At 35.6% G+C, this 70,823-nt stretch overlaps 6 protein-coding genes, 1 long non-coding RNA gene and 2 pseudogenes across 8 annotated transcripts; 3 read left to right on the top strand and 6 right to left on the bottom strand.

Annotated features, from left to right (window-relative positions):
• Positions 1-1,329: 1,329 nt before the first annotated feature.
• On the bottom strand, positions 1,330-6,162 carry LOC120155160 (annotated as a pseudogene).
• On the bottom strand, positions 2,969-5,033 carry LOC120155161. The gene is made up of 4 exons (XR_005518948.1): positions 4,843-5,033; positions 4,450-4,585; positions 3,986-4,081; positions 2,969-3,542 (listed from the first exon to the last, which is right to left on the bottom strand). It is a non-coding gene; the product is annotated as an uncharacterized LOC120155161 (long non-coding RNA).
• Positions 6,163-32,015: 25,853 nt separating the features above from the next.
• LOC120155311 lies at positions 32,016-33,751 on the bottom strand. Its single transcript, XM_039166866.1, has 3 exons — positions 33,674-33,751; positions 32,764-33,301; positions 32,016-32,086 (listed from the first exon to the last, which is right to left on the bottom strand). The coding sequence occupies exons 1-3, from the start codon at positions 33,749-33,751 to the stop codon at positions 32,016-32,018; spliced, it is 687 nt and encodes a 228-aa protein (XP_039022797.1).
• Positions 33,752-46,383: 12,632 nt separating this feature from the next.
• Positions 46,384-50,222, top strand: LOC120155337. Its single transcript, XM_039166889.1, has 6 exons — positions 46,384-46,876; positions 46,910-47,046; positions 47,855-47,990; positions 48,127-48,176; positions 48,644-48,697; positions 48,832-50,222. Exons 1-6 carry the CDS (start codon positions 46,811-46,813, stop codon positions 49,922-49,924), a joined length of 1,536 nt encoding a protein of 511 aa, XP_039022820.1. The 5' UTR covers positions 46,384-46,810; the 3' UTR covers positions 49,925-50,222.
• A 709-nt stretch (positions 50,223-50,931) lies between these two features.
• LOC120155154 (ATPase family AAA domain-containing protein 1-B-like) lies at positions 50,932-53,030 on the top strand. The gene is made up of 5 exons (XM_039166738.1): positions 50,932-51,264; positions 51,371-51,671; positions 51,751-51,909; positions 52,133-52,428; positions 52,627-53,030. The coding sequence occupies exons 1-5, from the start codon at positions 51,061-51,063 to the stop codon at positions 52,726-52,728; spliced, it is 1,062 nt and encodes a 353-aa protein (XP_039022669.1). The 5' UTR covers positions 50,932-51,060; the 3' UTR covers positions 52,729-53,030.
• Positions 53,031-53,144: 114 nt separating this feature from the next.
• Positions 53,145-54,723, bottom strand: LOC120155156 (annotated as a pseudogene).
• Positions 54,724-55,449: 726 nt separating this feature from the next.
• On the top strand, positions 55,450-58,017 carry LOC120155210 (MYG1 protein-like). Its single transcript, XM_039166792.1, has 7 exons — positions 55,450-55,701; positions 55,988-56,134; positions 56,320-56,418; positions 56,590-56,781; positions 56,940-57,059; positions 57,383-57,454; positions 57,639-58,017. Exons 1-7 carry the CDS (start codon positions 55,513-55,515, stop codon positions 57,861-57,863), a joined length of 1,044 nt encoding a protein of 347 aa, XP_039022723.1. The 5' UTR covers positions 55,450-55,512; the 3' UTR covers positions 57,864-58,017.
• Positions 58,018-58,363: 346 nt separating this feature from the next.
• Positions 58,364-61,867, bottom strand: LOC120155364 (N6-adenosine-methyltransferase MT-A70-like). Its single transcript, XM_039166937.1, has 7 exons — positions 60,804-61,867; positions 60,608-60,706; positions 60,137-60,220; positions 59,702-60,030; positions 59,362-59,578; positions 59,019-59,098; positions 58,364-58,834 (listed from the first exon to the last, which is right to left on the bottom strand). Exons 1-7 carry the CDS (start codon positions 61,830-61,832, stop codon positions 58,591-58,593), a joined length of 2,082 nt encoding a protein of 693 aa, XP_039022868.1. The 5' UTR covers positions 61,833-61,867; the 3' UTR covers positions 58,364-58,590.
• Positions 61,868-63,965: 2,098 nt separating this feature from the next.
• On the bottom strand, positions 63,966-67,326 carry LOC120155338 (serine/threonine-protein kinase WNK8-like). Of its 2 annotated transcripts, XM_039166891.1 has the most exons (8): positions 66,822-67,326; positions 66,211-66,248; positions 65,885-66,112; positions 65,577-65,797; positions 65,331-65,488; positions 64,873-65,248; positions 64,387-64,769; positions 63,966-64,341 (listed from the first exon to the last, which is right to left on the bottom strand). In XM_039166891.1, exons 1-8 carry the CDS (start codon positions 66,879-66,881, stop codon positions 64,099-64,101), a joined length of 1,707 nt encoding a protein of 568 aa, XP_039022822.1. In that variant the 5' UTR covers positions 66,882-67,326; the 3' UTR covers positions 63,966-64,098. The 2 variants fall into 2 exon arrangements, with proteins under 2 accessions (XP_039022822.1, XP_039022821.1); XM_039166890.1 differs by having other exon boundaries at positions 63,966-64,769.
• Between the last annotated feature and the right edge of the window lie 3,497 nt (positions 67,327-70,823).

Raw genomic sequence — 70,823 nt, 5'->3', positions numbered from 1 at the left:
TTACGACTTTAATTATATGGAATTGAATTTTAATGTTATCAACTATATTTTTAAAGATATTTATTAGTAATATGGTTTACATTATTGAAAAATATTTTGGAAAATTTTTATCGTAATCCACTAGATCTAGTTGTGACGCATAGGTCGAGTCTAGGGGGTTACACTAGGTACCTAGTGTCATTCCAGCTGCCTCTAGTTGCCATAAGTCTATAGCTCAGCTTCCAGCTCCTTAGCTACTCTCCAGCTAATGTCAGCTACTCTTCAACTCCTTTAGCTATCCTTTAAGTCCATTGAGCTCCCTTAAGTGTTGGTGAGCTATCATTCGATGTTCTTGATCCCACGGGTTGCCAAAGATATAGTAAGTTATCCAAAAGCTATCATAATCATCATTGGCTTATTGTGCAACTATGTATGATAAGAAAACAATGAAATAAGTAATAGAACTTATGAAAATGAATGAAATAGATGTTTCCATGAATGAATGAGCTAGATAACAATCCAATGAGCTAACAAAAACATAATATGAGCCAAGTATAAATGCATAAACATAATTCATACTAAGTAAAGATGTGAATGCAAATATGTTAAGCATATTATATCATGATAATGCCTAACATATAGATGTATAAGGTAAGATAGAATATGCAATGTAACATGATATAGAATATGCAATGTAACATGATATAGTTTATCATACTAACCATAACATGACATGAATGCAATGCAATGCATGATAAAGCAAGATAAACATAATATATGCTTCATGAAATGATGAATATGCAAAGTATTGAAATGTAACTTAAGTGAATAGAATAAGAGATAGAAAGAATGTTCCCTAATCCTTCAACTTATGCATGGTTGAAGATAGCAAGATGAAAAGTAGTAGATGCAGAAGTAGGATCAAATCAATTAACTTGGCTAACTCAAAAATGTTTTTACTTGATTTAACTTGATTTGATCAAATACTCACTCTTAATTGCCTTATTCTTCTGGGAACGTTGTTTAGAGAAAAAAAATTAAAAGTTAGTAATTGAGTCTTGACTTTTTTATATAATATATTCAAATTTAATTTCTCAAATTTTGAATAATTGTTTAAAAATATTTGCATTGGAGCCTAAAACTACATGTATAAATGAAGAAATGAATATTTGAAGAGCATAGTTGGAATTTGCTTAAGTTATGTAGTTGTTCCATTTATTTTTCAAGTGAAGTTTCTTTGTTTAGAAATGGACCATGCTGGCTCGTCATGTTCAAGTCTTCTCAATTAGACCATGTTAAGCTTGTACGAGGCATTCAGTTAGCCAACTTTTCTTAAAACATAATATTATTTAACGCAAAACAACGCCAATCAACATAAACGAGACCTTGCAGCAGAGAACCATTAGTTCTTATTGAACACGGTGGAATCCTGCATCCTAGAGAGTGCCTTTTCTAATTGGCTCCACTTCTGCTCCAATGTCCCAATGTATCCAATGGACATCCTAATCAGGCCCGGTGAGATGCCGATGCTACTGCCGGAGCAGGACATGAGAGTCTCGTAGTAACCCAAGCTAACTGCCATGAACCCAAACTGAGTGTAGTTCTGCAAGTGGTGCATCAGCCTGTTGGCTCTTTCTTCAGTTTCCATGTCGACACAAAGAAGCCCACCAAGACCGTATTCCTTGCCGGCCATGGATTTGAGGAGCTGGAGCTGTGGGTGATCCTCGAGGCCTGGGTATATGACTTTGAGGCCGAGTTTCTTCATCCTAATGGCGTGTTCCATGGCTCTGCGACAATGCTCCTTCATTCTCAGGCCCAAGTGAGGAAGTCTTTCGGACAGTTCGAAGGCGACTTTGGCGTTCATGGTCGGGCCTAGAAGCATCAAGGCACCTTGATGGAGATCCATCATTGAGTTCACCAGGCTTGCGGGGCCACAAACAGCACCTACCCACATGCATGATAATGATCTTTATCCGCTAGAAAACGAAATTTAACTATATATATATATATATATCATTGAGTAAATGAATTCCGACTAAACTCAATTAAGTTGAGTTGATTTTTTATTTTGAGAATTATATATTTGAGTTAAATTGAATTTTTTAAAGGTATGATCGAGTTAAATTTATGATGAATTATATATATATAATTAGGTTAGGTTGAATGCAAGTTTTTACTTAAAAAATTCAAGTCTAATTTTAAGTTAGATAAAATCCTCTTAAGTCTATATCAAATCAGAAGCATGTAAAAAAACTTATCATGACCATTCCTATATATACTTCTTCCGTCCTATTAAATGTGTCTCTTTTAGTTTTTAAAAGTATTTCGTTCAAAATATCTTATAAGAAAAGTAAACATATAACAACACTTATGTTTCTTTTTCCTTACTTATATTTCTTTTATACCTATCCAAATAATCTATCAAATTTATCATTTATTTTTTAGAGATAATTTTATTATTTTTCTTGATCAAATATACCTTTTAAGATTATGTGGATAATAAATATAAGACTAAAATTATGGCACATGAGAATTAGTTGTGACACCATTCACAAGATATGTAGGCACCCACAACCACAAAAGCCAAACTTTGGCTTAACTGCATTGTACTGAGGGTCTGTTTGTTTGGTTGTAATTGATTTTCTGAAAAACCAATTCCAGAAAACCAATTACATTATTTGGATGCTGCATTATAAAATGTTTTACACTGTTTGGTTAGTTTTCCTGAAAACAATTTATGAAATCTGTTTTTTTTAATATATATTTTTATATTTTTCTTGTTATTTACATTTTAATTTTTTTAAGTTATTTTATAAAATTTTGAAATGCAATGTTTTATTTGTATAAGTACATGAAATTAAATTTGTAGAAAACATGTAGGTTTAATAATATAATGTTGATAATGTATTAAAATATATTATCAAAGTATATAATTAAAATTACATCATTATTAAAACAACAAAAATAATAATATTTTCAAAGTCTTGCCACTGAAGCAATGGCTTGTTGGCAACAAGCCATCACACTTAACAATATCATATGATATAAAAGAGGCAAGCCAACCTCATACTCCATTGTGGTTGTGCACGTTGCGCTTAAACCAGCTGGTCGATGGTTCTATTCTGGTTGGCAGCAATGGTGATGCGCTTCAAAAGGGAGTCAACCAAGGGAGAAGACGCACTTGGGAGAAGCTTTCAGCTATGAAAGCAAACTGTGGCATTGAGCTTGCCCTTAACGAGTGTGTTTTGATTCTTAATCACATTCGTAGGCTTAAACGGAGCGCTGATAGAGCTGCTGCAGCCTCTGCTTCTTCTTATGCTTCATCTCATGGACCCACCAACATAGCTCGGTATCCGAATGTGGTGACGATGATGCTAATGCAGCTAGCATCCAATATCAAACAGCTGCTACTGAAGATCCCAGTAGTGCGTGCCTATGATGGTGATAATCAAGGTGGTGTTGTAGATGGTTAACTTCAAGATCAAATCTGATATATGCCAAGTTGACGGCTATTTTTGGGGCACTTCCCTTGCATATTTAATGTCAAGCTGAAGTTTTTTTCCCTAATGCAAAGAAAAAAAGAAAAAATTATGTTGAACCTGTTGCCATAAGTAACTAGCAAAGCGACTACGGTTCAACCTGCACATGAGTGCAGTGTGGGACTTGAACCTACTGCTTTTCCTTTTACTGCTAGATCAAGTTCTTATTTCGTATAGATAACAACATTAACATCAGATACTTATTTGGTTCATTTTTATGATGCTCATCTCTTTTTTCCCTTCCCCTATTTTGTTTTTCCATCATCCTAGAATGTATATCACTTTCAGTGTCATTTTTTGTTGCATATGTTGAAAATATTGCTTTGAAACTGCAAACTGTAGCTAAAAAGCAGATAAAAATGGAATACTAGTAGCTCAAAATCAAGCTGTCAAACAATCGAAATATAGATCCACATAACTGAACGTACCCATAAACATAATAGAATTAACAGAAACACGGAACTTACAAGTCGACGATAACAACCGGACTCCGCTTTGCGAGCGAGTAGAATCCAACGAATGGTAATCTGGAAATGGTTTAGACTCTAAAAGCTGAGTTCGACCTGCACATGAGTGCATTGTGGAACTTGAACCTACTGCTTTTCCTTTTACTGCTAGATCAAGTTCTTATTTCGTATAGATAACAACATTAACATCAGATACTTATTTGGTTCATTTTTATGATGCTCATCTCTTTTTTCCCTTCCCCTATTTTGTTTTTCCATCATCCTAGAATGTATATCACTTTCAGTGTCATTTTTTGTTGCATATGTTGAAAATATTGCCTTGAAACTGCAAACTGTAGCTAAAAAAGCAGATAAAAATGGAATACTAGTAGCTCAAAATCAAGCTGTCAAACAATCAAAACATGGATCCACATAACTGCACGTACCCATAAACATAATAGAATTAACAGAAACACAGAACTTACAATTCGGCGATAAGTCGAAAACAACCGGACTCCGCTTTGCGAGCGAGTAGAATCCGACGAATGGTAATCTGGAAATGGTTTAGACTCTAAAAGCTGGGTTCCCCTAAAAGTTGAGTTCGACCTCTTAAATGGTAATCTGGAAAACATATGGATACCAGTAAACAACGAAAAAGACAGAAAATTCATAAGCATGAAACTATAAATGGTAATAAAAATGGGTTTTAAGAACCAAAAAGATCCCAGTTGAAATGTCGACCTCGGTGGTTACCGAATCAATCACCGCATACAGAGGGAAAATGGCAGTGAGATTGATACATTTTAAAGAGATTTACCCTTGGAAATCAAAGAGGAAAGCAAAAGGGGAGGAAGAGCATTAGGGATTCGAAATATTACCTTAGAATCCTAGAGTTCCTCCCTTGATTTTGCTGGAAAAATCTGTTGATTTTGTTGTTGGTGACAAGAAGATGATAGTTGATCGGAGAATGAAGGAGATCAAAGGCAAAGAAACATGGGATGCAGTTGGTTCGTAAAATGAATTCTCTATTTTTTCATGGTAAGTTATTTTACGGGCTAAAAGAGTTTATTTTACGTTGACCGTAATTGATTTTACATTGACAAAAGATTTTTACGAAAACCAAACACGGTAATTGAGGGAAAACCAATTCCGTAATTGGTTTGCTGAAAACAAACAGAGTTTAACTTTCTAAGATTCCAATTCTCCATTTAATCACAAGACCACACGTGATTGATCAAAACAAAACAATGAAGATTTGTCTGGCACGTGTTCTAAAAAACTGAGAAACACACGACAAACCTGCAATAATATCGGCCCCACCGCTGATGAACTTGGAGAAACTATGAACAACTACATCAGCTCCGAGCCGAGCCGGGGAAAGAACCATTGGGGCGAAGGTGTTGTCCACAACCACCGTGGTTCCTTTTTCGTGCCCGATTCTGCTTAGTTCCGGAATGTTGGCCACGGTTAGTGTGGGATTCGACATCGACTCGAAGTACAAGACTTTGGTCCTTCCTTCGACGATGGCATTTTTCACTGCTTCGAGATCGTTGATGTCGACAAACGTGGTCGTGATGTTACAGGCTCTGGGCAAGAAATGCGTTAGAAGTGCATGGGTGCCGCCGTAGAGCGTCCTCGATGCCACCACGTGCCCGCCGCTGCTGCAGAGTTGCAACAGCACGGATGATATAGCTGACATACCTGCCATCACGAAACCAAATCAATTATTAACGGCAACTTTTTTCTTTTTAACAACATACGAGGGAGGATTAACTAATTACCGCTAGCGGTGCAGTAGGCAGCTTCGGTTCCTTCGAGAGCTGCCATGAGACGGCCAAGATTCTAGACGGTGGGGTTGAAATGACGGTTATAGATGAAGAAATCACGATCGGGACCGAGTTCACCGGCGAACATACGGCGCATGCTTTCAGGTTCCATGACGGTGAAGGTGGCGGAGGCTTCGATGGACATGTTAACGCCACCATGCTCACCGAATTCATGGCGGGCGCTGGCTAATGCTGCGGCAGGGTCGCTTTCCGTTGCCATTGTGGGCAACATTGATTTCTTTGTCACGAAAACATCATCCCCATCAAAGTCATCGGCCGCTGTACCTCTTTTCTTACCGGCGAAAACATGACCACGGCTCTGGGTTCCTGCCATAGTTAATTGAATACGGATAACCAAATATTGATATGAGAGTGAGGAAATTAACGAGGGTTTTGTGAAGAGAGGTGGAGGATTTGAAGCTATATATATAAAACAGAGAATTGAACTTTGTTTAGAAATTAATTAATTTTGGCATATATGACAATTAAAGATCTGACCTGGATTTACCTGAATTATCTTAAAACAAAATACATTGAATCCAGTCACGTTTTTTTATTACATTTTTTTTTCTATTTGGGAAACAAAAATGACGAGGAATTTCTCTTTTCCTCTCTAAGATTGGAACTTTATTTATTTGAAAATTCATGTTGTAATTATTATGTCAAATAACCAAATCAGATGGATAAGTGATTAAAAGTAACGAATTTGCCTCTTTGGTCGTATGTTAGTCATTTGGTGGGTGGATAAGGCAAAGGAGATAGGTCTAAATTATCCATATGATTCATACAAGAGAGATTAATCAGCAGAAATTCTATATATGATTCGAACTTTCTTAGGGAAGATTCAAGTTTTGTTTTGGTAAAATGGAATGGGAGGCGCTCGTATTTTTCAAAAAAAAAATCAATGTAGTTCTCATCATTTTTTTCATCTAACGTATCCCTCAAACCTAAAAAAATAAATCCATTGTGATCCTTTGACCAACGGTTTTCGTCGTTGAACGTAATGATGTTAATGTGACACTTCACAATGTTGACATGACAGTCCACGGTGTCAGGTGATGTGGCAGATAAGTTAAAAAAATTATCGAGTTTGAGGGTTAAATTAGGGTTTTTTAAAGTTCAAGGGATTATTTGATTTTTCAAAATTAAATTTTAACTATAGAAATTTGATTCATTTGAAAAGTTGGATAATTTGGATTGTGGGTGATATGCTAAAACTGAAGGTACAAATTATATAAAATGTTTAAAGATTGTGATGAAGGAAATGAAAGAATTTGTATAAATAGATTGGAAACAAATAAAAACATAAGTTTAATATCAATTTATTTTTTGATTTATTTTATTTAATTATCGATTGAATATTAATTTACTTGACATTAATGTTATTATAATTAAAAAATAAATATTTATATGTATTTAAATTTATTATGTTTAAATATTTAAAAATGATTTAAGTATTATAATTTAAAAAAAATAAGTACCATATTTCCTTAGTAATCTAATTTTTAAATTTTTTAAATATATATATATATAGTAATTTACTTTTTATTTTTAATATTTCTATATTTAATTTTTTTTCATATTTGTATAGTTTAAGTTTAAAATTTAAAATCTAAAATATTTTTTTTCTAAAAAAAATCAAATAAGTCATTGAACTTTAAAAAAACCCAATTTGATCATCGAACTTGATAAAAAAATCAATTTAGCCCATCTGTCACATCACCAGTCACTGTGGACTGCTACGTTAGCACTGTAACGGTCAACGACGAAAATCATTGGTCAAAGGGTCATATTGAGTTTGTTTTCTGAATTTGAGGGTCACATTGTTTTTTTTAAAGTACGAGAGTCTCATATACTCTTTTACCTTTTGTTTTTCAAATTGAAAAGGCATCGTGCATGTCCTTCTATTATGACGTGGACAGTATATTTCAAAGTCTCTTTAGTGTTTATTGATTGAATTATTTTGAACCCTCGAATTGGATTTGGATTCACAACATGTATTCATAGATAGTTTTCTCATGATACTTGACTCTTATTGACATTTATCGGTGGTCTTTCCGTAGTTAAATCTCATGTTGTGGTTCGTTTACAGTAGCAATTAGATTTGTTTGTATCTAACTATTGTTTGAGATTTTTTATGGGTTTTCACCTTTTCATTATATGATTCTTATATGATCTTAAGTAATTATATTTTGTGTTGATCATGAGACAATATCTTAATTATATATTTAGTTTACAAATATAGTTGTAAACTCTTATTATAATTTTGAATATTCTAATTATATTTTTTCTTTCTTAATAATATTAGCCGCTTTTATTTAAAAAATATTTGGATTTTTGGTTTTTTCATATGGAAAGATATATGTATATATATACATAAATGGAACTGTTTAGTTACGGTTAGCTCCGGGATTGTCTCAGGAAAGGCGGGCTAATATACGGCGTTACCGGATACATCAAAAGATATTTAACAAATTCGGTTTAGCGCTATCGGAAATATTGAGTAATAATAATGTAGTAGGTCTAAATAATAAAGAAATATTAAAAAATTTGGCAACCGGCAAACTTAGTTTGGCGATTTATGTCGATACTTTATAAAACTGTATCGATCCACATCAATATAACAAGTAAAAATATGACAAAATCAATCCTGAAAAGACAAAACCGATAAAGTTGTACCGGATATATTGAAAGTTTCGATACTTTAATATAAGTATTGATAATTTATGAATTTAAAAGAGAAGCAGTTCCAGAGCCTATAAAGTGTCGATAGTTTATAACAATGTATCGATCCACAACGATATAACAGGTAAAAATATGACAAAATCGGTCTCTAAAGGACAAAACCGGTATAGAGAGACCGGATATATTGAAAGTGTCGATACTTTAATATAAGTATCGACACTTTGTGAATTTAAAAGAGAAACAGTTTTAGCGCCCATAAAGTGTCGATACTTTGTAACAATGTATCAATCTAAAATGATATAACATGTAAAAATATGACAAAACCGGTCTCTAAAGGACAAAATCGGTATAGAGCGACCGAATATATTTAAAGTGTCGATACTTTCATATAAGTATCGACACTTTGTGAATTTAAAAGAGAAACAGTTTTAGCGCCCATAAAGTGTCGATATTTTATAACAATGTATCGATCCAAAACAATATAACAGGTAAAATTATGACAAAATCGGTCTTTAAATGACAAAACCGGTATAGAGCGACCGGATATATTTAAAGTGTCGATACTTTAATATAAGTATCGACACTTTGTGAATTTAAAAGAGAAGTAGTGTTAGCGCCTATAAAGTGTCGATACTTTATAGCAATGTATCGGCCCACAACGATATAACAGGTAAAAATATGACAAAACCGGTCTTGAAATGAAAAAACCGGTAAAGCACTACCGGATATATTGAAAGTTTCGATACTTTAATAAGTACGCGTAATAAATTATCGATATTTTCAAAGAAATAGGTAATTATTCTATCGAAAGTATCGACACCTGACATAAAAGTATCGACACTTTTGTAGTTGTATCGATTAAATATAAATAAAATATCCAGTGAAAATATAAAGGGCATAGTTAAATATCCTCTGAAAAATAGATAGAACGGACAAGTTTTTGAAATTGAAGCGTAATTGTTTCTGCATTTCAGAATGCGTTTCTAAAGCGAAGTTTGTTTGTTTGTTGTTGCAGTCGAATCGAAAAGTACATTGTCAAAACCCTAGTTTTTATTATTATTACAGTAATCAGAAATAGGGTTTTTATATGTTGTTTAGGGTTTTGGAGTAAAGAAGCATTTGGGATCGATTACAGGTAGAAAGTGATATTCTAGGTAAAATATAAATATTGATACTTTTATTAAATATTATAGGTAGAAAATGATATTATAGGTTGTATAAATGTGTCGATACTTGGAGTATTGAGTGTTCACATTCGTTTGAAGGAAATAGGGATTAGGGTTTTTGGGTTTGGTTTGGGGATTTTGAATCAAAGCCAAGAAGGATTTGGGACCGATTATATAATATTATAGGTAGAAAATAAATATAGATACCTATATATAATATTATACTTAAAAAATTATATTTTAGGTTGTATAAATGTGCCGACACATTTTGTAGTGGTCTTTCAAATTCTTTTGAAGAAAACTGTTTTACCACAAGAGTAGTTATCTATATTTGTATATTGAATAAAGTGTATGTAACAAGTATTTGATTTGATTTGCGTAAACTGATATATGAAAGAAAAATGGAGTCAATGGGTGGAAAAATTGTTGGTGGCGCATATGACTTTGAAATTGAGGCTGAGACTCGAAAGCAACCAAAGGGTGGATATATGTAATTCTAGTAAGTATCAATATCTTTTTGTTATTATTGTTGAAATGATAATTGGATTAAAGTATTTAAGAACTTTAAATTGATTACAAATTTTAAATGTTGACAGTATGACCGAATGTCAAAGGATGAAGGTATGTGACGAACACATCGGTCCAGTATGTATATTGAAATTGACATTGAGTATTATTTAGTGTTAATGTATTGATTAAGAAATGTTTATGATTAATATTAGGTGAGAAATGATGTGTTGGAGAAATGGAATTCGATGAGTGATGCTGATAAGAAACCTTACATCGCACAGTCAAAGATGGATAGTGAAGAATACAAAGAATTAAGGAAAGGACATGAAAAGAATGTATTCATTAAACTTGTAAATACATTGATACAAAATATATAAGAACTATAACATTATATATTGTTAAAAAATGTAAGAAGTGTCGACAAGGTGCATCATTAAAAGAGTGAATTCATTAATTAAACACCTTAAGGAGAAGGGTCAGTTGAATGTGATGGGAGAAATAGGGTTTGGATCATTGGTAGGAGTAAGGGATTGACCTATTTGGAGGGAATTATGTCGATCCTTGATGGCGTAATTTGATGTCGAACAATGTATTGCTAAATATGGTGATTTTTCATTTCCTCTGGGGATCCCATGTGCTGTAGCCGTCTTGGGGGGTAGGAAATGAAGGCAAAAGTGTTGTAGAAGTCTATAAGAGTAAGAACTGAAAAGCACTTGCCTCCAAATATGGTTTGAAGCAGAAGGTGACATATGTTGAACTTGAAGAGGAAATCAAAAGTGGATCTTACGGGGGGATGAGCTGAAGGTCAGAGTTCTATTGTACCTTGTCGGGATCTTTCTTTGTCCAATGGGTGATACGTCAACGAACAAGGACTATATGAAGCTCATTTGCGATGAAGGCTTGAAGGGTGAATTCAATTGGGCTGAATATGTCCATTCGAGATTGATTGAATCAATAATCACCTTTAAAAAGGGTATCTAGAGATACCTCAAAGGGTGCATAGCAATCTTAGAGGTAAATGAGTTGAAGAACGTTTTTGTTTTTTTATATAAAATGATAGTATAGTTATTATAAAAAATTATAAATTTTATTATAAATGCAGGTTGTACTGTTCAATTTTTGGTCATGTTGTGAGGCAGTGCCAGATTATGAAAGAATCGGAGTGGCACGCATCCGTGCATGGGGGAAGAAAGAGGTGGTTAGAGTGATGGCAAAGTTGAAGTTGGATAGACCGAGGAAGTAAGAAAGGGTAATAAATGTAATTAAATAATATTAAGAATATAATCAATGTCTTAATATTGTAACTTAATTTTGAAGGTTATTGGCAAGGAGGTAGAGGAGGCAGACGAGAAGGAAGAAGAGATGGTTGTATTGGGGGATGATGGTGAGAGGGATGATGGTGAGAGAAAACAGAGTAAATTCGACATTTTGATGTCTGAATTGGCTGATATAAAAAAAATCCAATTTGATATCATGCAAAGACAATCAAGAGTTGAAGAGATACTTGAGAGAGTCGAAGAGAGACTTGAGAGAGTCGAAGAGACACTTGAGAGGCATAAGGGGGAAGTGAAAGGAAAATTAGATGGAGTGGTGAAAGAAGTTAAGGTGTTGAGGGGTGAATTCGTAAAGGAAGTTGAGGGGTGAAGTGGTGAAAGAAGTTGAGGTGTTGAGAGGTGAACTTATGGGGGTTAAGGGGGTGGTTGATGAGTACTTGGATTAAGGGGAAAATTGAAGGGTGAAATAAAAGAAATGAAGAGCTATGTAGAGCAAAAATACGATGAACTGAAAAAATATAAAGAAGAAACGATGGAGGAAATGAGGAGGAAGGATGTCGATGTGATCTATACACCAGAGAGTGTTATAGATGCAGATTTGGATTCGGAATATCCTGCACCCCAGAAGAAGAAGCAGAATGTAAGTTGAATAAAATAAAACTTAATTTGATCTTTATCATATTGTTGTGACAAAAATTTGTATGCAAGATTGTAGATTAAAAAAGTGGATATTCCAATCGGAATTGATGACCTCGAAGCTGCAATTTATGATTATTTATGGAATAGTGGGTTAGAATCGGGGTAAGTGAAATATATTGCTTTGTGAGTGATATTTAAATATTTCATGACAAAGATATTAATCCTAATGATTCATACAGATATTCTGTAATCTCAATGGGAAATCAATTCGCTAGTGTATCCGACATTGCAACGTTGAAGCCTACGGAATGGGTTAGCGGTGTGGTAAGTAGAGTGTAAAAAATGTTAAAACCTATTGAATATGTTTTGATTGTGTAACTAATTTTGTTAGGTTATTGATTTGCTCACCTGGACAGTATGCTACGATTCGAAAAAATCACTTCGGAGGATTAACTGCCTTCCATACCACTTAGCGGTGAGTTAAATTAATAAATGTTGAAAAGTAGTGTTATAGATGGTAAATTAATAATGATTGTCGTGTAATTGCAGCAACAGGTGTTGGATGTCAACAACAAAGTAAGGGTTGAGGATATTACTAGCTTTTGGGGTATCATATTATGTAACTATGTGAAATTCACCCACTGTGAGAAGGTAAGACACCATACGAATTGTAAATGATGTTTTCGGATATAGAATGTTGAATTTTGTCAAATTGGGTGTGAAATTTGTTGCAGATCATGATCACAATAAACTACCATAATTAACATTGGTATCTATTAGTGTTGGATATGGTAGATCGTATTGCAACATTATATGATAGTTTGTTTACATCTGAAGCAGCTAAATAGAGAGTGAATGATGCTAAGAGATTGGTATGTATGAAAGGAAATTATGTTAATTATAATGCATAATTTGTTTGGATCATAACTTCATATTTTTTTAATGCAGATGAAAATATTAGATAGTTATAATAAGAAACGCAATTGGGTAGAAGCATGTGGATCTCTAGGAAATCGCCCCTTGAAAAATTTCAAATTTGTAGAGCATAAGATGAATGAGCAAGTGAATGGGTATGAGATGTTATCATGAATAGAAAGCTTAATTTATGCAGGTTTCATAATTGACATGTGTGGTATTCAAATTTTGTAACAGATATGATTGTGGCATGTATGTGATGATGCGGATGGAATCGATCAGTTCTACAGGGGCAACTGATTATTTTGTAAGTTGAATTAAAAATTCGTTTGCGGTTAAATTGTTAAAAGTCATAGATTGAATATTATGGTTTATAATACTTAACGTACTGACAATTTGAATATAGGTTGTTGAACAGTGGGATCGATCGCGAATATTAAACGATCTCGTAAGCCACAATCAAAATCAACTAAAAGATGAGATAACAAAAACTTCCATGAGACACAAGAATAACAAAAGGAAATGATGATGTAAATGTAGGGTTAATTTTATATGTGAATGTAATTATGTATGAGATGAGAAAAGTTAGCAGTAGGTTATTGTACATGTTTCTTATACACAGTAAGAGTCACGTTGATACTTACGATATATGAAGATATTTGTATGCATTATTCCAAATGTCATCATAATTGTCATCATGTGCGGCACTGAATAGCCATTCCATATTGAGGGTATGTACAATAACTACAAAATTCAATAACTTTCAAGTAAAAGGTAAATTTACAATGTAGGTGGTAAAAATAGACTTTTTAATGACAAAATTAATAAACACAGAGATTTGTTTCCAACATTTTGTCCAGTATGGTTCACAAACGTAAAGTTTCCAAAAAATAGGTAAGCAGATGTGTCGATACATTTATAAAAGTATCGATCCCAAAAACATTGAAACCCATAATTATAATGTAATATGTAATTTTTTAATATAACCGGTATAAATATACCAATTTTATGTGAGAATAGGTCTACATAATGTATCTACACTTTAGAAATTGGTGTCGATATTTTTTGTCCAGAATGAATCCCAAAATGGTGAACGCATAAAGTGTCGATATATTTATAAAAAATATCGATCCCAGAAACATCGAAACCCATAATTATAATGTAATAGGTAATTTTAAAATATAACCGGTATAAATATATCGGTTTTATGTGAGAATAGGTCTATATAATGTATTAACACTTTTGAAATTGGTGTCGATACTTTTTTTCCAAAATGAATCCCAAAATGGTGAACGCATAAAGTGTTGATACATTTATAAAAAGTATCGATCTCAAAAACATCGAAACTCATAATTATAATGTAATATGTATTTTTTTCAACATAACCGGTAAAACTATACTTGTTTTATGAGAGAATAGGTCTACATAATGTATTGACACTTATGGAATTTGTGTTGATACTATTTGTCTAGAAGGAATGCCCAAAAGGGTGCATAAATAAAGTGTCGATCCCAGAGACATCGAAACCCATAATTAATGTAATAGGTAATTTTGTAATGTAACTGGTATAAATATACCGGTTTTATGTGAGAATATGTCTACATAAAGTATCGACATATTTGAAATTGGTGTTGATACTTTTTTATCCATAATGAATGCCCAAAATGGTGAACGCATAAAGTGTTGATACATTTTTAAAAAGTATCGATCCCAGAGATATCGAACTCATAATTATAATGTAATAGGTAATTTTGTAATGTAACCGGTATAAATATATCGGTTTTATGTGAGAATAGGTCTACATAATGTATCGACACTTTTTAATTATGCATCGATACATTTTGTCCAGAATAAATGCCCAAAAAATGGTGCACGCATAAAGTGTCGATACATTTATAAAAAATATCGATTACAGAAACATCAAAACCCATGATTATAATGTAATAGGTAATTTTTCAATGTAACCGATATAAATATACCAGTTTTCTACGAGAATAGGTCTAGAAAATGTATCGACACTTTTGGAATTTGTTTCGATACTTTTTGTCTAGAAGAAATGCCAAAAGGGTGCACCCATTAAGTGTCGATATATTTTTAAAAAGTGTCGATCCCAAAAATATCGAAACCAGTAATTATAATGTAATAGGTAAATTTCCAATGTAACCGGTATAAATATACCGGTTTTATGAGAAAATAGGTCAGCATAAAGTATCGATAATTGTTAAATTTGTGTTGATACTATTTTAAAAATCGCATGTTTTCCCCCTTCATTATTTATAGATTATAATCGATATAAAATCCAAATTGATAAACCCTAAACCTAAAGGCAGAAGAAAACTCTTCCTCTCCGACGAATACCATGTTCTCATAACAGTGACGATAAGATATTTAGGTAAATTTATCGATATTTTATGGGTTTAATTGATTTCCAAATTGGACTTTTTTTCCTAAATGTGTTTGTGTTCCAATGTAATAGCATCCACACCCAAAATGGCTCCAAAACGTCAGCATCAGAAGCACGGTCTTTCTCGAAGCTCTTCTCCACTCAATTCTTCTCAACCACAACCTCCTTCTCAAACAATCGCTTCTTGTGAGGAAATCAAGTCTTTCGAAACTCTGAACTTTAGATCCGATACGGAGAAAGAAAGATGGCAGAGGAGTTTTAAAGTAAGGAAGATTCGTCCCGAACGTGTCATTGACCTGGGTTTCTTGTTCGATGATAAATATGCATTTAGTTTTAAATCCAAATTTATATCTTGGGATTGGCTTGAATTCCTTTGTGTAGAACCAAAATATTACCCCAACCTAGTTAGAGTCTTCTACAACAATGTTTCCTTAGAGCACGAGCCTAATAAGACTAATATAATAGGAATTAATACCCATGTCATGGGGAAGGATATATTTATATCTTCGGATACTATTGTGGAGGGTCTAGGTGTCAAGAATAAAGGGGATTCAGATGAAAATTCATTAGATACTACAATACAACGGGTTGCTAGAAATAATCCAATTCACCTAGATGTAGAGTCGAGAGTGTTTCACCTAGATGTAGATCGAGAGTGTTTCACAAATGCTTACTTGGTATATCCGGCCTACTGGGGGAAAACATTCAACGCTTCGAGACAACAATTATTGGTGGATAGCAAAGTATAAATCCCAAACGGCTCCAACATTGCTAAACTGATATTTAATACAATTGTATATATGGTCCAAAGGAGCAACAATTTCACTTCACTACCATATGATGTGTCATCACCTATCTGTTGAATAAGAAAGAAGTTGATTTTTTGCATGACGCCCCTGTTCGATTAACCCGCAAGATTGACATGTTATTTATTAAAAAAGCGGGATATGATTTTGTTGAAAAAGTCGGTTGGAAACGTGTCAAGGATGTCGGATTAGATCAAGAGAGGGGGGAAACAGACCCCATTGGCCATGAAGACGACCAACCAATTGGAGACGCAATGATGGAAGAAGCTTCAGAAGCTCCAGTTGGAGAGGATGCCACAATTAAGACGGTGATGGAATACATGGTCAATTTTCGGGAGCATATTGATTCCATTGTGAGTGGAATGCGAGCCGATATTTCATCATTACGCGATGAAGTCTCCATGTTGCGTGACGAATTACGTCAACGACATCAAACGAGTTAGGTAATTAATTATTTATGTTTCTAAACATTTGCACATTCTGAAATGTATTTTATTTTCTTTTAACAGATGTGGACAACCAAGAGGTCAATGAAGATGATGATGATGATCCAAAAAAGTATATCGTGTTTGTAATGCCACCTGCAAGAAAACTTGTAATTTTTTATATCAATGGTGTCCTTGCCTACTTCCCAAGATAGCCAAAAGGTTTTAATTCTGTTCTTTTGTATCCATTATTTAAACATATAAGCGTAGAAATTTAATCTCATTTTCTTCATGTTGTAGATGTTGTCCTCAGAACATGATTATATGAATTTATGCATTTTTGTGTAGACAATTTTGTTGTTGCCATTTGGTCTTCCAATATGAGGTTAGAACTGTTGAGCAATTGAATTACTGTAGCCAAAATCGTTAATATACAATTAAATGTTAACATTCAAACTTGATTACAATCTCATGCATAACATCGACCCTGTACTTGAGAAACTACCTTTGTTGTCTGACCATTTTCTATTCACTTGGGTAAGATGAATGTCATTACAGTTTGTTGACTTTTATTTGTCTATGATTCCTACATATTTATGTTCGACTATTTGTGAACAGGATTAAGCAAATTGCAAAACATACGATAATGTTACCTACTGTAAAGATCTCAATGATGTTTGAAACGTGTTTCCTCATTTTAACGACCTAAATACACTATTGGTCGATGATTCACCGGAAAAAATGATTTATAATCCTGTAAGTTACATTTATACAATATGTTTTTCCAGTTAAATAGTTGTTCATACATTGATTGATTAACAATTTATGTGTTTATATAGAAATACAATTACATATGTCCACATTCCTTTGACACTGCTTCCCAATGCTCTAGGTATGACACAAATTTATTCCTGATTATGCGAATTTAGTTTATTGTTAGTAAAATTGCACCTCATTAGTTTAATAATTGAAATTATTTATATATGTCCTCAGAAAAAAGGCGGTAACATACAAGAGTATTTGGAAAATTTGTTGAAGGCACCTAATGTTTTGGACTTCGTTAGAAATAACCTTTTTCATCGGATTAATTTCGTTGTGGGTACATTATTTGAACATTGTTATGTATAAATTTCTTGTGTATGTATGTTTTGGTTTGATTATATTATGTGTATATCTTCGTTCGGATGGGATGGGATGGGTTGTGCATAACAAAACAATCTATCTATCCCTTCCATGTGAGTACTTTATTCCCACCATGTGACAAGTGTGACAACCCCATCAACTCACAACTCAGCTTTGAATTCAATCAATATTGTCTTTTACCCGCTTGATGGTTCATAATGCATGTTACTTGAACAGTATGAATCAATTATGCAATTTCCATGTTTAATTTAACACTGCATTTCAAATTCATTTCATATGTAATTGGAGTTTGAATTTAAATTTCAATTTGAGTTTGAGTTTCAATATAACTTTCGGCTCCACTATAAATATTAACCCGAGCCTTTGTTCCATCCAAACAACAACTTACTCAATGGAAGCATCGGGAGTGTTTCAAATTTCATTTATAAGGTAATAACTTATTAATGTATACAGATACATTTGAGGATTGTTGAAATATCAATACTAGTTATTAATATATTTTACATCTGTGTGCAAATGTATCGAAACACATTATTAAAGAATCGTTTTCTATAATCTACACAACAAAGTTTTCATACTTGGAAATATCGGTAACTTACAAACATGTATCGACACATAAAGTTTCTAAACTTAAAGTTTCCCATAAAGTGTTGATACATGTTTAAAAAGTATCGATCCCAAAAACATCGAAACCGAAAATTATAATGTAATAGGTAAATTTACAATGTATCCGATATAAATATACCAGTTTTTTGAGAAAATAGATATACATAATGTATCGACACTTGTGGAATTTGTGTCGATATTTTTTGTCCAAAATGAATGCCAAATGTGGTGCACGGATACAACGTCAATACATTTTATACCCATAATTATAATGTAATAGGTAAATTTACAATGTAACGGTATAACTATATGTTTATGAGAGAATATGTCTACATAATGTATTGACATTGTGGAATTTGTGTCGATACTTTTGTCTAAAATGAATGCCAAAGGGTTGCAGCATAAAGTGTTGATACATTTTAAAGTATTGATCCCAAAAACATCAAAACTGATAATTATAATGTAATAGGTAAATTTACAATGTAACCGGTATAAATTTACCGGTTTTATAAGAAAATAGGTGAACATAATGTATCGACACGTTTTAGATTTGTGTCGATACATTTTGTCCAGAATGAATGCCAAACGTTGTTCAGGCAAAAAGTGTCGATACATTTGAAATTGTATCGATCCCATTCGAAACCGATAATTATAATGTAATAGGTAAATTTACAATGTAACCGGTATAAATTTACCGGTTTTATGAGAAAATAGGTGAACATAATGTATCGACACGTTTTATATTTGTGTCAATACATTTTGTCCAGAATGAATGCCAAACGGGGTGCAGCAAAAAGTATCGATACATTTGAAATTGTATCGATCCCAAAAACATCGAAACTGATAATTATAACGTAATAGGTAAATTTACAATGTAACCGATATAAATATACCGGTTTTATGAGAGAATAGGTCCACATAATGTATCGAGACTTTTAAATTTGTGTTGATACTTTTTAAATAACACGTTTTTTCCTTCATTATTTATATGTAACGCTACATAAACCCTAAAGGCAATTCTATTCTCTTCTACTCTGACGAATATCAGGGTTTATAACACTTACGATCAGTTATTCATGTAAATGTATCGATATTATGGTTTTGATTTCCAAATTGGACACTTTGTTTCCCTTCTTGTGTTCGATAGGTATGTTGTTGAAACCTTAATTTTTTTAAAAGTCTTCGGAAAGAGGGGTTAGGTTTTAAAGTTTAATGTTTGTGAATGGTTATAGGTTGAAAGTTCAATCTTTGTTCGCGAAGATGATGACCTTCAAATGGAGCCCTAGCGTATCAATATTGAAGAAAATCGAAAGCGACCAGTAAGTATCAATGTATTCATGTAATTGTTCTTGAAATGGTAACTGGATTAAAGTATTTAATCCAATTTAATTTATTCAAATCTCTACAGTCTGACTGAATTCTAAAGGATAAAGGAAGCTCATAATCATGTTGATAACATAGCCATTAAAACCCCTTGCAGGGTCCAAATGGTAAGCTAGGAATCGGTAAGGCAAGTATCCTTTGAGGGTTTAGGGTTTAGAGCCCTCAAACGTAAGGAGTGCATGATTGAACATTACTTATAATAGTTGTATTCAGTTGTTGAAGAATTGTTCTTAATTTTTTTATATAGGGATAGTTGTTATGATATACATTCACGTTTCATTGAACATTACTTATAATAGTTGTATTCAGTTGTTGAAGAATTGTTCTTAATTTTTTTATATAGGGATAGTTGTTATGATATACATTCACGTTTCGGGACCAATTAGTTAGATGCGTGTAGTAGCCTATATCCTCGAGGCAGAGCACAAGAAATCTGTCACTTAAAAATTTACCAAGAGCGGTAGCTTTTGCTGTGCATGACGACCGAACCTAGAATCAACTTTGCAATTATGCTTATTGATGAGTGTTTAAAATCGTTAATCTTTGCTCGTTATTTCTTCGATTTTGTCGAATTATTGCTGCTGAATTGGTCGTGTTATACTTGTTTTTGTACAAGTCCTTGCTTTCCAGAATTTGTGACAAAACGGGCAAATTCTGCATTTTTTATTATTTGGTCACGACTGGAGAAATGGGCACGACACGGTCTGAGGTGGCAGTTTCTAGAAGGTCCAGTCAGCGGTGGTTTCTAGAAGACTTCGTCCGCACGCCTTCTGGAAGATTGACGAGCTGAGTTGCATTAGGAGACTAATTTAAGTTTGAATTTAAATTTAAAAACAATTATCTTTTGTATTATTTTATTATTTTCTTTGCTTATCTCTTAGGCTTTGAGAGGCTATAAATACCCACTTGGGGTAAGCCTAAACACATCATTCGAAATACATTCCTCTTTTCTCTCTAGTTTTTATAAAAGTTTTCTCTTTTCCTTTTCAAGTTCTTTTTATTTTTCTTTATTTTTAAGTTTTATTTTTATGCTAAGTATGACTTTTGGCATGCTTAGCTAAACTTTTCATAAGCCGAGAGCTGTCGCGATGATTCAATTCCAAAGGGAGAATTGAAACGGTCCCTTAATATCTTCGGAATATCTCTCTCAATCTCTGCGTTTATTTTTCAAAATCAAAACAGTTTTCAAAATCAAAGATTGACTTTGGTCAAGAGGTTGTTGCGATTAAACGTGTGGGAGGAAGATTCGACTTATAGAAAGACATTCGACTTCCTAGGAACACACTTTGCAAGATAGCTTCGCCAAGAGGGAATTGAGATCGGAATTGACGGTTATAGAAACAACAATCCAAGTTAGTCGCCACGAACTTAAACGGTATGTGATCTACGACAATAGATGTTGTTAGAATCAATTACCGAAGCCAGAATCAAATATTGCCTTGGGTATTCGGTATACAAGATAGAGTCACAAGGATAGCCCTTGTAGACAAAGTAACCGACGTGAATCCCGAAGAGAAAATCTTATTCGATGATCTAAAGGAAATTGAATCAAAACGAAGCTTGAGGCTACTTTTACCGTATTTATTCACAATCTTCATACTCTTATTTTTATTTAAATTGTTTTTATTTATTTTTACCATTTTAATCTCATATTACAAACCCCCCATTTTTACTATTTTCGCCTGGTTAGAACCATTCAAACATTAAATTGTGATTTTCTAAGTCCCTGAGGATTCGACCCTTATTTCTCTATACTACGTATTTCCTTTATTTATTGATTGAGAATAAGGAATTATTTTGACATCGAAAATGATAGTTGTCAAATTGGCGTCGTTGTCGGGGACTTTGCCAAAGTTACTAATTTTTTTGTTTGCTTTTGATTTATGACCAGGACTAATCCGGGCACATTAGTGGAGTACAACCCGGAGATTGAAGCTGAAGCTATGAGACTCCACGCACAGACACTTCGGGAAAGAATAAGACAACAAACAAATCCAGAAGAAGAATCAAATTCAGGTAATACAAATCCGATGGCCGAACTTACAATTCGGGAGTTAGCCGCGGCACCCACTGAACAAGGACCTATGTGCATTGATTTTCCCCAAGGCAAAACTCCATACCAGTTGAAGACCGGTCTTATTAATCTTCTCCCTACATTTCGCGGATTGCCGAACGAGGATCCACACAAACATCTCAAGGAATTTCACATGGTCTGCTCCAGCATGACACCATAGGGAGTAACCGAGGACCAAATCAAACTTAGAGCTTTTCTTTTTTTCTTAGTCGATTCAGCTAAAGAGTGGTTATTTTATCTTCCCCTTAATTCTGTAACTACATGAGCTCAAATGACTCGTTGTTTTCTTGACAGGTTTTTCCCTACGGCAAAAGTAAGTGAACTACGAAGGAGAATACTTGGAATCAAGCAGCTTGATGAATAGTCACTTTACGACTACTAGGAGCATTTTAAGAAGTTATGTTCTAGTTGCCCACAACACGGGTTAGCTGAACAAACACTCCTTCAACACTTTTACGAAGGATTATCTCCCTTGGAAATGAAGATGATCGACGCTGCCAGCGGCGGAGCCTTGGTGAATATGACTCCTACAGAGGCAAGAGACTTAATATCGACGATGGTCGTAAATTCCCAACAGTTCCGCGCAAATAATGAACCTTCTCGAATGGTTCATGAGATAAGTTCATCTTCCTTAGAAATAAAATAGACAAGTTAATTGAAGTCGTAAACTCTCTTGTTGCAGGAAAGACAAGACAAAACCGATTATGTGGAACATGTGCACTACATGATCATCCAACAGACGTTTGTCCACTAATTCAAGACGACGCATCTGCTCAAGTCAACACAATTAGAAACTTTCCGAGACCTAACCAAAGAGCTTACAATCCTTACGGTAATACATACAACCCAGGATAGAAGGATCATCCGAACTTCAGTTATGCTCAGAACCTGAGACCGAATCAAGGCTATCAAGAGAAACCACCTCCGCCACCACAACAGCCGCAGAAGTCATCATTAGAGTCGATTGTCGAGAGGTTAGCACTTTCCCATGAAAAATTCCAGAATCATACTCAAGCCCACTTACAAGAGATAAACAAGCAGATGAGCCAACTGGCTCAAACCGTAGGTCGCTTAGAATAACGAGGTAAACTTCCATCTCAAACTGAAGTAAACCGAGGGGGAACGTCAACGCCATCACTCTTCAGAGCGGTACAGTAGTGGTGCCACCTGTTCCATCAAACGAAGCAACCCAAAAGGAGAAAATGACTTATGATTCAGGGTCCCAGAAAGAGAATAACGAAGAACAAATAGACGACCCGACGCCGTCTCCCTACGACGTGCCACCACCTTTTCCATCAATGTTAGTTAAAAAAGATAAAAAAGCTGAGGAAAAGGAAATATTAGACGTACTTCAGAATGTGGAAGTTAACATACCTCTCATTGAGGTTATTCGAAAGGTTCCAAGGTATGCCCGATTTTTGAAGAATCTATGTACGACTAAAAGGAAGCTTACCGGAGTCGAGAAAGTGAGCTTAGGAGCAAACGTCTCAGCCGTTTTCCAACGAAAGTTACCACCTAAACTGAAGGACCAAGGTATGTTCACAATCCCTTGTAAAATTGGAAAGGTTGAGATTAAACGAGCTATGTGTGATCTTGGTGCATCAATTAATGTAATTCCTCTATCTGTCTATAAAATGGTCACTAATGATCCTTTGAAGGATACAAAGATTTCAATACAGCTTGCCGACAGGTCGGTAATCTATCCTGAAGGACTCTTAGAGAATGTATTAGTGGAGGTAAACGACTTGATATTTCCCGTCGATTGCTATATAATCGACATGGAAAATGATCGCACTAGCACATCTTCTGATATTCTTTTGGGGCGCCCTTTCCTGAGCACTGCACATACAAAAATTGACGTGAGAAGCAGAATTTTGACTATGGAATTTTAAATTGACGTATATAAAGCAATAAAATATCTTAATAAAGTGGAAAGTTTAAATTCTGTCGATTTAATTGATCCTTTGGCTGATGAATTTTTAAAGGCTAATTTTTCCTTTGATATATGCAGGGAGCTGGAGGGTCATGATGAAAACATGAATTATGATCATACAGAATTGAATTTAATTTCTTCTAAGCCTAAAGTCTTAGCTTCTGTTCTGCAGGCACCCAAATTTGAACTTAAACAGTTTCCTGATCACTTGAAATACGCCTTCCTCGGACCAAACAACACTCTGCCAGTAATCATATCAAAAGGGTTATCCGAGGAGGAGGAAAAAGACTTGATCACGCTTTTGCGCCAATACAAGGAGGCTATAGGATGGACCATCGCTGACATAAAAGGTTTGAGTCCATCTACTTGTATGCATAAAATTAAAACCGAAGAAGGCGCAAAACCAACACGTGAGGGTCAACGCCGGCTGAATCCACCAATGATGGAAGTGGTAAAAAACGAGATACAAAAACTCCTAGATGCAGATATTATATATCCAATTTCGGATAGCAAATAGGTAAGTCCGGTACATGTAGTTCCTAAAAAAATAGGAGTTACTGTGGTTGAAAATTCTGAAGGAGAACTGTACCAACACGAGTTCAAATGGGATGGAGAGTCTCATCGATTACAGGAAGTTGAATTCTTTAACTCGGAAAGACCTTTTCCTCTTCCATTTATGGATCAAATGAAGAACGATTACTGGTAAGTCTCATTATTGTTGTCTTGATGGATTTTCATGGGTTGAAAATTCTGAAGGAGAACTTGTACCAACACGAGTTCAATGGATGGAGAGTCTGCATCGATTACAGGAAGTTGAATTCTTTAACTCGGAAAGACCATTTTCCTCTTCCATTTATGGATCAAATGATAGAACGATTAGCTGGTAAGTCTCATTATTGTTGTCTTGATGGATTTTCAGGTTTCTTCCAGATTCCAGTGGCACCTGAAGATCAAGAAAAGTCAACGTTCACATGCCCCTTCGGTACCTTCGCTTACCGACGTATGCCTTTCGGACTTTGCAATGCACCTGCCACATTCCAAAGGTGTATGATTAGTATTTTTTCTGATTTTATTGAGAAAGGTATTGAAGTCTTCATGGATGACTTCACCGTTTACGGTAATTCATTCAAGGAATGCTTATTAAACTTGAAAAATGTGTTGCGTCGGTGTCTAGAATTTAATCTTATTTTGAATTATGAAAAGTGTCACTTTATGGTTGATAAAGGTTTGATTCTAGGACATATTGTTTCATCTAAAGGAATTGCGGTAGATAAGGCGAAAACCGATATAATACGTTCACTTCCTTACCCTACTACGGTAAGGGAAATTCACTCTTTCCTTGGCCACGCAGGTTTCTACCTTAGATTCATCAAGGACTTCTCTAAGGTGGCACAACCATTATGCGAGCTCTTACAGAAGGATAAAATCTTCAATTTCGACCAACAATTCCAAGAATCATTCGACATATTAAAGGAGAAGTTGGTTTCGGCACCCATAGTCCAACTGCCAAATTGGGACTTTCCCTTCGAAGTTATGTGTGATGCTTCGAATGGAAGTGTTGGAGATGTGCTCGGACAAAAGATCGGAAAAGAGCCTCACGTTATCGCTTATGCGTCTCGTACCTTAGATTCCGCACAACGGAATTATTCAACGACCGAAAAAGAATTATTCGCTATTATTTTTGCATTAGATAAATTTAGATCATATCTTCTTGGCACTAAAGTTGTTGTTTTCTCTGATCATGCAGCCTTGAAGTACTTGCTCAGCAAAAAAGAAGCGAAACCACGACTAAACCGTTGGATCTTACTCCTCCAAGAGTTTGATTTGGAAATCAATGACAAGAAAGGATGTGAGAACTTAGTGGCCGATCACTTAAGCCGACTTCCAATCACTACCTGTGATCCTCATGTTCGTGAAGAATTCCCGGAGGAAAGCTTGATGATGACACAGAAGTTAACACCTTGGTCTGCAGATATAGTTAATTACTTAGCTACAGGTAAGTTGCCATCTGATTTAACGAGAGCCGAAGTAAATCGCATTAAGAGAGAATCTCGTTTCTTCATTTGGGATGATCCATATCTCTGGAAACATTGTTCAGACCAGATAATTCGACGATGTGTTCCTGAAAGCGAGGTAAGCTCAATTTTAAATTTTTGTCATTCATATTAGTGTGGCGGACACTTCAGACCGAAACGAACTGCCCATAAAATTTTAGAATGCGGATTTTTCTGGCCTCATATTTTCCGTGATGCTTACTTGTTTTGCAAGTCGTGTGATAATTGTCAACGTGCAGGTAATTTAAGTCGGAGAAACGAAATGTCCCTTAATCCTATACATATATGCGAAATTTCCCATAATCCTAGAGGCTAAAGCCACTCGAAACAACGATGCTAAAACTATTGTTCAATTTCTAAAGAATTGTATTTTTTCTAGGTTTGGAACACCGAGAGCAATAATAAGCGACCGCGACACACACTTCATCAATCGAGTAATTGATATTCTCATGAAAAAACATGGAGTGAATCACAGAATTGCCACAGCTTATCATCCACAAACAAACGAACAAGCAGAAATTTCAAACCGAGAAATAAAGATGATTCTTGAGAAAATAGTTAAGCCAAATCGCAAGGATTGGAGCTTGAAATTAATTGACGCTCTGTGGGCTTATCGGACTGCATACAAAGAACCTATTGGCATGTCACCATACCGCCTTGTGTTCGGTAAGTCGTGCCATTTACCTGTCGAGCTAGAGCACAAGGCATATTGGGACGTAAAACAGTACAATATGGAGCTAGAAGCGATTGGCGAAACACGGAAGTTACATATACAAGAGCTTGAGGAAATCCAGAGAGATGCTTACGACAACGCCAAAATATATAAGAATAAAACAAAAGAATTCCATGATAGAAAAATTGTTTCTAAATCTTTTTCTATTGGAAAAAAAGTTCTTCTTTTTAACTCAAAATTAAAACTTTTTGCAGGTAAACTTCGATCAAAATGGAACGGACCTTATACAGTAACTGGAATATTTCCTTATGGCGCAGTCGAAATTGAAGACAATTCGGGCACTCGGTTTAAAGTAAATGGACACAGGATTAAACCATATTATGTGAATAGCGAAGTTTGCCTACTTGAAGATCTCAACTTGGAAGAACCTGTAGTCTGAATCAGGTCATCGAGCTAACGACGTTAAACAAAAGCGCTTCATGGGAGGCAACCCATTGTTTTCAATTCCGTTATATTTTTATTTTTACTTTTTATTTTTTTGATCAAGCATGTTTAATTTAATTTTTATTTTTATTTTGCAGGAGCCAAATATTTTTATTCAAACTTAAACGGTGAGAAATTGCATAATTATGATTCGAACAGTTCGAAACTCAGTGCACGATCGAGCACAGAAAAAAAAAGAATGAGAAGCTTGTGCGCACCGTTTAATTAACGACGCACGTTAGCAGAACCCAAGGGGGGATTCGGCACACGTTAGCGAAACCCAAATCATTTTTTCCCCTAGTTTGATTCTTCTGCCGCCCACCTTATCCTCTTCTTTCTTTTAATATTTCGTGGACTCTACCCTATCACCTTTCACCTTTTATATTATAATAACAAATTCCACCCTTTATCCATCCACTTTTCAATTTTAAAACTCACATTTATCCCAAAAAAAACCTCATTTACTTCTAATTCAAACACCCCAACGTACGGCAGAACCAAACTAAACTCAACCCTCTTCATCTTTTCATACCCGATCGCCCCCCCCAACGCACGAACCTTCCCACTCCTTCTCCGCTATGGTGCACACACGGAACCGACCCGAGAACGCCAACGCTCCCCCACCCACCGTCCTAGGAGGACGACGCCATTCAAACGCGCCAGCGTTCGTCGAGTTGCCGAGTGACTCCGACTCCATACCGTCGCCTCCTCCGACTCAACCGACGTAAGGTCGTGGCCCCGTACCGATATCACCGTATCACTCGTCTTTTGCACCGACCGCCTCCTTCCATCCCGGGCCAATCACGTCTCGCCGTCCGTCCCCTCCACGATCTCCATCTTCATCTCCATCGTTTCATTCACTTCCGACCGAAGCAACACCGTCACGCTCACGACGGACGGCATTCTCGTCATACTCTATGCACTCAGCGGCGTCGGATAATGCTCCCGAGGTAAATTCTAGTCCTGTTTTAGTACAACCGTTACTAATGTACCATCCTATTTACGGTTTTACAGAGGATTTTACTACCGGTTTTCCACCACCGGACCCATCGCCTGAAACATCGAGCTCACGACAGTACCACGAACGTGATGCTTCGTCGACCCATCCACCTCGCCCGGAGGATGCACCTGACAGCCCGCCGCCAGCCCATGAAAACCTGGAGCGCAACCGTCGAGTTCGATCATACGTAGTCCCTCCCGAAGAAATGATGCATGGGTATTTGCAATTCTCCGATGATGAACTGGTACGTTTCGAGTCGGTAAACACCGCCCTTTCCGTGTAGCTAAATATATTCCAACTCGTACTCTAGAAACATTGCATTTACGTGAGACTGTTCACGCATACTTTGTTGCCATTGGTTGGGAACTTTATCCGATGATTAACTGTGGAACGTTTTATGAACTTGTGTTTGAATTTTATGCCACTTTTAATTTTTCGCCCCAACGCCTGCTTAATGTTAGCTCACCTGATGTTGTCTCATTCCGACTATGTGGAGACGTGGTTATGAGCCCTTACGAGTTTAGCCGGACACACATTTAACTCCCGCTCGACACGAGCCTATCTTATCCATGACCCAGCCTTGCGCTATATCCATCGCTTCCTCGCCTACAACTACTCCGGTCGGAACGAATCATCCTCCTCCTTAAGCCGAGTCGAGTTATTTTTTTTATGGTGCATGTCTGCCGGCGAGCGTGTGAACCTAGGATTTTGGTTTGCTCGGGCCTTTGAGATCGTTATTCGATCTAATTGCCCACTTATCCTTGGACTTTACATTACACATTTAGCTTCTCGCATCGCTCAATTTGATGTAACACGATTTACTTATGCTTTCTCTGCAGATGAGCGATGCTTGGACTCCATGGGCCTACTTGCAGGAACCCCGAGCGCACCTTACTTCATTCCACCAGGTGTCCTCACTCCTCGCAACGAGCGAGTCTTCACACGCCGAAACACACCAGCGCCTCCTCCTGCAACCCCACGCCCGGATATGCAATCCCAAATGGATGAAGTCAATGACCGCCTCCACTCCATTGAGACGAACATCACAGAGATCCTCTCCTACCTACGTCCTAGCGCCTCTCATCGCGGCTGAAGACATGGTCGTGGTCGACATTAAATCCGGGGAGTTCTCTATTCATTCTCTTGCACTTTAATTTTTGTTTTGAGACAAAACGCTTTAAGTGAGGGGGAGTAGAGTGTCGATTAAATTTCCCTTTGCTTATCCTTATGCTTTGAATCTAGTATGTGTTGGTTGAATTGGTCAGAAATTTCATTGATTGTCTTTGTCTTGTTGAAAATTTTTGGAATGATATGCTTGTTTGGGAACACATGATTGTTTATGTTAGGATATTCTTGATAGCGAATAGCATGAATTGTGATAAGTTGGTATTTTTATGTGATATTCCATGACTTTGTTAGTTGAAATGTGATTAGCTCAATGCATGAAACAATTTGCTGAGATTTGAACCTTTACGAGCATATCATTTTTGCTCTCTGATTGAGTGTGTCGAATTTGGCATTGGTATTCTAGAACCTGAATGTTAAATACTGTCGAGATTACACATGAACATGATGCTTAAAGATGATTTGAGCACCTTAGGATTAACCATTCTGTTTTCCCACTAAATTGCCTACCCATACATTTTCCCCTTAGTTAACCACTTTTGAGCCTTTTCTCGTTTCTTTGTTTTCACCATATTTATAAACCCGAGCCTTTTTATTTTATCCCTCTTTTCTACCTTCTTAAGGGCAAGTGAATAATTTTACCATTGTATGCTCCATCGAAAAAAAAGGGGTTGAATGCGAAGAAAAAAAAGGGTTGAATGCGAAGAAAAAAAAACAACAGTTCGAACGAGAAAAAAAAAAGAGGTTGTTCGAAAGAAAAAGAAAAAAAAGATGTGAAATGGAAAACGAAACAAAAACAAAGAGAAAAAAATGCATTTTGTTGTTTGATATATGTAGTTTTTTTATCTTGTTGTGCTTAATATTTATTTTGATGGAGTTGAAATTATTATTTGTTAGTTCCTTGCCTTGAATTTTTTGCCTTATATTTAGCCTTTTCCCTATCTTTACCTAAGCCCCGTTACAACCAATAAAAGAACCTTTGATTTATGCATCTTGTTCTTATTAGTAGTGGAGATTTGATTTACTTGCAGGCTTATGGTAATACCGTGTAAATTCTGACATCGAGCGTTTCTTTACCCCAAACACATTGAGTGATTTGAGTGAATCCCGGTAAGGTATTGAGTTATGAGCATTTAGATTAATGACTGAATGGATATTACAATTGCACTTTACTTGTTCCAATTGGTGATGTTCAATTGATTGATTTCTTGACTTGAATAGTTATTGTGGTCTCTACCTTACTTCCTTGAATGTGAAACTTGACAAAGAACGTTTAATGAAGTTTTTGACTGATATGGTAAATCATACTTGAGGACAAGCATGAGATAAGTGAGGAGGAATTTGATGAGTGTTTAAAATCGTTAATCTTTGTTCGTTATTTCTTCGATTTTGTCGAATTATTGCTGCTGAATTGGTCATGTTATACTTGTTTTTGTACAGGTCCTTGCTTTCCAGAATTTGTGACAAAACGGGCGAATTCTGTATTTTTTTTTATTATTTGGTCACGACTGGAGACATGGGCACGACTCTGGGAACGACACGGTCTGACGTGATAGTTTTTAGAAGGTCCAGTCAGCGGCGGTTTCTAGAAGACTTCGTCCGTACGCCTTCTGGAAGATTGACGAGCAGAGTTGCATTAGGAGACTAGTTTAAGTTTGAATTTAAATTTAAAAACAATTATCTTTTGTATTATTTTATTATTATTTTTGCTTATCTCTTAGGCTTTGAGAGGCTATAAATACCCACTTAGGGTAAACCTAAACACATCATTCGGAATACATTCTTCTTTTCTCTCTAGTTTTTATAAAAGTTTTCTCTTTTCCTTTTCAAGTTCTTTTTATTTTTCTTTATTTTCAAGTTTTATTTTTATGCTAAGTATGACTTTTGTCATGCTTAGCTAAACTTTTCATAAGCCGAGAGCTGTCGCGATGATTCAATTCCAACGGGAGAATTGAAACGGTCCCTTAATATCTTCGGAATATCTCTCTCAATCTCTGCGCTTATTTTTCAAAATCAAAACAGTTTTCAAAATCAAAGATTGACTTTGGTCAAGAGGTTGTTGCGATTAAACGTGTGGGAGGAAGATTCGGCTTATAGAAAGCAATTCGACTTCCTAGGAACACACTTGGCGAGATAGCTTCGCCAAGAGGGAATTGAGATCGGAATTGACGGTTATAGAAACAAAAATCCAAGTTGGTCGCCACGAACTTAAACGATATTTGATCTACGACAATAGATGTTGTTAGAATCAATTACCGAAGCCGGAATCAAAGATTGTCTTGGGTATTCGGTATATAAGATAGAGTCACAAGGATAGCCCTTGTAGACAAAGTAACCGACGTGAATCCCGAAGAGAAAATCTTATTCGATGATCTAAAGGAAAATGAATCAAAGCGAAGCTTGAGGCTACTTTTACCGTATTTATTCACAATCTTCATACTCTTATTTTTATTTAAATTGTTTTTATTTATTTTTACCATTTTAATCTCATATTACAAACCCTTTTTTTACTATTTTCGCCTGGTTAGAACCATTCAAACATTAAATTGTGATTTTCTAAGTCCCTGAGGATTCGAACCTTATTTCTCTATACTACGTATTTCCTTTATTTATTGATTGAGAATAAGGAATTATTTTAACATCGAAAACGACAGTTGTCACTTATCATGTTGAAGAGAATCTGCTAAATAATAGGATTTGCACACAACTGCAAGCATTTTAAACCTTAAACCCAACTACTCACATGGAAAATTACGCAACAGAGATGTCAAATGAAGTCAAATGAAGAATATACATGGTTAGTCACGAAATTAATTTACTAACAATAATTAAAATAATTTATTGATAGTGACAAGATCTTTGTCTTTAGGATTTTGGTTCCTTATCTTCAAGAGATTATGGAAATCAAACTCAAATTTAACAACTATTCAGTTTTGAGAATCTTCTCTTTCAACATCATCATCTTCATGATTCTCCAAAATTACAACCATCTTGTTGTCTTTATAAATTTCTTAAAAGATATTATTAGTATGATAAAATAGTTGATATTTATTTTCAACTTAATGTTCAGAAACGGAATAATCTTACCCCTTCTTCTCCACATATGATTAGAAATCATTTAATATAAATAAAATCACATAATAAAGTAAATCGAAATATATCTAATAGATTTACTTTATAGTCTTCCTTAAAAATGTTTCAAGACTTTAAAAAGTCGAAGCAATAGTTTGTCGGTCTCATAGCTCAACTCATTGTACGTGAACCAACCATAATAAAATTCTTAAACACATAATAAAGAATTAAATAAGGCAGACCATGGAAACATGAAACAATTCACTAAGAATAAAATGGTCATCTACCACCTTCAGACAATTTTGTTAAAGCTTAATAAACAATTCAATTGCTTGTTAGAATAGACACAAAAATGTTAAGGCATAATAATAATGCCATAAAACAACAAATAACTACAAATCAAAAGTTATAACCGCATAATGATTATAACACATTCATGCTTACCAATAAATACCATTTATTAAAATGATATTATAGTTCACATTGTTCTTAAACGCAGAGTATATGTAAATTTCCAAAAGTCATATTAACACACATTAACCAAAAGAAATGTGCATATTTGCGTGTAACTGCATGAATTAATGCAGTTACAGACGGACTCACCTACGGTCGCCCATTGGCTCTGAAAGAAAAGAGCGTGGAGACCATCGATCCCTGAAGCTTTGAGAGGGCTCATATTGAAAAGTTCTTGCTTTATTTCATCATTGGAAATAACGGCATCGAGGCACTGGAGATCGGAATTGGATAGCCGTAGAAATTTCTCTGATTGGGAACTGACCTGTACGACCCTATTACCCCAATACAAGGAGAAAAAGAGAATAGCTTCATTACGAAGGACCTCATCTTCGAAGCACCAGTCACCACTGCTAAGTTTCATCCCTTGTATTCGATTTGATTTTGGACGGGTCATTGCTCGGGAGTGGAAGTATTTGGTATTTCGATCCCTGTCTTTGACCCAAGTAGCTCTAGACTTTTGTTGCCAAAGCAATTCCTCATGGTCCAGAATGTCCTCTAATTTTGTTCTAACTTTCAGCTCCTTATCGAGAAGGTGAGCAGAGCTATTATGGTCGAACATAGCTTGGATGTTGGCAAGATATTTTTTAAGCTTTTGTTTTTCTTGGTAAAGGTTACATAAACCTCCCTGTTCCAAACGTGAAGAGAGGAAACAATAGAATTAATCGAGTTAGAAATAGTACCTCATTTGATCCAGTTATCCTGAATAAATTTGTTGAATTGTGGATGTTTGGTCCACCCTGCCAGGAACCGAAACGGCCTAGGTGAATGTGGTTTGGAGGTGCCAGGAGACGTGAGAAGCATAGGCCTGTGATCCGATTTAATCCGCGCTAAATGCTTAACAATGGCCAGCAGGGCTAGATCATTCCATTCATTATTGGCAAGCACCCGATCAAGCCGCTCATGGACCCCACCGCGCGACCAAGTAAATTGTGGACTCTTAAAACCCAAATCTATGAGGTTGTAATGAGTTATGAAATCATGGAAGGACAACCAGTACCTCGCCTAAGACCGCCCTTCTTTTCATCACAGGATAGAATCGCATTAAAATCTCAGGCAATGAGCCATGGGGCGCCATTTGTGATCGGAACAGTTCGAAACTCTCTCTAGAGAGCAGTGTGTTTCCTTTTATCGGGATTACCATAAATGATAGAGACAAAAAGAGGTCTGGCCGAAACTGTCGAAGTGACTTTGGCATGGACAAATTGTGGGTGGGCGGCTATAATCTCTACTCGGAGATGAGCATTCCACACCATCCATATGCCACCTGAGAAACCAGCTGCTTCAACTCTGAACGAATTCTCAAAACCAAAGCTTGCAATTGAACGGTCGGCTTTGATACCGCTAATACAAGTCTCCAGTAACGCCATTAAATCTGGTTTATGCTCCTGGGTATACTCCTTAAGAATCCGAGGAAACCTGTGTCCGCCACAACCCTGACAATTCCAAGTCATTAGTTTAAAATTCATAATCAAAAGGATAGAAGAGTTACCTTACTCCAGTAACGCCATTAAATCTGGTTTATGCTCCTGGGTATACTCCTTAAGAATCCAAGGAAACCTGTGTCCGCCACAACCCTGACAATTCCAAGTCATTAGTTTAAAATTCATAATCAAAAGGATAGAAGAGTTACCTTATTGAGCATTATCATCGACAATGGCCGAGAGATCACCAGGTTGGTTAACGTCCTGAACTTTGTCAAGAATATTCTGAAGGATGTTATTCATGGTTGCCTAGACAGGAAGACGAGTATTACTAGCAGACATTAACTTTACTCCTTTATTACGAATTACATAAGAGGCTCCTCTATCCTTCGACGATTGGGTTCGACGACTAACAGGTGGATGAAGAGAAGTAGAAATCGGAAGGATGTTGGAGCTAGCCTTCTCAATAAAAGCTACTACCTTGCGTTTGGAAAGGCCGAGAGAAGACTTGACCAACTGCCCTTCCATGCCCAATGAATTATCGAATATAAGGTTGGTACTTGTGTGGAAATTCGAACCAGCCAAATTAATTATCTCAGCCGACCTAGACGTGCTTGGTTGGTTATGGATGGGGGAGTGCATGGCTGTATCAACACTACCATCTTGCATGGAAACCTGCACGTGCATGGGGTTGGTTATTAAGGAACCATCTAAGCTTACCTTGGTCGTGGGGGCCACCATTAAACTCATTTTATGGGATTTCTTCCCTTGACTCTGCGTACGTCTGCCATTCGTAGCATTAACCGTGGGAATAGATTTAGAATTGATCTCGGCGCTGGAATGACGACTTTTAAACATGGAATTAGGAGGAATCTCATTTTTGGAAAGGATAGTAGACGTGGAAGGGAGATGAATCTATCCACCTGTCTCGCCAGGTTGTTCGGGAATTATATCGTTGGACTGAGCGTCAGCATTCAAGGCAGTAAATCGAGATCCCGAGATCTTGGAACCGATTGCTTGTTCAGAACTTTTCGTCGGACCCGTTGATTTTTTCCGGTGACGCTTTTCCACCATCATCCAGGGGCCATAAGGGGCTGTTTCTACTTCTTCCAAAGCGTTGGTGACTTGTTTCGAAAAAGCATGAGCATTAATAACAGTTTTAACCTCACTAGACTGTTGGTCGTGAGGTTGAGAGCTCGAAGGGCAGGCTTCCTTCATGTGGCCAAATCTGCCGCAAGAGAAGTATATCGAGGGGAGGTTCTCATACTCCACTACTTGGATTTTATTTCCAACCTCCAACTTAGAGATTAAGGGTTTTGTAAGATCAACATACACCGCAATCAGTGCAAATCGCCTTCGGTTACTAGTATCCTTGTGAAAATGCAGCTTTGCTACTTTACCGACAAGACTACCGATACTGCTCAATATTTTCTTATTGTACATGTATTCGGGGAGTCCCAGGAACCGGATCCAGGCTATAACAGTGGTCAGATAAGGTTGGGATGTTCAGAAATCTATTTTCCAAGGTTGAACCGTTAGGTACTGTCCATATATAATCCATGGACCTTCTGCCAAAACCTTAATGTAATCCTCGTCATTCTGAAAACGTGCTAGGAAGTATCTATTCTCAGGTCCATGAGCGTAAAGGATTGAGTTGGCTTCCAAAGTCCGTACGTTTTATTGGTAAGAGCATTCAGACCAATATTTCTCCCCAACAACTTTAAAATAACTGTTTTAGCCATACTCGCCTCCATCAATTGATAGGCACGACCAGAGAATTGGATGGATGGTAATCCAAAGCGCGTACCTGTGATTTTGTCCTCATCAGCTATTTCAAAATCTTCCGCGATTTTGGCCTGAGTACTCCTGGTTGCAGTCTTACCAGTCAGGGCTGCAGCATAAGAATGGTCAGGGGAATTCAGCTCCACTGGTTCCATTTCAAGATCTTGTAGAGCTTCATCATCATGGGGCTTGAATCGCACTCTTTTGGTGGCCTCATCATTCGTTGGGCAGCCATGAGAAGAGACCAGGGTCTCAATAGCGTGGGTGGAGGTCTCTTCCATCATTATAATAACAGGTGTGTAATTTACTCTATTATTTTTTTTAGTACACAAAAATTTAGGTTAAGGGTGAATCCCCAATCTAGGGTCAGAGCATACTTAAAACTCAATTGAGATTTATATAAGATTTTACAGATTGTCCATTAAAAGTGATGATAGTGAAATTCGAATTTGACCTTAATAACTTAAATTTCTGAATTTCAATTACTTGTGTCAACCATGGTGGTGAGATTTACTCTATTATTATATTAATGTTGATGTTGTTTTTAATTCAATTTATCTCTTATAACTATGTGTTTTTTAAACATATGATAAAAATAATGAGACGAAAGAAATATAAAATAACTGATAATTATTTTAAAAAAGTGTTTGATAAATTTAACTTATTTTGACAAGTGTAAAAAAATAAGACAAATAAAGATAAAAATTATATATGTATTGTTATTTAATAATTTTTCTAGTAATATAATTTAAATAAAATATTTTAAAAAATAAAAATAGATAAATTTAATGGAAAAAGAGAATTTTTTTTCCATCGTTTTATTTATTTATCTTGTATGTAGGGGCTGAGGTGCGGTCCAGCGTTTGGTGAGTCAATTCAAGAAGCGACATTGTTCCATTATTTGCGTTAGTTTTGCGATGACTGGATGTAATATAATATGGGTATCAACAGCATCGTGATTTCCCCAGCCTACATCTGAACTTTCACACAACTATTATAGATTGCTACAAATGAAAATAATATATATGAAAGAAAAGAAAATTAGATCATGTGATCTATTTTATTTATTTTAATAGTCTATTTATAATACACTGAAGAACAAATAATTTAAGAGAGAAAATGTATTAAGTTGATAGAATTTTTAAATATGAAGGATTATATTTTAAAAATAATTCGAATTAGGAGTAAATAGATATAATGTACAAGCTTTAAGATTAAAACTGTTACTATATAAGGTCACCTATTTCATCCAATTTCTAATGGTATAGTGACTTGTTTGTATAAATATTTTTAATTTAATGATTAAATTATAAATTTTTAGAAAAAAATGACCCATTTGTAACTTGACTAATAAATGAGTGTCTTTGAATGTAATTTACCATAATTATTAGTAAGGTTATAAGTGGATTACCAAATTTGAAAAATTTATAAATATGTCACTTAATTAATTGATTATAAATATGCCATTTTATTGTTAAGTGTTTAACAAATGTTAGCTTCTTTATTATAATTGGGTCTTTTGATTATAACAATCTATAAATTAAATGACATGATTGTTATAAGAGAAAATAACCTCAGTGACAGAAAATGCCTTATAATATACGATTTTAACCAATTTTTTTTAGATTTGCGAAAATGACCAACAAATTCGCAATTCGAATTCCTATTTCGCAACCCAGTTTCCAAATTCGCAACGTGAATTTGTAAATCGCAACACAGAAGTCAAATTCACAACACAAATGTTAGCTTCTTTATTATAATTGGGTCTTTTGATTATAACAATCTATAAATTAAATGACATGATTGTTATAAGAGAAAATAACCTCAGTGACAGAAAATGCCTTATAATATACGATTTTAACCAATTTTTTTTAGATTTGCGAAAATGACCAACAAATTCGCAATTCGAATTCCTATTTCGCAACCCAGTTTCCAAATTCGCAACGTGAATTTGTAAATCGCAACACAGAAGTCAAATTCACAACACAAAAGTAAAATTCGTAACACATAAGTCAAATTCGCAACACAGAAGTCAAATTCGCAAAGCACGTTTATTTTCGCAACGCGAATTTTATTTTCGAATTCGAAACACAATATTAATTGAGAAACACAAATGTAAACAGTATTATTGCAAATCATAATCTAAAACCCTAAATCACAACTCAGTCTCATCTCCATCTCTTACTCTCTACGGCGACATCCGTCCCCATCTCCAACGAAATTCGTCCCCATCTCCGACGAAATCCGTCTATCTCCATCTCTCAGAGCAACCCTCACAACCATTCACGGTCATAAATGGAAAATCAACCACCAAGGGTTAGTTTAATATCTTATTTTTATTTTGAAATTGTTGTATTATTATTAGATTTGTCTGATATTGATGATAAATTTACTGGTAATTTCAATATATAATCTATAACCATTTCACTTAGATTGCTTAGTAAATTCATTCGGTTGCTGCCGATACTGCCCTGTGAAGTTAGTATTTGTCTTTGTTGTCTTTTTGTTGACGAAATACAATTCATTCAAGTTTCAATTTGCAGAAGAATAGTTTTTTAAACTTAAATTCGCAACGCGAATATGAAAATCGCAACGCGAACATGAAAATCGCAACGCGAAAATAAAAATCTATGATTTTCATATTCGCGTTGCGATTTTAATTTTCGCGTTGCGAATTTAAGTTTAAGAAACTACTCTTATTCTGCAAATTGAAACTTGAATGAATTGCATTACTTCAACCAAAAGACAAATACTAACTTCACAGTGTTGCGAATTTAAGTTTCAAGAATAAACTACTACTCTTTATGTTGTCCTTGAACCTGCACTAAACCTATATGTTGTCCTTTTAAATGTTTATATAAGTGCTTATTTCTGGAATGTTATCTGATGTTTTGTGAACTATGATGGAATAATGACTTGGGTGAATACCGTGCTAGTTTGAAACATATTTGGCTTTGTTTTCACTGTTAAATATCTTGTCTGTTTATAGTGTATAATTTGTAGTTTTTGGTATATCTAGCTTTGTATGTTTATTGTTTTTGTAGAAATTTTTTTTCATCTGCATTGACCTTAAGGAATAAATTAAGCATAGCCACTAAAATTGCGTCTACGCTTACACCTCTACAAAGAAAATTGTTTGAGGATACTTGCTTCGGGCCATGGCTGAAAGTACAACATCCGGGTGGAGATGCTATGTTGACACATTTGTTTCTTTAGACCATGACTAACGATCTACCCGAGAGGATACAACGTGGTGATGAAGAGATATGGTTTCATTTTCCTCCGACGTATACTTGTTTTGGGAGGGAGGAGTTTTGCTTAATCACTGGTCTACGCTTCGGACACGATGATGTAACCCGATACACTAGTTATATCTCCCGCCCATCATGGTTATCTCGGGTTTTTCCTGAGCTGGCAAAGTCGAAGCCGAGTTTACACGTCGACGACTTGAAGAGATTATTTGTTAAAGATGGTTTTACTCGGATGGATGACCTTGATGTTGTCCGAGTATGCCATTTATTACTTTTGTATGTCGGCTTTTAAGGCAAAGAGGGCAGACAACCTATCTCTAAGGACCTAATATTATTGGTAGAGGACCTAAATGCATGGAACATGTTTCCGTGAGGTTCATATCTATGGAAAGCTACCTGGAAGAAGTTGTCGTCTGCCTTTGAGGACCGAAAAAGTTTGCAGGGCGATGGTTCTAAATACACTTTGACAGGTTTTACTTGGGCCTTTAAGGTAAGAATTTCTATATAATGTTTCCAAAATTATAATTAATTATTTAACAATTACTAATGTTTGTGTATTATATTGTTTGTAGATTTGGATATTTGAGGATTTCCCCAGCATGCAGACATATGCGATAAAAAAATCAAATGATATTCCTAGGGCTATTACCTGAAAGAGGATCCGCATGTTGGATTGGGAAGAGTTACTCCCATATACGACGATGAATGATGTAAGTTAACACACAAATAATACCATATATAAACAAGTTATTACTAGTACATGTTTAACTTTGTTTGAGCTTTTATATTGTTAGGAGGCCAACTATCCATTACAGAGGCTGACACCCACAGAGGCTGAGCTTCCCACTGATTGGTGGCAAGCTAGTTAGCGGTTTTTTGATGGGACGGATGATGAGCACACCCCACTTCGAGAGCCATCACCTGATCGGGCCGATTCTACAGCTCGACACCCGAAGCCATCACCTGATCGAGCCTCTTCTCTATCATCACCTATTCCATCACATCATCGAGCCTCTTCTCCACCATCACCTCATGATAGGCGACCGGCAAAGAGGCCACGACATTTATCTCCTTGTTCTCCACCTCCACGGAATGAGTTAGGGGAGTTATGTGATGAGGTCGGTGCTTTGCATCATGAGGTTGGTACTTTACGTGAAGCCAATGGTGCATGGCGTGATGAGGTTCGATCTTTACGTGGTGAGGTAGATTTTTTACGTGATGACAATGGTACGCTACGTGGTGAGGTATCTACTTTACGTGATGAGGTTGTCGCTCTACGCGAGATTGTTTCATCGTTGCAGAATGAGGTTCATACTCTACGCAATGAGGTAAATTTGTTTAATACTATACTAAAAATACAAATAACCTTTTTTCAGCATTATTTATTTATTTATTTATTTATTTATTTACTGATTTATGTATTAATTTATTTTCAACGGTCCGATAAGGTAGATGTTTTATGTCGGGTTTTTCTTGCACGACGGGGTTCACGCATCAGACGTTGTGTACGTGCCATTACGTATTCGTTCACCCCACTAGTGCCAAGACTCCGTAAGAAGAAGCCCGATGCACCTATCATCGTTCAAGAGGCGCCTCCTATCGTTCAAGAGGCCCCTCTCATCATCGAAGAGGCCCCTTCCACTGTTCAAAAGGCCCCTGTCATCGTTCAAGAGGTCCCGCCTGCCGTTCAAGAGCCCGATTCACATGGCGTCATATGTCGACATATTGATAAACCCCCTCTCGTGCCCGATATGATGGATACGAGTTGGCTTTCATATGTGTTACCGGCCAATACCATTCCTCAGCAGGAGAGGGAAACACTACCAGACATAATTACGGATAATACCCTTTGGGCTAATACCGCAGTTGATTTTTATCTACATGAGCGGAGCAAGGGTTGAAGATGATCGGTATATATTAGTTTATTAGGGGTGGTAAGTCTTATATTCTTCTTATATTGCATTTTGATTATTATTTTTTAATTATTAATAAATTCACTAATATATGTATTTTTTTTTATAAAACATCATATTGATGCATGGGTGTCACGTCTTCTAATAATAAGGAAATTGAGGAAAATAAGAAATATTCGATGAACTATTATGCCGACGTCTTTTCACGTAGCTCACTTGAAGGATCCGAGAGATGCTTCATATACGTTGGGTAATGGAAAGCTAAACTTTATCCTGCGTGGTGGAAGGTCGATAAGGTTAGTATTTATTTTTTGAATATTTTAAAGGTTTTCATAAAATTTATTTGATGTGCGCAATTATTTATGATTGCAGGTGTTTATCCTTGTTTTGGAACGTCGTCATTGGCTTCTCGTCGAGCTTCATCTCTCATCCCTGAAGACAATAGTATATGACAGCATGTTGAATTATATACCATTGTCTGATTTGAGAGATATTATTTGTAAGGGATGGAGCGCTCATTTGGCGAAATACTTGGACGCGATTGATTATTGTACTAATTCTGGAAATAAGAAGCCAACTCCCATCCTTGAAGACAATGGTATATGACAGCATGTTGAATTACATACCATTGTCTGATTTGAGAGATATTATTTGTAAGGGATGGAGCGCTCATTTGGCGAAATACTTGGACGCGATTAATTATTGGACTAATTCTGGAAATAAGAAGCCAAAAAAGTTCAAAGTTACAATGATCAGAGACGATACCGCGCCACAACAAATGGAGGGAGCCAGAGGGGATTGTGGTCCTCTTGTATGCATATGCTTGGAGCGTTTGACGACAGAAAGTAAACACCTTCTACCTCCCACAGATAGAGATAGAGGTGCAGTAGGCTTATGGTTTCGGCATTTTATGGCTCGAGCGATATATGCGAGACGTTGTCTACATGGATTCACGTGCTGAAAGTTTGCATAAACAATTGGTAAGTTTGAGCAAGTGTTGTTAACATATATACTCTTTGTTGGTTTGAAAATGTTTGGTTAAGTACCTAGAATTCAATAATTTGTTGTTTGTTGGTTTTAGATGTGTAGAAAGTTTGTTTGAGCATTATTCTTGACGTGAGCTGCGTGAAATTGATGTATTTGTGCATAAATAACTGTTTGGGGTACACTTTTTTTCCTTGTTTAATTGAATTTTACATTGATTTATTCTCTTTGTAAAAGTTGATTGGTTGAGGAAATACAAATTATTTTTTGCTTGTTGATTTGTAAAAGTTGATTTGTTTAATTGATGTGTAAATAAGAATTATTTTTTACTTGTTTCATTGATTTGTAAAAGTTGATTTGTTTAAATTCAATCTGCATTATGTTGAAGGTAAAAAAGACTGTTAAAGGTACACTTTCGCAACGCGAAAATCAAATTCGCAACGCGAAAGTCAAATTCGTGTTGCGATAGTCAAATTCGCAATGTGAAAGTCAAATTCGCATTGCGATTTTCGCGTTGCGATAGTCAAATTCGCAACGTTAAAGTTAAATTCGCAACGCGAAAGTCAAATTCGCGTTGCGATTTTCAGTTTGCGATTTTGATTTTCGCATTGCGAATTTGACTATCGCATTGCGAATTTAACTTTCGCAACAATCACAACGTGAATTTGACTTTCGCATTGCGAATTCAAGGAAAACACCTTCAAAAAGATAACAGACAACAATCTGATAAGTGATAACAACTGAACAGATCATAGCAATGTTCAAACTCAAGTTACTAATGAATGTCTAACTGAAAATGTATGCATTCACACATAAAATACACATAATACAAAGTTTGCATTTAAAAATCACCTAAGTTAATAAGTCCCAAAAGGTGAAGCCGGTTGTGATTGGAATTTTGATTTTGATTGCGATTTGGATTTTGATTTCCTTTTGCTTGACACCATATGAGCTTTGGATTTTAATGAGGATCCATATTTTGGTAGAGGAAAAGATGATTGTGATGGCACTAGTGATCCACAGGTCAACCTTGTATGACCACTTTCCTTGCACCGACTACATGTCGATATCCTCTTCTCTTCACCCTTAGACGGTATATGATCGTGATTTTTTGGTCGGCCAGGTAGTCTGCTGTCCATGACTGGTGGCAAAATTGTTTGTAAGTCATTCGGTATGTCCCACTCAGAAGGATGTGGAATAGGGTAGACAATCTCGGCATAAGTCTGTCGATATACTTCTGTAGTGTAGCAATCCATAGCGTATGCGCTTGAATCATCTTGGTTTAGATGAAGAGCAACTTTTATAACATGGCCACACGGATAACCAGATGTTTGCCATTTCATACAACTACACGTTTTTGCATTTAGATCGACAAGCCCATTTAAGTTATTATCCAATACTTCAAACAAAGTGTTTGAACATTGTTAAACTCTCCATGACGTTGACTTCACAACACGTTTAGTGATCTTTTTTTCAGTCCATGGTGTAACATGACGTTCCAATATTCTTGTAAATTTAAATAAATAATACTTAGTAAAATATATGATAAGTTACGAATTTAAAGAAATAATATTTGCATGGTTTCTTTTCTTGTAGTACCACTGTTGAATAGAGGCTCGAAAAAACTCCATTAACATAGTAATGGGTAATTTCTAGGAATGACGACTTAGAGCGTTGATTGATTCTGTACTATTAGACGTCATGAAACCATATCTTGCTCCAAGTTGATGTACTCTTGACTATCTTTCAAACCCGACATCTTCTAGTGTTTGAGAACATTGAGGCAAAACATGTCTTAAACAATTTATATGCTTATTGAAATCCACTTCCCGATAAGCTTTTACAGCCTTCCAGTATGTCCATTTATGATTACAGCCTTCCAGTATGTCCATTATTTTTATACCAGCAGACCTGATTTAGATTTATGTACAAATGAACACCACAAAGTCCATGAAAAGCATCTGGGAAACACCTTCTAACAGTGTTGTCAATTGAGTTTTCCCTATCATATATGATTGTCAGATTGCTAATAGGACCTATGTAATCCCTAAGATGCCCCATAAACTATGTCCATGAATCAGAGGTTTCAGATTTGCCAACCCCGTAAGCTATTGGTAGTATCCCATTGTTAGCATCTATGGCTACTGCTAATAAGTTTACTCAAAGGTATCAACCTTTCAAATGTGCTCCGTCAACTATAATAAATGGGCGCATACAAGTAATAAACGAACGAATCTACAAAATAATATACACAAGAAATATAATCATTTAAATGTGAAATGCATGTAACTAACAAAAATGAGTCAACAGATTATATTGATTTACTAACCGCAACACCAATGGCGATAAACACACTCAAAGCGTCAATCTCTATCTGTTTTGATAGTTACCGACCCAGGATTTTTCAGCTTTAAATTGTGACAATAAGCCGGTAGTTGGGCAAACGATGCTTCTGGAGACCCCCTCAACAATTCCAATGCATAACATTTGGCTCTTCAAGCTTGAGAATATGAGATACTAATCTTGAACCGAGCATTCATGTCAGTCATAATTTCATGTCCCCGATATACTCTGTCATTCATAAACATTAACTCAGCCAGAAAACCACCCAACACCTTTTTTGCCTGTCTATGGTGAGGAAAAACTTGGGTTCTTGACATGTATGTTTATCAATAAAAGTTCTAACTTGAAACATTTCACAATCTTTTATCCTCTTTGTAATCATACGCCACGTACAGTTTTTGTCAATCATATACTTTGTTTCGAAACGATCTTTGCTTGATTTGTTAACTTTTAGTTGATAGTCATCTTCCACACATTTCTTTACCAACTCTTCTTCCGGTATCTAAAGTAATTCTGGCATATTCCAGTTATACTCCCGTGGCATTTTCTTCTTTTTCTTTTCTTCGGGGACTTCTTCTTCTTTTTTCTCCTCCTCATTATCATCAACAACATCTTCCTCGACAGCGGCTGTTTCATCATCAAAATTCAGATATTGACCAATATCAAAATCATTACATGTAGGGTCTGTTTCTTCTTCTGAAACATCATCAAAATTCGAGTATTGACCAAGATCAAAGTCCGGGTATTGACTAAGATCAAATTTTGAGTACTGACTAGTACTCACAATTTTTTCTGTTGGCTCATAATCGTATAACTGGTCAATACGAAAACTGGAATTTGGTGCTGAAAGTTGATTGAGTTTTGGATTAGGAAAAGGTTGTGGGTTTTGAGATTGTGTTTGGTATTGGAAATGTGGTGAAACAAAATTTTCTTGGTGATGAAATTGTGGTGGAACCATTAAATTTTGAGGTTGATAACAACGTTGTACATTGTGAGCACTATAAACTGGGGTTGAAGAACTGAGTTGATTACTACCCGCTACTGACCCAACTTCACTACTTCTAGGTTCAACAACATATAATGTAACATCATCTTGTGAAACACTAATGTAAGCAATGAATCGTTCAACATCTTCATTGTCGGTTAACAAATAAACTTTACCTTTTTTCTGATAAGATAGCCTAAATCCACTTAGAGGCTCTAAATTCAATTTCTTTGCAACACGTAACATTAGAGTTTCATAAGTTAACTTTTTTTAATGACAGTTTTAGTTGAAGATTCATGGGTAAAGGCACATATTGTAAAACACCATGAACATTCTCCCATGACCCTCCAAAATACAAATCTATCCAAACATGATCAATATTAGATGATTTTATTCTACAAATTGTAAATTAATTTACTAAACAAACGAGCTATAAACTAGATATCAGCACTAACTTAGAGAAAAACATACCTTTATTAAGTTGATAGTTAATAATTTGGGAGAGAAATCATTGAAAAATTATATAGAAATAAAATTATGTAAAAAAATTAGAGATGGGGAAGGATGTCGTTAGATATAAGAACGAATGTCGCCGGAGAGAGTGATAGATGGAGATAGAATGAGTTACGATTTAGGGATTTAGGTTATGAGTTGTTGCTGCTGCGTAGTTATACACCTAAAACATTTATGTTGCGAAACTAAAACCTGTTGCGAATTCGAAAATCGAGTTGCGAATTTGAAATTCAGTTGCGAATTTGAAATTCAGTTGCGAATTTGAAATTCAGTATTGCGAATTTGACTTCTGCGTTGCAAATTATAAATTTACGTTGCGAAACAGGAGTTCGTGTTGCGAATTTGTTGATCATTTTCACAAATTCAAAAAAAATTAATTAAAATCGTATATTATAATTTATTTTCGGTTACTGAAGTTATTTTATCTTATTATAATTGATAAATAAAATGACTTGACTGTAACCAAAAAACTAAAGCCTGTTTCATTTTGATAAATAATAATTAATAATAATAAATCCAAGCGGATCCTCCGTTTGTTGATGGGTTAGTAGTGCTTTCTTCTTCCGTGTTGCCTACCAGAAGAAGTAGCAGGAGCCAAAGCGAAAGTCAAATCGGGATTTCAGCTTCGGTTTAACCGTCATTTCAGCTTACTTTGTCGTTTTCACGCTTTTTCTCTCATCCGACGACCGCGTTGCTGCTAGCTTTGGAAAATGGATCCTATTTGGACGAGCTAACTCTGGCACCGGTGGCGGCGGATTCTGCTCTTCTAACTAGGTGATGTCAACTTCGGTATAGTCATCTCTGTCACTTCCGTGGCTGGCTTTGCTGTCGTCGCCACCGTCGCCTACTCTCTTAGGTAACAGAAAAAGGGGGAAAATCGATCAGGGAGCTTGGATTGGTTTTGAATATCACTTATGTAAAGTAGGCAAAATAGAAATCGATATGCTTACGGAACAGAAACCATTGATGAAAGCTTTGCGGCGAAGTCACACGGCTTCTTCATCATCAGCATCAGCAGCAACATCCTCATCCTCGTCATCTTCCTCATCATCGGCGTCAAATACTTCATCTTCTACATCGTTATCTTGGATTCATTTGCGATCGGCTTTATTAGTCGTTGCATCTCCCTCATCATCGTCATCTTCCTCATCTTCTTCCCAACCACTTCAAACTGATCGGTGAGTTCACTTTTTCCTGTTAAACTTAAATTACTACCTTATTTACTTTCCCTTATATTTAAATTAAGATTTCTGCTTATTTTTTCTTGGATTTTGTAGATTCCGACTTTTCCATTTTTGTTATAAAAATAAAATAAAATAAAATAATTCTCATCCGTTACCTGAATCCCCGATCTGAAAGTAGTCGAATCAGTTCCATCAGCGTCATGTTTGTTAGGTTGTTAATAAGCGTTCGATTCCAATCTCATCGTCTCTTCCTCTCCCTAAAGGTTCTGAATCTGATTATTATTCGGTTCGTTTTTCAAATTCGTTTCAAAGTATTTTTGAAAGCCTCAACTGTTTCAACATTTGTGTTGGTCAAACCAGTCAACTGTTGTGATTAACTTTTGCGAAGGAGAAACAGTCACTTTCAGAATCAAATTCTTAAGCAAAACATGGTTAAACCCAATTAAATTCTCATTTGTATTTTAAGTGTTTTGCTGTGGAATTGTGATTTTTGTTTCTTCATATCTTCACTATGGAACCTCCTATCGATTGCAATTGCTGCAATTGCTCTTGTAACGAGTTTTTTATGCTTGCCTGTCGGCTTTTTAGCATTACTTGAGTGTTCCAAAAGTTCCGTTTCCTCATGTGATTCTTTGCTTTTTTGTAAGTGTATGGATTCATATAGTGTATCTTTCGCATACCATGCATGAACCCAGCAAACTATACTTGTATTTTGTTAACTTCGTCCAATATGATAGGAACTATTATTCATAAGCTTACATCTTGACGGAAGATTTATTAGTTTTGTTTCTTCTTGCTGCAGGGGTAGCCTAAAATCACCTTGGTCTCACAGGAGAAGAAAACACGCCCTTCTACCTAAACAGTGGAAGAATTTGTTCACTGCAGACGGGAAACTCGTTGATGGTGGTGTCAAGTTTCTGAAGAAAATTCGAAGCGGAGTGTGTTATTAAACTTGCATTGACTTGTTTACCTTCTCTTTTATCTTATCTTCTTACAGTTTTCATGTGGTTTATTCTGTTATATTTGGTATTTCGTTGCTTCTTTGAGAATTCATTCTTTGCATCTTCAATGCAGGGTGTTGATCCTAGTATTAGAGCAGAGGTGTGGCCATTACTCCTTGGAGTGTAAGATTCTTATATGTTGTGATAAACCTTGCTTTCTTTGAACTTTTTAATTATTGCTTCTATAACCAACTTCTTTTGAATCACTGTCTACTGTCTAGTTGCCTGATTCTTTTCAAATAAACCTCTTTTTCTTTGAACATTTAATTCTTACTTCTATGTCATCTTTTTGTTTATATCTTGGTGCTTACTCCTTTCGAATCACTGTCGGTGTTCCTTGAGTGGACATAAATCTGAAGGAAAGAGGAGAGGAATGAAGTATTTTGTATTCATTTGCTTAGTATGCCTCAAGCATCCATTTTAGTACCCTTTTCTCTTGCTACTTGAGTTTTTCTTTATTTGTAATAATTTGTTGTGTTAATTACTTATCCAGAAAACATAATTTTTGAGATGTTTTCTTATGCATTTGAGAAGTGGGATCATAAATGACCTGTTAAACCAATTAACGGTGATGTCTGCTTGGTTAACAGATATGACTTCGACAGTTCGAAGGAAGAAAGAGATTCCTATAGAAGTCAGAAACGGTATCATTTGTTTTCTTTCTTGTGCTTCTTTAGCACACAGATGGGTTGCCAATGCTTTGTTACATTACAATATTCATTCTCCAATCTTTTTTAAATTTCATGAAGGATTGTTTGTTTACTTTTTTCTGATACAGGAAAGAGTATGAAAGCTTGAGGAAACAGTGCCGCCAAATCCTTAAACGTCTTGAGAAGAGTGGTAAGTTGAAGGGAACTGCTGGAAACATCTGCAGTGAGGACATTGGAAATTTCAGTCAAGTTCTTGATTATACAGGCTTAGAGGATGTGGTTAGTAGGTCCCACTCCACTGATGGAGGAAGCCCAGTGGTTGATGATTCTGATCTCCCGTTCTATGATCACAGGCATCCAACCCTGTTATCCTCTGATTCATTTCTGGAGAGAGTTGTTGGCAAGAGTGTAGTCAGTAGTCAAGATGCCTGTACTGGTGAAACAGAATCATCTGATTCTGACTCTTCTGAAGACCATGAAAACACCCCTCTCCTTTCCTCGGAAATAACCGAGGAAAGTAATATTCATAAAGATGATAATGATAGTTCCCCTCCCTCCCAGATAGAAGGCAGGTCTGCATCCCATACTGATGAAGATTTTGCCACATGGAGGAGAATCATCCTCCTTGATGCTGTGAGGGCAAATGACGACTGGATCGTATACACCCCGTCCCAGGCTGCAGTATCTCCCGTCATCTCAGTGGTAGAGGATGACTCTGAGGCCTTCTGGTGCTTTGCAGGTTTCATGAAAAGAGCTCGTCACAATTTCCGACTTGATGAGATGGGCATTAGAAGACAGTTAAACATCGTGTCCAAGATTATCAAGTGTAAGGATAATCATCTATATAGACACCTGGAGAAGCTTCAAGCCGAAGACTGCTTCTTTGTGTATAGAATGGTTATAGTTCTTTTCAGAAGGGAGTTAAACTTTGAGCATACTCTTTGCCTCTGGGAAGTGATTTGGGCAGACCAGGCAGCGATCCGTGCCAGTATTGCAAAGTCTGCTTGGGGGAGGATGAGACTTCGAGCTCCCCCTACCGATGATCTTCTGCTTTATGCAATAGCAGCTTGTGTCTTGCAAAGGAGGAAAATGATAATAGAGAAGTACAGTAGCATGGATGAGATAATGAGAGAATGCAATAGTATGGCCGGACATCTCGACGTCTGGAAGCTTCTCGATGATGCCCACGACTTGGTGGTCAACCTGCATGACAAGATTTAGGTCCAAACACCACTCTGCTTCTTTTTCTTTTTCTTTTTTTTTTCACTGATTTTTCACCTCTAAACTTCTTGCAACATTTATGGATATCCCTAAACTAAGGAATCCAAGTTATTTGACATTTCTGCTTGAAACAAGCGTTTAGTAGGCGAATTCCCTGAACTAAGAAAAATATGAGATTTACATTTATTATGTTATCTTGCCCGCGCTCAATACTTGGTCTGGGTGATGGTGGCAACGCTGAGAAATCAGCTATTTAGAAGGCTCCTTTAGCTTTGCTTGCTTGCAATTATTGAACGACCCCATTGTTCAGTTTACGTTTGTTTATTTGTTGATAATTATAAGCATGTTACTTAAAGAACAAAAGTCTAATTGTTCTCCAAATCCTTTGCTCTTTGACCTTTAAAATTTACTTTTTTTATTCAATAAATTTAGGTGATCCACTTATTTGATGTAAAAATAAAATCTAATTGGTAACATTGTAAAATTTTGAATATTAAAATGTCAAATAATTAAGTTGAAAAGAATTATATTATTAGTGCTATTAATTGAAATAAATGTGATTAAATTCTTAGAATTGGGAGTATAAGGATTAAATTTCAGAAGTTAAAGTAGTACAGAGACTGTATGTAAGTCTGTAACAAAACTTAATTCTTTTGATTACACCTTAATTCTTTTAATTACGATTGAATGATATGATTATAACAATCGACAAATTGAGTTAGTAATTAACAATATATAAAATAACTTACCTAAATGTAATTGAGGAATTAAATTTTATTTTAATTTTAACAGCAAATTGAATATATTTGTAACAACCAATTAATTGAGTGATTCGTTTATAATGTTTTAAAAGTTAAGGACCCTTTTATAATTTTACTAATAAATAAAAGACCTGTGGCATAATTTACCCTTAATGTGTCCACAAAACTCTCGGGCCTCCGCCCAATAAGGGAGTTTGTCCCTGTGCCCTATCGGAGCGCCCGTAACACGGTTTAATATTCATTCCATTTTCATTATCGTCCTCGTTTCCTACAAAACAAACATAACGGCCAACGCCCCTTCCCTTCCCTCACTTTCCCCTTCCAATTTCCAACATTTTTTGCGGTTGCTTCAGAGGAGAGGGGCACCAAACAGCCATGGCCCCCGGCCGTCGTACGGACAGGAGCTTCTTACAAGAATTACTCATATATGCAGCCAGCACCGCTTTCAGTTGCCTGGTCCTTTTCGCCGGCCTCAAACAACTTAACCCAAATCGCGATTCCTCAAAGAAATCCATTGAAAACAAAAATGCCATCTCCAAACGGCTCGGCCGCCCCCTCATCCACACTGACCCTTACGAGGTACTTCAAAAAGAACAAAATATTTTTTTCTTTATATTTTACATATATATATTTGACGAAATCCATTTGTATTCTCAAAGTTATTTCTTCTTCCCCTAAAATGCAGGATGTGATAGTGGGTGATGTGGTGAACCCAGATCACATAGACGTTGAATTTGAATCTGTTGGTGGGTTTGATAGAATCAAAGAAGCTTTGTATGAGTTGGTTATTCTTCCTCTTAGAAGACCCGAGCTTTTTGCTCATGGCAAGCTTTTGGGTCCCCAGAAAGGGGTGCTTTTGTACGGACCACCAGGGACAGGAAAAACCATGCTTGCCAAAGCCATTGCAAAAGAATCTGGGGCTGTCTTTATCAATGTTAGAGTCTCAAATTTGATGAGTAAATGGTTTGGCGATGCCCAAAAACTAGGTGACCATAGTGGGATTTCTTTTAATCAATTTAAGGGCTCCTAAGATAATAGTAATACTGTTATGTTATATTGTTGCAGTGACTGCCGTCTTTAGTTTGGCTTATAAGCTGCAACCAGCTATAATATTCATTGATGAAGTGGATAGTCTTCTGGGTGAACGAAGAGCTACAGATCAGGATACAATGGCTATTATGAAAACCGAGTTCATGACCTTGTGGGATGGTTTTTCCACTGATCGTGAGTGTTCTTTGCTATTTCCTTGACTGTGAACTAATTTTCTATCTGTGAATACTGAGTTCATGATCTTGTGGGATGATTTTCCTTCTTGGATTCATTTCCCGATGTTTAGAGTTTGCATATAGTAATATAGCTTGAAATAATTAGTAGTTTATGTTGATATCGAGCATGTTAACTTTTGTATGTAACTGTGAAGTTGATTTTTCTATTAACTTGCATTCAGAGAATGCTCGAGTTATGGTACTTGGTGCAACTAATCGTCCGGCAGAGCTGGACGAGGCAATACTTAGACGTTTTTCCCAGGTTTTTGAAATCGGAAGGCCTGACTGTGATGATCGAGAAAAGATATTGAAGGTGATATTGAAGAATGAAAATGTTGAAGAGACTATTGACTTGTATCACATAGCTAGACTGTGTGAAGGTTACACTGGTTCTGATTTGCTTGAGCTCTGTAAACAAGCAGCATATATTCCTCTCAGGGATTTCTTAAATGAAGAAAAGGCTAACAAGACACGTCCAGTGAGTATATATATCACTTGTTTTACTCTATAGATATTGACAACGTTAATCAGTTAATCACCTTGTTAAATTGACATAGGTTCTCTACTTTAAAAGATTGGCAATGGGCACTTTCATTTTCTGTTTCTTGGAGTATGTGAAATATGACGTGCATTGGCAATGTCTCAACTTAATGGTGTTTTTGGTGTGTGGTTACAGGGACCAAGACCATTGTCACAATTGGATTTTGAGAAAGTTTTGGCTACGTCTAAAACAAGTCTTGATGAGCACAATGGGTATAACTCTTGTTCATCAACATGAGTTGTCAAAGGGTACCGGATCAAGCTGCGATGGAGCGCATCAAATCATGATGTTCTTGAATACTAACTTTGAGTTGGTGCACATGAATTGGCAATAGAGTCTCCATGCTGTTTGAGTTATTCTATATTGGTGCTCGTGTTACTCGGTGAATATAGATTTCAGAAATGTACAACAGTAGGCTTTTAAACTCGAGCTTGACTTAGAAACATTTTTCTGAATTATTTGTGGAGTGTGGAAAGATTGTTCCCTATAGCCATATTTGTTATTTTACAGAAGAGAATACAAACAGTAAAATCTCAACTTTGTTTGAAAGGAACATATTGTTCTTTACCAGTAAAACCTAATGTATGGAGGAAAATGTAATCCATGATACAGATTGCAGACAAAATGCACTATATATACAGATTCTAAATCCAATTTGAGGAATCGGATTACCTTGCATCCGTCCTCGGAGTTGATCTTCTCATGGGAAAAGGACTCAAAACCCTCATTTTAATGCAAAAATCCAAGCCGACAGCAGCAAACAAAAAGATGAAAAGATTCTGTATAAATAAACTGCACCATCAACAGCATGCGACAAGAAGCTTCCGCAATCCAATTCCAGAGGAGCTCCTCCACTCAATGTGCCAAGACCTGCATTTTCATTATTATTTTTGCATATCAAATTTGAACTATGTGCTTTATGCTTGCATATATAATCCTGTTTTACAGATAACATGCATAAAGCATTCTATTTATCGGCAATTCGGCACTTGATTGCAGTTATACCTTTCACAAAACCAAAAGCTGCACATGTCCCGGTTTTTAGCTGAAATTTGTCCAAGTCTCTCCTAACGGCATAGCGAAAAGTTACCCCAAACAATGCACAGCTGATGATATTGACTGATAAAGGGAGCAGCAGCTGAGTAGTGCTGGAAACTTGGGTTAGGGAGATGGGGAGACCAGCAAGGGTACCAACAAGTGCTGATATCAAAGCTGCTTTTACAGACTCTAATCTCTCTTCATCAATATCAATTCCTTCACCACCATCGCTGCTGAAACCATTTCCGTCTCTGACATTATCTTCATCCGGTGAAAGTGACCGTTCTGCTTCTTCGATCATGGCCCGTGCCTGCGAAATCTCCTGTTGAGTCTCTGCAATCTTGAATTTTTACAAAATTTACTCATCAATAGTTAGTCTCATGGGAAATATCTCGATGAGTCGGGAGTTTCTGCAATCTTGAATTTTCACAAAATTTACTCATCAATAGTTATAGTCTCATGGGAAATATCTCGAAGAGTCGATAGATTATCATAAGATTAGTGTTCCCAGACAAAGATGGTTTGTTTAGCCAATATCAATTACGACTTTCAATTCATAATCTAGGGCATGCTTTGATTCATCATGAAGAAGAAAGATCAAACTTCGGAGAAACATAAACCCTTTTCCCAAACAAAGGGGCTGAACATGAGACTACGTTTCTTTCTTTCCAACACTGCAATAATAAAGCTAAAATCTTGAAAAATATAACGCTGGAACAGTGGAACTGCCTCGATTATATCCATTAAAACCATTTGCAGTGAGCTGACAAAACCAAGAGGTCTTGGAAAGGAAGAATTAGAGAAGAAACTGACCTCGGACGCCCTGCATTCTAGTTGGTCAATGTAATTTCTCAACAATTGAGCTTCAAGTTCCAGTTTTTCAATCTCAGCAAGTTGTCTCTTAGCGGTCTCTACTCTCTGTGAGGCCTTCTCCAACCCATCAAGCAAAACCTTGTTGTCTTCTCTGTTCAAAAACTCCTCGACCTGCTTGCCAACAATACCAGAAAGGGCGTCCTTCAAGCCATTGCTTGTTTCTTGATCCTCTGAGTTGCCGCTGCATTTCAAGCTGAGAGGCTTTAGCAGAGGAGAAATGGGGCCATTTGGACATGTTGAATGCGCAAAGAAGAAGGAATCTTTGAACAGCAATCTGGGTTTCAAAGTGAGAAGCAAAGTGGAAGTGATTGCTGAGGGCATTGATATTTGATAAATTAGCTAACCTATTCTCATATGTAAAGGGGTAAGAGGAGTAAGGATAGTAGGATGTTCAATTTTAGGTTGATTTTCGTAGAAAACTCCCGACAATCAGTATTATGAATTGTCTACTGTGGATACGATCTCATAACCACAAGGATAAGAACTTATGCATTGATATTTAGCGATCCATATTTTAAAATTGAGTACACTACATTGTTCATCATTGAACTATCTTTTTAGTATTATTTTGATCACTATAGTTTGAAAGTTATTAATTTAATAATTAAACTTTTGAATTACTCATGTTTTAGTCATCCTAGCTTTTAATATGTTAACGTCCAATTCAGACGGCTACTAATTTTTCAACAAAAAAAAAATAGTTTTGGAACATATGAATAATTAAATAACTATCTTATAATTTTTAATAATTGAATGACTCAAACAAATAATATTATATAATTAGATAATCATTTTATAACTTTTAATAATAACACCTTATAATCAAGAAACTATTTCTATATTTTATCTTAATATAATTACACATATTATAATTTAATCTAATTCAATTACATGTTTTGTTATAGAGTTCGTGCATTGTTTTGACATTGATGCCATTATATAATGGGAATAATTGGAAATGTTTGAAAAAGATGCCGTTTTTGTCGAAGTTTATAAAGTATAAAGGGTTTTAGCGGCGGGAGTTAAAAATTGGGAATTAAAGGCATACTGGTACTTTCAGGGTTTAACCAGATAATTATCAACTTGTCCAAAACCCTCTCGCGCCCTCTCATGGCTACCTCTAACCTTACTAGGGTTTCTTCTCCGGCTTACTCCACTGGCTCCCCCGCACACGCTCCTTTAAAGCGCGTTGGCACTCACAACGGCAGTTTCCACTGCGATGAGGCCCTTGGCTGCTTCATGATTCGTCTCACTGACAAGTTTTCCCACTCCGAGATTGTCCGTACCCGAGATCCCAAGGTTAGTTTTGTTTTGGCCAAATATTGTAGCGAAGTTAGAAGAAATGGAAATTATGAAACGGGTTTTCCTTTTGGTCTAAATATGTGCTGCTTTTGCTTCTCTGTGAAGCTTTATTGTTGTCTGCGAGTTTTATACAAGTTTTGATTGTAAATTACAAAACTTGAAATCCATAGCCGATTGGTGAAGTGCGTTGTTTATTATGAGATTCATGTAGTTTATGTTGTTCTCATTTGGTTATAATGCTTCTTTTTTTAAGGTTCTTTATAAGATTGATCTGAATTTGCAGGTATTGGAGGGGCTTGATGCTGTGCTTGATGTTGGAGGCGTGTATGATCCTAGTCATGATCGATATGATCATCACCAGAAGGGATTTGAGGAGGTGTTTGGACATGGTTTTAATACAAAGCTTAGCAGTGCCGGACTTGTTTATAAGGTATTCATCTCTTCCATGGGGAAATTGAAGCTCCTTTTCGTGGTTCTCACCATTTGCTTTTTTTGTATTGTGGTTTGGTACAAACTTCTTGATAGAGCATAAATTATAATATGAGCAATGGTGTCTTTTGGTAGATTATTATATTTCTTCATTAGTTCATTATTAGTAATTTTCCGTGTATCTAGCATTTTGGCAAGGAGATAATAGCTAAAGAGCTTCAGCTTGGAGAAGATCACCCAGATGTGCATAGATTATTTCTGGCCATTTACAAAAGCTTCATGGAGGTACTTATATGTTTGATTCTTTAATGTTTTACATGCGTTTGACTTCCACAACTTCCAATCTTTTATAGGAGTATATTAGATGCCATTTTCTTGGTTTTTCCTTTCCTATGCTTTAGTTAAGTGATTATGATTTAGATGTTCAATTGGGATATTGTCTTTTGCGTTTACCAGGCAATTGATGCAGTTGACAATGGAATCAACCAGTTTGATACTGACAAGCCTCCAAGATATGTGAACAATACACATTTATCTTCTAGGGTAGGAAGATTAAATCTAGACTGGACAGATCCTGATCAATCACCTGAGAAAGAGAACGAGGCTTTCCAACAAGCAATGGATTTAGCCGGTAGTGAGTTCTTAGAAGTAAGGTTATGCCAAAATTAAATTACATAAATATACTATTATTAGTATGGTCTTCAATTTCATGGATAAGGATTTTTTTTCATTGCCTTCTGAAGGTAAAGAAGTATAAACTGTATTATTCTTCATAATTTAATAGTTTGGTGGCCTTCAATTTTCAGAGTGTCCAATTTCATGCAAAATCATGGTTGCCAGCAAGGTCAATTGTGATGGAGTGTATTGCCGAGAGATTTGATGTGGATCCTAGTTGTGAAATTATGTTTTTGAAAAGGTTTTGCCCTGTAAGTAGATGTTTCTCATTTTCCTCCTGTAATTTTCTTCTTCAACTAGCACTGCATAAGTGTGTGGTATGGATAGTTCCTTCTTTGTAATCTGTTTATGCATATCTTGGGAGGAAAGCAAGATATCTTATAGAGAATTGTTTTTTTCATAAATATACACATTCTGGTCCTTCAGCTGGTTTGAACTTTCATCAAGTAACCTGTGCAACTTCTAGTAGTATGTGAGATGAATATATTACAAGAAGTGACCGTGTCTTATGATTGACTAACCATCAGACATCATTTTTGTACAATTAAGTCTAATTTAATTTTGCATCCAACAGTGGAAACTTCACTTATTTGAGCTTGAAGAGGAGCTGAAGATTGAGCCTCCTATTAAGTATGTTCTTTATGAGGTATGCACCGATCTTCCATTCAAACAAGATTTTGATTGTGTTAGTCCTAGATAAATAGTGTTGTCTGCCAAATGGTTTTGTATATATAGTTCACTGCTGTTTCCCGATCATCCAAGTTGTAGTTGTTTTTCTCTTTTCTGGAATTTTTAGATAGATTCTTAATCTTACCGTACCCATGACCCAGGATGAAAGAGGCAAACAATGGCGAGTTCAGTCAGTTGCAGTATCTCCTGACAGTTTTGAGAGCCGGAGGCCCCTCCCTGCTCAGTGGCGAGGTTTGAGGGACGATGAGCTGTCAAAAGGGGCAGGAATTTCTGGCTGCGTCTTTGTTCACATGAGTGGGTTTATCGGTGGAAACCAGACTTACGAGGGTGCTCTAGTGATGGCGAAAACCGCTCTAAAGATATGATCTTGGGAGATAACTTTTATTTCTTTCACTTGGCTTGACATCTTTTACATGATTTTATGATAGGATTTGTATTATTTACCAAATTTGTGGCTTTATACAGTGCTGTATGATTCAATTGAACTTTTAGGATGAAATGAAATCTGAGAGTTGGAAATGTAGGATTGAGAGTTGCATACGGTGGCTTGATTATGCAATTTCAAGTACTTTTTTCAAGTTGATCCTTGAATCTTTTTCTTATTCATTTCAAGTCTTTGAACTTGGATTTTTGGTTCATTTTAGTCCTTTTGATAATGTGGTACAATACCAGAGTTGTTCCATCATCAAATTAAAATGGAAGACTATCAAAGATTAATATGGATCTGAACAAAATTTAGAGCTTAAGTTGGAAAAAAAATTACATAGTTCAAAAACTAATAATATAAACAAAATTCACTGGTGCTTTTTGGTCGAGTGAAAAGTTCTGATTCTCACCGCAGCATGTTTTCTCAATTTTACCCATATCTTTAATACTCCTTTTACTTTAAAATTCTAATTTTGAAAGTATGTTCAAGATCCATCGTCTTCATTTTTAAGTCAAACTTTAAGCTTGATTTCATTTTCAGCAAATTCTAAAACATTATACAAGGGCTGAACCAGTAAAAAGGGATGGATGAACCTCTCAGGAACAATTGAATAGGTTCAACGGCCCTCAGAAATAACCATGTAAGGCCAGGATTTAATGTTATTTTCAGCCGGCCATATCGGCATCTAGAGCCATTGCCCTCTCTTCAGGAGCAGCAGCGTCTGCAAACTGTGATCTTGCCTCCGTCGCAAAGGGACTTCTAGCAGCAGTAGAATCTATTTCCATAGCAGAAGCTTTGGGAGGAGAGGGAGGTTGTACCTCTATATGTGGGTAGGCAGCCTTGTACCTTGCTCTTAGCCCTTCATCAACTAGTCGAACGCCGTTCAGCTGATTCCCGAGTGATATCCATCTGATGGGAAATATGTAGAAAGGAGATTCAAGGATACATTAAGTACTGAAATGGACAGATACATAATATATTTTAAGCCTTGAAACCTTCTAGGTTCACTCTTGATCTTTAAAACGTACACTCTCATAGATGATAATATATTCGAATAATTCTAAAGCAAGAACAAGGATCCAAGATGCCATACCCTGCATGAGTATTATGCATGCGAGCGAATAGTTCCAGCTTCCTTGTCCTAGGACTTATCCTCTCTAGCATGGGGTACATCTGCGGAGTTTAAGTTTCCATTAAGGTAAGTTCTTGAACTACATAACAGGCCATTGCAAAAAAATAAAGCACTAAAACAGTAACAAAGTTCAGCCATCTCTGTAATGAAATGATATTGTAAGATGCACAACAGTAAATTTCAAAATCAGTATCCATGGTCGTCAACATCCTTAACTATCATTTCTGACATGAAGTGGTAAAAAAAATAATTGTAAACGGGACAGCCAAACATGTAGGGTGTATGAAATATAAGTTCCACAAACCTCATCCGGCTTACGGCTAGTCTCTCGAACCTCGGCAACAAGGACATCTGTATCAATATTCTTGTTTATTTCTGGATTTCCCTTTATTCCTACAAGGCAATGTTCCTTACTATGATTTAACCAATGACCCGTTCTTCCTGTTCTAATTATTCGCTGAAGTTGATTCGTTTTCACCCAAATAATCTCCTCACACCGCTTGTACCCCCATTGTTCCAAACTGCAAGAAGCACAATTACTTTCACAAATATGAATGACAGATTTAAGGCATCACTCGCCAAAAATTATAACTTCAAAACTTTTATTGATTAATATTAACAAACATGCAGAATAAAGCACGAACCATTCCCGCCCTAGCTCCATTGCACGTCCAGTGACCCAAAGGAAGATCAGACCATCAGTCTGCAATGCAGGAACATTAAGATTGCGCATCTCATCATCAGCCATTGTTCCATAAGGCAGCTCCATATGAATATCCCATGGTGGATCTGCCATGATGACACCAAATTGCCCCAAAATGTCCATTCTAAAATTACGGATATCACAACTAATCCATTGTGATTCACCAAGTTCTACTTCTGAACAATATTCAGCACGTGGCGGCTTCAACAGTTTCTCAGGACCAAGATAGTCATGTGTTTGGTCAAGCTCGTAATGGACATATTTGCACGTCTATCGAACAATATCAGTTTGACATTACTCTCAAGTAGTAGTAGTAGTAAGATGGCAACAGAGAAACCTAGTAAAAAGTTGATCTATTTAGTATAAAAATGATTACCTTCATGTGTCGGCAAGTATCTAGAAATGAACAATCCCCTAAACTGATGTCAGTATGAGGAGCAATTCTGCGTTTAAAATGAACCTGAAAAGAAATCAACAGATAATAACACAAGTATACAACATTGCAAATAGTCAAATCATGAGTCATAAAATGATCCTTCTAAAATATAGTCAAATGATTTGCGGAAGTTCAAATGATAGCACCACATAAGACGTAGCCATATACAGTGACAACCAACCATTGTCTTGAATCCGATAATAACAATATAGGTTAAACCATTAAAGCTCAATGATGCAACCTTTCATCCCTACTACTAACAAGAGCCATAGCAGAGAGGCTTTTGCTACCCATTTCTTCATAAAAGAGAATCAGTTTACTCTAAAATAGAAACAATATCGAATTTTGCTGGACACTGCTATACTGTCAAAGGACGAAAAGGGTACAATACAGTTTAAATTGTTGATATACCTTCTTACAGGCAAGAAAAGTGCCAGATTGCCTTTGACAGTCCTCCTTTGTTAAAGATGAACAATACTCCCTCACTTGAGAACCTCCTTTGCTTTTAAACTATACCAAGTGATTTGAACACACTCATCAACTAAATAAACAACAAGAAAATGAAAACTTTGAATTAAAAGAAAAAACTAAATGAAACCAGAGATACCTTAGCAGCCACTGCTGTTTCCTTAGCAGTTGGGCGATTAATGATGTTCAAAATCTCCTCACCAGTCTTGGACTTCTGCATTTCCTTAAACGACTTCTTATTCAACAAAGCTTCCAAATCCTTCAAATCATCTTCTTCGGTCCTTTGTCTCTGTGCTGGCAAAAGACCGCTGTTTGGTGCCATCGGCGGCCTACCTATCATCCACATTCCCCGATCTCTCGGGCCTGCCATCGGTCCACCCGGCGGATACATCATGCCAGGGTCTCCCATCCACATTTCACCCATGGGTCTCGGTGCTAGCCACTCGTTATTACTGTTACTATTAATTTTCAAGTTGACGCTTTCGTTATCGTTGTTTAACCTCTCTCTTTTTGGATGATTTTCAGGTTCTTCAGGTAATTCTCTGACTAACCGGGTTTGATCGATGCTAAGTACCATGACCCTGCTTTTGCCGCCGACGTCAAACTCTTCGATCTCGAGGCCGCCGTTATCCTCCGCCATTGACCTCAAAGCTATCCCCACCGCGAGAATGGCCCCAGAATCGCCACCGACTTCACGCATCGCAGCCTTATCCGCCGCGGTTATATTCTCGTCGTTCTCTAACTTCCTCAAAACCGTAGACGAATCTATCGGTTTGAACGGTACTCTCTGAAGCAAACACTCAGCAACCATCGCTCTTACCAACGACAACGGGTTGCCGCTTTCGTCAACGTCCTTGTCGCCTGGTACAGGTTTGACGAGGGCAAGCTGTTTCGGGTCGGGAACGGAGTGGCCCGGCGGGTGTTGGGGCGGGTGGGAGATCTTTTTAGGCGTGGGGAGCGGAGAAGTTGGAGAAAAAGGGCGGCGGTTGAATGCGGAGACGAAACGGAGGGAGAGATCGAGGGTGGGAACAATGTTAGGATCCAAGCTTTGGAGGGAGGCAAGGAGGTCGAGTTGAGTGGCACGTTGTTGTTGGATTCGGGTTTCGAGTTGGGTCCGAATAGATTTGATGGTTGCGACAGTGTCTTCGCCGCCTGTGTTGCTCTCCATGACTGTTCCCTGTGTTTATGCTTTGGGTGGGTGGGGTTTACCTCCAATGACTGTTCCCTGTGTTTATGCTTTGGGTGGGTGGGGTTTACATGCGTAAAACCAGCTGGGGAATTTTAGGATGTTGCGCAATAGGTTAATATAAGGCTAAAACAATACAAAAATAGATAATAATAAAAAAATATTATCAAGAACATATTTTTTAGAGTAAAATTGATATCATTATATTTTTATAATAATCCAGGTAAATTGTATAATTTTTCATTTATAATTTAAAAAATTATTATTAATTATTATTAATTATGTAACTTTTTAGTGTAAACATATAAAAGTTTAGGTTAAACTTCACTGTAATATAATATTATTGAGTTTTAACCAAAATTATTAACTATATATCAAGTTTTGGCAAAATCAGTCGAATAATGCAACGGGAAAAAAATTCATGGGGTAAAGTCCATGAATTATTTTTTTATTTGGGGTGATTGTTACAGTGATCCACGAGGTCGTCGGCTGCTCCGAACGACCAATAGGTCGCACAGTGCATCTTCGACTAAAAGTCTAATTATCTATATAGGTAATATGTGTTACTTAGGGAAATTTAGGTAATCGTCGTTTGGAGCACATAGCGACCAACGTAGGTCGTTTGGAAGACATGACGACCTATGAAAAACTGTAGTAGATGGGCGAATAATCATTCGACTGCATTATCTGAGCAATTTTTTTCAATGCATTATTACACTGATTTTGCATATAGTTTTAGGTCAAACAAAACATCATTTGTTATTGTAGGAATTTAGATGTAGTTGAAAACAAAATATTATATTTTATCCTACTCGTGTTGGACTTTTGTTTACGGATTAATGGACTAATATGTAGGGGTGTTCATTTTTTGGTTTTAATCGAACTAGTTCGGTTAATTCGGTCGGTCATCGAATTAGTTCGGTCGGGGAACGATTAATAATTTTTTTAGAATTCGGTTAACGGTTAATTCGGTTCGAAATCGGTTAATTAACCGTAATTAAATTTTAAATATTAAATATATTATATATAACATATGGGCTTAGCCCAAACTATTTAAAACCCAATTAATAATTTAGGATCCAATAACTTTTAAACATAAATCAATATTAATTAATTAAAAATCCATATAGATTTTTTATTTTATAATTATATATTATTTAAATTAATTGTAAATTGTTTTTCTGAATTAAAAAATATTCAATTTTTATATAATTTAGAAAATTTTAAAAAATTTCGGTTAATTCGAAAATTAATCGAAATTTATTCGGTTCGGTTAATATTTTCAAAAAAAGTTCGGTTCGGTTAACGGTTAAAGAAAAAAAAAGTTCCATTAATTCGATTAATGGTAATTTGGTTCGGTCGGCTACCGTTTTAACCGAATGAACACCCCTACTTGTAGTTGAAAACAAACAACAAAAGTTATTCTAGGAATTTATAAATTTAAATTTGTAATCCAAAATTATGTTTATTCATACGTTATGTTGTTAAAATATTTTGAATTAATTCAAAAAATAATTTATTTTTATTATTAAGATTTAATAATAAAATAAGAAAGATTTTTCTTATGCATGCACTTTTTTCTTATAACATTAATATTATATATATAACACTTTATTTTGAAGTTATTTACTCAAACAAATGTTGATTGGCAATGTATATTATATTGTTTGCTCATGTATTCAAAGTAAGCTTTTGATCAATTTTATTATATTTCTTGTGATGTTCATTGGTTTTGGCTTGAATACTGATGACTGTTTCAGTTTTCTTCTTGTGATTCCTTGTAAGAATTAGTCGAGTATTTATAAGTTTTCAACCTATGGCTGAATTGGTTGGGCCAAGATTGTACAGTTGCTGCAATTGCAGAAACCAACTTGCTGAATTAATACATTTATGTACAACTTGAATACTCGAAATTTTATGACTTAGAAGGCATCGAACTCTTTGCCACTCGATGTAACAAACATTAATAATAATATAAAAAGCCTGTGTTTGTCGGTCCATCTTTCATTTCTTTCGTTATTATTTTTGAATAAATGCATGATTTTGGAGGAAAGATGTAACGTAATTTGAGAACTACATACCAACTGTAAGAATCATACAATCAAATAAAAAGTGTGCCGAAATAATGAAAGTTTTGTCAAGTAAATGATTTCTTCCGTTGCAAATCACAGCTAAAAAAAAGGGTACTATCATGAACTAAAGGAAGAGGAGAAAAGCTCGATAGTTAGCAGGTAAAATATATTGTACATCACATCACAGAAACTTTCTTTGTTATCCACCTCTTCCTGGCGTTTTCCATGGCTTCTTCTCTCATCCTTACGAGCTCTTGGAAACACTGCTGATATTGTGAATCTATCGCATCAAGCTCCGACTTCAGCTCCTTCAACTTATCCTTGTCTGCAAACGATAGACGGTCGATGCTTGATGAGCTCATATCTCGAGATGCAAAAGAACAAGAATCCATTAAGGATGTCTCGGAGTTCTTTGTGGAGTATTTTATCCCAATATATTCCCCAAGGTTTTTCTCATCACTGGTCTCTTTATTCCCAAGATGGTCAATATCTAAACCAAAATCATATGTGTTCAGACCATTTCGGCACTCAACATTTCCGTGATCAGAACACCCTATTGGTTTGTTGTCACTCCCGTCTGAGGCCAACATTCCTTCAAATTCAGTTGATATGTCTGAACCAATAGAATCTTCGGGGTCTTGACATTTCAAGATAGCCGACCGGTATGAAATGCTTCCAAATGAAGGTTTCCAGTAGGGTGCAAGCTTCATGATCATGCTATCAATCAACTCTGCAATGACAGCTACATCTTCATTTGACAAATCAAGTTGTTCAACCATCTCCTCAGCGATCGCAATAGCAGTATCACAATCCAGATAAAATGAAAAATGGATATTTCTTGCTCGACCTGTGAAAAGACACACCATTGCACGTAATTCTTTTTCATTTTTCCCGAAAAAAAAAGAAGAGAAGAGAAGAAAAGAAAGTAACTTGTTCTATAGCCGACTCACCACATTGATCAGAAATGCGCAAGGTCAATGAAACTGTATTATCATCATTCTTCTCCCCTTTTAGGCTAAATTCATTCTTCTCAGTGAAACACTGTAGCTCAAGAGATGAGAACCCAGGAGCTTCCTTGATGTTTCTTGTAGATGAATTGACCAGAAGCGTTTTGCAGTTGGGATCTATTTCCATGAGATGAGGCTTAGCCTGGATCAAGTTTACTAGTGGACCACTGGCAGCTACCTTGGGAATTTCAGCCAAAAGGAATGGATCTTTCAAGAGTTCCACAGCTGGCAGTCTCATAGATGCTGGAAGAAGACACTTCTCAATAAACTGCTTAATTTGTGGATCATTCACTTTACCAAGGGAAGCAGGTTTAATACCCTGCAGTGAAAGAAGTTGTGAGAGATTAAACAATCACTTCATAGAATTATGGAAGATGTATTGGAGATGGTTGTCCGCTTACAGAGGTAACTTTCTTGTATATCTGTGCTGGATTTTTGCATTCATTATATGGATATTCACAAGTAACCATCTCCAACATGCACATACCAAAAGAATATATGTCGACAAGTTCATTATATTCCTCGTCATAAAGCTCGGGAGCCATGAATTCAGGAGTTCCTGAACAAAATAACAAAGCATTACAAACTTCAACCAAAATGGATTAGCTGGAGTAACATTATTACTTATTTTTGAGAAAATGAAGTACCAATTACACTTCGGGCAGTGGGTTGCTGCATGACAGTTGCCAATCCAAGATCTCCGATCTTCACTTCTCCATTATTTCCATTAACAAAAATATTATCACATTTCAAATCCCTATGAATGATCGGAGGATTGTGATTATGCAGATAGTGTAAACCTCTAAGGATCTGCCGCACCCAGCTCTTGATAGCCTTCACCTCAACATTCTTATGCTTCTTTCGGTACCTAAAGGAAACAAAATCTCTGCATATCAGAAATGAATGATGAAGCCAGAAAAGAGCGGGAAAATAAAAAGAAATTCATGGAACTCACTGCCTCAAACTTCCCGAAGTAAACAACTCTGTTATCATGTTGATGGTCTTGTTCTTATCATCCACCCATGAATCGTAGAACTTGATAATGTTTTCGTGCTTCAATGACTTCAAAAGATGAACCTCTGAATATAATCTTTCCAGCTGCTCAGGCTTCTGCAACACATCTTCAATATTGATTTGGTTCCATGCAACCTCTATTCCATCAACTTCATCAAATCCCTTGTAACTACAAACAACAATGTAGCAGCCAAAACAGGAGAATAAATCAAACGCAGTCCTATCTAAGTTAACCAAATTCAAAGAAGATAGGTCTTGGAACCATACACAGTCTTGAATGCTCCCCTCCCCAAGATCTCATCATACTGAGGGAATGAAAACAAGACAAATCAAAAAAACAATTGTATCACTGAATTCAAAAGAGCAAACTAATTTAATTTCTACTAAAGCAAACTATTCAAGAAAAAAAATAAGCATATCTAGGTTAACATTGGCATTTTGGTTGATCATACATATTTATCAAGTTTAATATTGCTTATTTAAACGGTAGCACAATAAGAAATTAACCCCCTTTTCTTCCACAAAAAAAGCAAGAAAAACTTACTCAGAAAAGCAGTAAAACTAGCCAAAGATGAAATATTTACAAATTATTAATCCAGTAGAAGCTAAGCCATAACCAAAGGTGGTTAGATTCCCAACAACTGATTCCATTACTCAAACTTAGCGTTGTTTACTTGCTATGAAATGGATAACAATATTTTACCCCCAAAAAAAAACTAAATATGCCTAAAGAGTACGTAGTATTTGATTATTATATAAAAGTCTTCCAATGTCCTCCAAATTTCTTGGCAACCAAACATATACCAAGTAACCCTAACAAAGGGAAAACGAACAGTATATATATAAACGAAAACAGGATTCGGAGCCAGAAAACATACCCGAACATACCGACCCGAGGGATCTTTCTCAGTGAAATCACCGTCATCAGCCACCTCCATTGTTTTTTTTATGTACAAAGAACAAACCTAAGCCGCAACTCGATCGACAATTCCAACAAAGGCCAAAAGAAAATCCTCAAAAAGGAAAAAAAGAAAGAAAAACCTCCAAAAGAAACGGAAAAGGGGCCAGAAAACGCTATTAGAGATCAAAATTGATCCCGATCAGATGCGAAGAAGAGGATGAGGAGAGAATCTGCTGTTGCTCTTCAGAGAATGACTCACAAGCTATAGAGTATGAATCGAATGCCGATCGAAAGCGGAACCGGCATCCGAAGGCCATGACCAAACGCATATCTTCCTCGGTTTCCCGAGATATCAATTCCATAAGGCTCCTATTCCTCCCTGGATTCAGTTTTCTCTTCATGTTTATACCAATCCCGGATTCTCCCCGCATAAAGCTATCCGCATTGTAATTTCCCTAATTATTTAGGTTTTTCAAGAGATTTCTGAGACAACAAGAGATTCCTAATCACTGAAAAATTGGAGTCTAGAGATTTAAAAAGATCTTAACGAGTAAATTTATTTAAAAGGGGAAAACAAAAAGACTTATAAGGAACTTATCTATCATTATCGGCAACGGCATGTATAGGAGGAAAAGTGAGTGGAGGAATCACACGCGCATATATAGGTGCGTGTGACTGAGGTAGGAGTTTTTTAAAGGGAACCGATTTCTAATTTTCCGGTTCACGTGATAAGAAACTTGGGTAATCCGTACTTGCAATGAACTAAAGTTGCATGAGAGAGATGTACATCTCTTTTCTACCATGGAATATTTTTTCCTTGAGTTTATATATTGGAAAATTATAGTATTTTTTATATTTCTTTTAAGTTATAAGTTTAAATTATAAATTTTACCATTCCACTTTAATATTATTTTTGTTTTAAATATTAAATTTTAAAAAATTCAATTTATTCATTTAATTTTAACATTAATCATATTTTAGTCACTCTATCATTAAATCATAAACGGTACGATGACATAACAGTTAAAATAAAAAAGACATCGTTTTAGATCCCACAAATAATCAAAAATACGTCAAAATGATATTGCTTTAAATCCATGTAAAAGTTAATTTTATTTTATTATGTTTCTTTTTTTTACTTTTCCTCTTTTCTTTATTTTTTTTTCATATCCTTTTATCTCTATATGTTTGAATCAACTCAGATTTTGACTTTTACTCGTCGTGATCTGTCATCGTACTGACAAGCGTCAATCATTGTATTTTATAGTCGATGAATCATAAAATTTTCCAAAAAGCTTATTTCATTCTCATAACACACAAATGTGGTGTCCATTTAACCCAAAAAATACTTCAAACTCTATGAATCTAACTATGAACACTTAAATTTATTGTTCTCTATTTCTTTCTAATGTTGGATGGAGTTCTAACAAAGGTATATTACTCTTGATCTTATGATAGACCTCTCCATCGTTTGGATTTTAAATAGAGGCTTCAAGCACTAAAAATACAAAAAATGTCAAATAACAGTGAGTGAAATAGAGACAACGAGCAACGAAAATTAAGGTTGTTGAAGTATAATAAAACAAATTTAAATGTAAAAAGAAAAATGAGTTCGAGAGAGAAAACAGGGAATAGAAAGCACTGATTCAATGTCATTATTGATAGGAAAAAATAGTCTAAGCGACACTAATAGTGAGATGATAATATGGGCTAAAAGAGGTTGATAGAATTGAAGGGTTAATTGGATGTTTTACCTAATCATATTTAATAACGTGTCAAAATAATGAAAGTTAATTGGATCATATGTACTTAAACTACAACTCTTAGTTTAAAACGATCCTCATACTTTAAACATTTTAATTTATCTTCAAACTATAACTCTTATCCTAAATTGATCTCAAACTTTTAAACATATCAATTCCATTCCCATACTATAACTCTCATTTTAAATTAGTCATCAACTTTTAATTCAATCTCAAACTATCAATAAATATGTCATCCGTTAAGGAAACTATTATAAAAATTATTAACTGTCGTATAAATATTAAAGTATATTATATAATATATAATATGATGCAACATAATAAAATTATTTCATTTAAACTCAACGTTAATTATTGATGTGAAACGTTAATTCTTGTTATATCACATCATATTAGTCCATAATACATAAGTTAATAATTTTTATAACATAGCATATAATTAGCATATACCAATTGTTTGAAAATTAAATTAAGATATTTAAGAATTTAAGAATCAATTTAAAAATAAAAAAAGTTTCAGAAGTCTAAAAAATAAAATAAGGGATAATTAAAAAAATGTTATCGTAGAGATAACTTTTTACATGATTAAAATAAAATAAAACAAAAAAAGAACAGCAGCGGCTCCTTTATTTGTAAGTTGGGATGGAGGGGAAGGGGCGGTGCATTTGAGTGGAAAAATGAAACAAGGGCCCGTGAAACGGCTGTGAATGAACGCGTGGCAAAGCATAAAGTTTGGATCTTTTGGAGAGGAAAACATCCAGTTGGAAATCACCCTTCTTTTCTTCTTTCTGTAGGCCCACAATCATTCAAGCTTTACTCCCATCACGGGCCCCACACCAAAATCTCCCTTTCCAAAGTTTAAAAGTTTGTTTATTAATATAAAAGCTTAATTATATTGGGAAATTTTCTATATATTAAAAATAGACAATGTGTGCTTTTAAAACATATTTAAAAACATAACATATATTGTTATTTTAATTTTTAATTTTTTAAACTATAATATTTATATTATTAATAAAATTATTAACTGAATTAGAATTATGAATTAACTTGACTCTAATTTAATCAATAATTAAAAATCAGTTCTTTTAAAATTATAATTCGTATTAGTATGATGTTTTTTTATATTTTTAAATAAAATAATTAAAATCACAAAAAAATCGGCGACAATAATATATAGGATTTTTTCTATTAGAAATATAAAGAGTGTATAATACTAACAAAATAAAAACATATGTTAATTCATTTAAGAGTAGAGTGATACGAATCTTAAAAATAATCAAATTAATTTAAAAAATAAAATAATGTCATTAACTTCTAAGTTTCAATCGGAAGCTCTGATGTGTTGCGGTTAAAAAACAGTTAAAATTGATGTAATTCGTTAAATAAGTGATTGGTTAAAATTTACATCAGTTATGTTATATCATTTAACCAAAAACATTATCAAGTATAATAATATATTAGTTAGCGCTTATATAATGTAATAAGTAGCGCTTATATAATAAAATAAGCATTTAATCATAAATATTATCAAATATAATAACATATTAGGTATCGCTTATATAATAAAATAGGTATTTAACCTGAAATATTATCAAGTACAATAACATATTAGGTAACGCTTATATAATGTAATAGGTAGCGTTTATATTGACCTATTTTCTAACTAAACCATTATATTTATATCAGTGACATTACAAATTACCTATTCTATTATAATTATCGGTTTCGATGTTTTTGGAATAGATACAATTTTAAATGTATCGACACTTTATGTGTGCACTTCGTTGGGCATTCATTCTGGAAAAAAGAATCGACACAAACTTAAAACGTGTCGATACATTATGTAGACCTATTTATTCATAAAACCGATATATTTCTATATAGTACATTGTAAATTTACCTATTACATTGTAATTATCCGTTTCGATGTTTTTGGGATCAATACTTTTAATAAATGTATCGACACTTTATGCGTGCACCTCGTTTGGCATTCATTATGGACAAAATGTATCGACACTTTTTAAATTTGTGTCGATACATTATGTTGACCTATTCTATCATAAAATCGGTATATTTATACCAGTTACATTGTAAATTTACCTATTACATTATAATTATCGGTTTTGGTGTTTTTGGGTCGATACTTTTAGAAAATGTATCGACACATATGTTTACCTATTCTCTCATTAAACTGATATATTTTACCTATTACT

Source organism: Hibiscus syriacus, unplaced genomic scaffold (assembly GCF_006381635.1).
Source record: "Hibiscus syriacus cultivar Baekdansim isolate YM2019G1 unplaced genomic scaffold, ASM638163v2 tig00111166_pilon, whole genome shotgun sequence".
Lineage (NCBI taxonomy): Eukaryota > Viridiplantae > Streptophyta > Magnoliopsida > Malvales > Malvaceae > Hibiscus > Hibiscus syriacus.
This window is presented reverse-complemented; position numbering and strand designations above follow the sequence as displayed.

What these genes read in the sequence shown, in the direction of transcription:
- LOC120155337 (XM_039166889.1), top strand. Translation starts at nt 46,811, where the DNA reads ATGCTTACGGAACAGAAACCATTGATGAAAGCTTTGCGGCGAAGTCAC. An exon ending in TGGCCATTACTCCTTGGAGT is followed by an intron (nt 48,177 to 48,643) that starts GTAAGATTCTTA and finishes CTTGGTTAACAG; the next exon opens with ATATGACTTCGACAGTTCGA. An exon ending in TCCTATAGAAGTCAGAAACG is followed by an intron (nt 48,698 to 48,831) that starts GTATCATTTGTT and finishes TTTCTGATACAG; the next exon opens with GAAAGAGTATGAAAGCTTGA.
- LOC120155210 (XM_039166792.1), top strand. Translation starts at nt 55,513, where the DNA reads ATGGCTACCTCTAACCTTACTAGGGTTTCTTCTCCGGCTTACTCCACT. An exon ending in TTTTGAAAAGGTTTTGCCCT is followed by an intron (nt 57,060 to 57,382) that starts GTAAGTAGATGT and finishes TGCATCCAACAG; the next exon opens with TGGAAACTTCACTTATTTGA. An exon ending in TTAAGTATGTTCTTTATGAG is followed by an intron (nt 57,455 to 57,638) that starts GTATGCACCGAT and finishes CCCATGACCCAG; the next exon opens with GATGAAAGAGGCAAACAATG.
- LOC120155364 (XM_039166937.1), bottom strand. Translation starts at nt 61,832, where the DNA reads ATGGAGAGCAACACAGGCGGCGAAGACACTGTCGCAACCATCAAATCT. An exon ending in CTTTTCTTGCCTGTAAGAAG is followed by an intron (nt 60,221 to 60,607) that starts GTATATCAACAA and finishes ATTTCTTTTCAG; the next exon opens with GTTCATTTTAAACGCAGAAT. An exon ending in ATACTTGCCGACACATGAAG is followed by an intron (nt 60,031 to 60,136) that starts GTAATCATTTTT and finishes ATTGTTCGATAG; the next exon opens with ACGTGCAAATATGTCCATTA.
- LOC120155311 (XM_039166866.1), bottom strand. Translation starts at nt 33,751, where the DNA reads ATGGCGCCCCATGGCTCATTGCCTGAGATTTTAATGCGATTCTATCCT. An exon ending in GAAGGGCGGTCTTAGGCGAG is followed by an intron (nt 33,302 to 33,673) that starts GTACTGGTTGTC and finishes CGTTTGGAACAG; the next exon opens with GGAGGTTTATGTAACCTTTA. An exon ending in GAGCCAATGGGCGACCGTAG is followed by an intron (nt 32,087 to 32,763) that starts GTGAGTCCGTCT and finishes AAATTTATAAAG; the next exon opens with ACAACAAGATGGTTGTAATT.
- LOC120155154 (XM_039166738.1), top strand. Translation starts at nt 51,061, where the DNA reads ATGGCCCCCGGCCGTCGTACGGACAGGAGCTTCTTACAAGAATTACTC. An exon ending in TGGCGATGCCCAAAAACTAG is followed by an intron (nt 51,672 to 51,750) that starts GTGACCATAGTG and finishes ATATTGTTGCAG; the next exon opens with TGACTGCCGTCTTTAGTTTG. An exon ending in AGGCTAACAAGACACGTCCA is followed by an intron (nt 52,429 to 52,626) that starts GTGAGTATATAT and finishes GTGTGGTTACAG; the next exon opens with GGACCAAGACCATTGTCACA.
- LOC120155338 (XM_039166890.1), bottom strand. Translation starts at nt 66,881, where the DNA reads ATGGAGGTGGCTGATGACGGTGATTTCACTGAGAAAGATCCCTCGGGT. An exon ending in CCTCGGGTCGGTATGTTCGG is followed by an intron (nt 66,249 to 66,821) that starts GTATGTTTTCTG and finishes TCATTCCCTCAG; the next exon opens with TATGATGAGATCTTGGGGAG. An exon ending in TATACAAGAAAGTTACCTCT is followed by an intron (nt 65,249 to 65,330) that starts GTAAGCGGACAA and finishes CTTTCACTGCAG; the next exon opens with GGTATTAAACCTGCTTCCCT.